This window comes from Myotis myotis, unplaced genomic scaffold (assembly GCF_014108235.1).
Source record: "Myotis myotis isolate mMyoMyo1 unplaced genomic scaffold, mMyoMyo1.p scaffold_m19_p_1, whole genome shotgun sequence".
NCBI classification, from domain to species: domain Eukaryota; kingdom Metazoa; phylum Chordata; class Mammalia; order Chiroptera; family Vespertilionidae; genus Myotis; species Myotis myotis.
This window is the reverse complement of record NW_023416313.1, coordinates 199098029-199167195: the sequence shown is the minus strand read 5'-3', so window position 1 is coordinate 199167195 and position 69167 is coordinate 199098029. Positions and strand designations below refer to the sequence as shown.

At 52.5% G+C, this 69167-nt stretch overlaps 2 protein-coding genes across 24 annotated transcripts; one reads left to right on the top strand and one right to left on the bottom strand.

Annotated features, from left to right (window-relative positions):
* Positions 1-25573: 25573 nt before the first annotated feature.
* Positions 25574-39097, bottom strand: LOC118657032. Of its 20 annotated transcripts, XR_004967823.1 has the most exons (6): positions 37453-39072; positions 32935-33027; positions 27623-28049; positions 27336-27416; positions 27115-27230; positions 25574-25808 (listed from the first exon to the last, which is right to left on the bottom strand). XR_004967823.1 is itself a non-coding variant. In XM_036310954.1 (4 exons), exons 1-4 carry the CDS (start codon positions 37825-37827, stop codon positions 25774-25776), a joined length of 570 nt encoding a protein of 189 aa, XP_036166847.1. In that variant the 5' UTR covers positions 37828-39061; the 3' UTR covers positions 25574-25773. The 20 variants fall into 20 exon arrangements, 4 of the variants coding, with proteins under 4 accessions (XP_036166847.1, XP_036166839.1, XP_036166834.1 ...); XR_004967822.1 differs by lacking the exon at positions 27115-27230 and having other exon boundaries at positions 27346-27416; positions 37453-39069; XR_004967810.1 differs by lacking the exon at positions 27115-27230 and having other exon boundaries at positions 37453-39062.
* Positions 39098-40635: 1538 nt separating this feature from the next.
* ZFP36L1 (ZFP36 ring finger protein like 1) lies at positions 40636-46045 on the top strand. Of its 4 annotated transcripts, none has more exons than XM_036310929.1 (3): positions 40687-40845; positions 41846-41940; positions 43251-46045. In XM_036310929.1, exon 3 carries the CDS (start codon positions 43260-43262, stop codon positions 44208-44210), a length of 951 nt encoding a protein of 316 aa, XP_036166822.1. In that variant the 5' UTR covers positions 40687-40845; positions 41846-41940; positions 43251-43259; the 3' UTR covers positions 44211-46045. The 4 variants fall into 4 exon arrangements, with proteins under 4 accessions (XP_036166802.1, XP_036166822.1, XP_036166812.1 ...); XM_036310919.1 differs by having other exon boundaries at positions 41846-42258; XM_036310909.1 differs by lacking the exon at positions 41846-41940 and having other exon boundaries at positions 40636-40845.
* The last annotated feature ends 23122 nt before the right edge of the window (positions 46046-69167 follow it).

The following is a 69167-nucleotide window of genomic DNA, read 5'->3' as shown; positions in this document are numbered from 1 at the left end:
TTTAAATGTCCATGTTCTGGTCTCTTCTCTAACGTGGGAATAAGAGTGCCTCCACGGGGTTCCTGGGAGATGGAGTAAAATAACCTACATGGAGCAATCTGGCTGCCTGTGGCCCTGTTTTCACTACACATTTGCAATTTGCTCCTCCCAACCAGAGGTGGGGGCTGGGAGACCTGGGCAGTCTCTGTGCGCCCGGGACTGGGGGCCTGTCCCGTCTAAGAGGTATAGGCTTGCATCCCCCTTTGCAGCCCCAAAGGGCTAATCCCAGGAGGAAACTGGGAAGGCTGGCCTCTAGCAGTTTCTTGCCCACTGAGGGGCCCGCAGGACCGGTTCATTGCCCGCTGTCATTGGCTCTGGGGATGGAGATCTGGGGCTCCACCTGGAGGAGGTGCTGGGGCTGCAAGCCAACTGGGACCCATTCTCCATGCCCCCCCCATCCTCCCACCCCCCACCCCCCACCACACCATGCAGCCACTGGGGTGAGCTAGACTGTGAGAAGAGAGAGAGAGAAAGAGAGAGAGAGAAAGAGAGAGAGAGAGAGAGAGAGAGAGACATATATATATTTGTGTGATACACAAATCACTGCTGGATTAATTAGCATTTTAATTCAATTGCCATAAGCTCTGTGGTTTCATAATGGGCCTCAGATTTAATTGTATGATGAACTTTCCCTTCAAATCTTGTCAAAATACCTGTAATCAGCCCTGAGCGGGTGGCTCAGTTGGTTGGAACATCATCCCGTACACCAAAAGGCTGCAGATTCGATTCCTGGTCAGGGCACATACCTAGGTTGCAGGTTCGATCCCTGGTTGGGGCACTAACAGGAGGCAACTGATCGTTGTTTCTCTCACACTGATGTTTCTCTCTCTCTTTCTCTCTCTTTCTCTCTTCCCCCACCTTCCCCTCTCTCTAAAATCAAAAAAATATCCTTGGGTAAAGATTTTTTAAAAATTTTGATTAAAAAAGAAGCATCTGTAAGCATAGTGACGTGGACCAAATCCAACCGGAGGCCCTGGCCACATGCCCTGTGGTGTCCGGGTACCTTAGCCCTGACCCAGGTCATATTCCTCCAGTGGCAATGGGCCACGGACCACACACCAGGGCTGCGCTGAGTGAGTGCCCATTTCTCAGGTGAGGATGCAGCAGGTTACCGTCCCCGCAGCCTGGCTCCTCCTCCTGGCTGACACCCGTGTGGGGTCACCACAGAGGTGATTTGCAGGTCGCTATTTACCCACCTCAGCCTCTGCTCCAGATTCGTGGGGATGGGGTTTGTTTCGCAGCCAATCGGGATCCCTTGCTGAGACGTTAAAGCTCAAAGATAGGGATGGGGGAAGCGACTGGCTCACAAAAGATCTTGTAAAACAGCTTTTGAGTGGGAATGGGGAAGTTCTTGAATAGAGAATGGCCTGTTTGGGTTAAGTTGCAGATTGCCATGGCAACGCCTTGCTCTGTTGGCTCTGAGCTCCTGGATTGTGTTGACAGTGGCCCTGGGGCCCGAGGGCCCAGTGGGGTCAACCCCCCACCTGGGGTTCAAGTCCCAGGAGTATAGGTCTTGGGCAAATCATTGTACCTGGCAGAGCCTCAGGGGTTTTTTTTATCTATAAAATGGAATCAATGAAAGAGTAGATAAGAGTGTGTGAAGGACTTGTCTGGCATGTTCCTTGTTTTTAAAGTTTCAGGTCTAATTCTTCCCAGAGAACCTTCCCTTCATGGTCGAGTCTACAGTCTGCTCCCTGAGCAGAGCCTATGTGATTCTCAAACGTTTTTTCATGTGGTGAAGTCGACATAACAGAATGTCCCCCTGCGCCCACTGTGAAGGGCAAGGTCTGTGGCTGTGAGTGCATTCACACTGCCGGGCAGCCATCAGCACCACCACCCCCCGGACTTCCCACCTTCCCTACTGACATTCTACCCACCACCGCGCACGAACTCCCAGCTGCTCACACTTTGGTCTTAGGATGCCCCACTCTCTTACAAAATATTGGACACTCCCCCCAAAAGCTTTTGTTGACCTGGGTTCCTTCTATCAGTGTTTACCATGTTATAAATGAAAACGAAGAAACATTTAAAATAGTGAGGGGGAGCAGACTTTGCCACCCCAAATATGCCTTTGGGGAGATTGATTATTTTAAGCTGGTTCTTTCTAAGACACAGAAGACTCAGGAAAAACCTGTGCCCTTCCCTGTCACTGCCTGGAAGAATTTAGATGGGGGACCTGCTCCAGGGAGGGAGAGGTCCTCACAGATACCAGGGTAACAGGGACGAGGGCGATAGACAAGGAGGAGCCTCGCCAGGCCCCTGTGACCAAGTCCTGCCTGTGTCCATTGCTAAAGGCGACCCAGCCAACATTGATTGACCAAACGTTTGCTTTTTTGTCTCCATGAGAACTGCCTTCCTGCCCTTTGATATTTCAAACCAGAGCCTCCACTTGTCTTCTACACGCAAGGCGGCATAAACGTAACTGCCTGATCTGCCCGCAGGTCTCATGTTCCTATGGGAGCCCCACGGGTACATACGTAATAGATTTGGTCATTTTCTTTCTTTTTTTTTTTTAAATTAAATCTTTATTTTTATTTTTATTATTAAATCTTTATTGTTCAGATTATTACATTTGTTCCTCTTCCCCCCCCATAACTCCCCTCCTTCCAGTTCCCACCCCACCCTCCACCCTCACTCCCCACCCACTGTCCTCCTCCATAGGTGCACAATTTTTGTCCAGTCTCTTCCCGCATCTCCCACACCCTTCCCCCCCCCCAAGAATAGTCAGTCCATTCCCTTTCTATGTCCCTGATTCTATTATAATCAACAGTTCATTCTGTTCATCAGATTATTTATTCACTTGATTCTTAGATTCACTTGTAGATAGATGCATATTTGTTGTTCATAATTTGTATCTTTACCTTTTTCTTCTTCTTCCTCTTCTTAAAGAATACCTTTCAGCATTTCATATAATACTGGTTTGGTGGTGATGAACTCCTTTAGCTTTTCCTTATCTGCGAAGCTCTTTATCTGACCTTCAATTCTGAATGATAGTTTTGCTGGATAAAGTAATCTTGGTTGTAGGTTCTCAGTCCCGTCCCCAGAGGCTCTGCCTCTCAGAGTCCCAGCAACTGCTGCAAACCTCGGAGAGAAAACTGCCCTTGCGTTCCGACCGATGCCAGACAGTCCCGCTTCTCCCGTTTGAGTCTGGGTCCCTAGAGACTCGCCCAGAACTGGAGCTCAGAGCCTGAGACTCCCTCCCGATTGAAAACGACAACCGCGCCCTCAGCCACCAGCCCGCTCAGTTCAACCTCCGCACCTTTGTATTTTCCGCACTGCGCCTCCTCTGAGTCTCGGTATGCTGTTCTCTTTCCTTCTAGTTGAAGAATTTCCCCTCAGCCAGCTTTCCTGTGGTTCTGGGTGATGTCTGTTCCGTCTCTGAGTTGTATTTTTGAAGTGGTTGTGCGAGGCAGCATTCTCCGGTGTTTACCTATGCCGCCATCTTGGTTCTCTCCAGATTTGGTCATTTTCTCCTATGAATCGGTCTCATGGCAATTTGTTGATCAGTCCAGACAGAAGAATTTGAAAGGGTACCCCACACAATGACAAGGGATGGAAACATTGTCATGTTTATAATAAAATACTTTTTAAGCCCTGGCCGGTGGCTTAGTGGTTAGAGCACTGGCCCACGCACTGGAGTCTCAGGTTTGATTCCCTGTCAAGAGCAAATACCTGGGTTGCAGGATCCCTAGCTCTACAGTCAGTGTTTGTGCAGAGGCAACCAATTGATGTGTCTCACATCAATGTCTCCCTCTCTCTAACCCCCTCCCTTCTACTCTCTCTAAAAATCAGTGGAAAAAAATATCCTCAGGTGAGGATTAAAAACATTCATTTTAAGAAAAATAACTGTATCTTCCCAAACAAAACAAAAAATTAGTGAGAAGTTCAGTATTTCATATAGATTTTTGCAAATCTCTTTGATGTCTGGCTTAAATCAGCAGCCGGACTCTCGTATTTGCTTCTGCATTCAATCTATTGCAATGTTACCTGTTGGGCTGCATCTGGAAAATTCTATTGTATACGCATGAGAGAACCAGAGGGCAAAACACTCATGTCTTGGTCTTGTTGTAAAAATAGTTTTGATCTCATGGATTTCCTGAAAGGGTCTCAAGGACCCCACGGGCGGAATAGCAGAGCTGCCCTCGGGGGACTTGTGGTCTGGGTGGGCTCCCCTAGCAGACACCATTGTGCCCACCAGCTCTCCTTGGCATTGGCCTCTACGTGAGGCAGCTGCTCTCGGGGAAGCCCTCCCGCCCAGGTGGAGGGTTTTACTGCAGGAACAGGTCGGGTCCGAGCACAGAGCCTGCTGGAGGAGCCCGTGGACAATGCCCAAACGGAGGCTGACAGGGTGGGGCGGATCATCCCTGGCTTCCGGGTAGCTCCGTGGATGACGGAGGTCTGCTCCACGCTCTCTGCCAACCTGGGACTGAGCTCCGGCTGGCTGCAGGGACCAAAGGGCTTGACTACCCCTTCGATGAGTCCCTTTCTTCCCACCTCACTGCTATCCCTCCCCGCGGTCACCTTCCAAATAAACCACTGGTCAAGCCCTCGTCTCTGTTTAGGGGGGAACCCACCTCAGGAGAGGGGGGACCCAAACCCAGCCGGTGGCCCTGCCTGGCCCTGGCCCCCATGTGCTTCTCCTGCAGTGCATACCATACCTGCTTAACACCTTGCCGGCTGGGAAAACAACCACCACCTGGCTGGCAGGTTTGCTGATCCCGTGGTGTAAATGCTCCGACCAGGGCCGGCGCAGCCCACCAGCAGAGAGGTGCCCGCCGCTGCTGCTGTAACGCTGTCACATCTACTGGATCTGCCTCCTCCTCTGTCCTCACTGTGGCGTCCTGTCACCTCAGCACGTCCTGTCCACTCACCGCAGGCACAAATGTTCGTGGAGCCGTGAGAGCGGCAGAGCCACGGGATGGGTGGGGGAGAAGTGCGGGCAGGGAAGGGCTCTGGGCAGGGAGAGCTGCGGCTGCCTGCGGGGGGCCTTCCAGCTTTGAGGCCACCGGGCCTGGCAGAAAGGGCGGGAGAAGCTGAACGCGCAGGGGCGGCGAGAACAAAGCCACAAAGTCCCAGAGGGCGCAGGGGAGAGCACGTGTGGGGAAGGTTGGGTTCCTGGGGAGGTGGGTAGCAGCCTCTCTGGGGGACAGCACCCCTGGTTTGGCCTGCTGTCCACGGGCTCCTCCGAGGCTGGAACCCAGACAGGCCTTGCCGGGGGGGCCCTTCTGTCACCAGCTGTTTTGAAAGTGGGCGCCCCGGCCTGACCACCCTCCCGGCCGGCTCCAGTCGGACCGGAGAACTTGGAGTGAGCGTCTCTTCAAAGCTGTCCCCGCTGGGAGCTCCCACGGCCTCTTTACCCGGGGCCTGGGGCCTGGGGCGGGCGGAGGAGCAGGGGCAGCTGGTCAGTGAAGACCCAGGGGGCTAGGAAGGCAACGGGAAACCTGCCACGGGAGCTGGGAGCCGGGGGTGGAGGCGGGCCTGGGAGGCCACATCCGCAGCTGCTCCCAAACCTCCGGGCTGTGAGCGCGGAACCAGGGCTTCCTGGACGCGTCTGAGCTTGGAGCTGAAGAATAAGGGTCCGAACAGAGCTGAGGGGAGCGACCTGCCTGGCGGGCTGGGAAGCAGCAGAGCAGGGACTCAAAGCCAGGCCTGTGGGCCCAGAGCCCCTGGGCTGGCCTCTAGTTTGCCCGAGTTTCCTTCCTCTGGATAAAGTGAGGGGGACAAGGCCAGAGCCGGTGTGTCGTTTCTGTCCTCGGGTCCTGGCAGTTCTCCAGGGCAGGTAGGTGAGTCCCGTCAGCTCTGCTTAGGACAGTGAGCCAGGCCGCAGCCTCCCCGCCCGGTGGGCCCTTTGTGCCCCAGGCGCTGAGCAAGGTGCGTGGGGGTCTCTGTGCCGGTTGCCCACCCAGACACAGGCCAGGGTTTGGCTTTCCCACCAGGTCTGCTCTGTCAAATGTTGCCTTTAATACAGAGGGGCCTTGACTTACGAGTGTCCCGACTAACGAGTTTGACTAAGGAGTTTTTGCGTTGAGTTGACAGAGTAATTTGAGTTAACGAGCTCCTTAACGAGCTCGGTCTCTGAACGAATTAAACTCGTAAGTCAAGGCCCCACTGTACCTGACTCATGACGGTACCTTCTTCTTGCCACAGCCTAAGGAAAGGCTGATGGCTATGAATCAAGAATTTGTTTCCAAAATGGTTGTTGTTGTTCATTTGAGATATCTTGGCTAAATGGTTGCTAGCTCTTCTTGTCTCCTGCATGAAAGTTATACTAGTGTCTGCATTTCAAAACCCATTGGCCACTCACGGACCTACTGACTTTACTCTGGAGCCTAACTGTGGCCCTGGGCACTCAGGCACCAGAGGAGAGGCTTTCTTTGGGAAATGTACCCTAGCTTTCTCCTCCCTCCTCCCTCCCCCTCCTCCTCCTCCTCCTCCTCCTCCTCCTTCCTCTCCTCCTCCTCCTCTCCTCTCCTTCTCCTCTCCTCCTCCTCCTCCTCCCCTCCTCCTCCTCCTCCTCCTCCTCCTCCTCCTCCTCCTCCTCCTCTCCTCCTCCTCCTCTCTCCTCCTTCTCCCTCCTCCTTCTCCTCTTCCTCCTCCTCCTCCTCCTCTTCTCCCTTCTCCTCCCTCCTCCTCCTCCTCCTCCGCTCCTCCTCCTCCTCCTCCTCTCTTCCTCCTTCTCCTCCCTCCTCTCCTCCTCCTTCTCCTCCTCCTCCTCCTCCTTCCTCCTCCTTCTCCTCTCCTCCTCCTCCTCCTCCTCTCTCCTCCTCCTCCTCCTCCTCCTCCTCCTCTCCTCCTCCTCCTCCTCCTCCTCCTCCTCCTCCTCCTCCTCCTCCTCCTCCTCCTCCTCCTCCTCCTCCTCCTCTCCTCCTCCCTCCTCCTCCTCTTCCTCCTCCTCCTCCTTCTCCTCCTCCTCCTCCTCTTCCTCTTCCTCTTCCTCCTCCTCCTCCTCCTCCTCTCTCTTCCTCCTCCTCCTCCTCCTTCTCCTCCTCCTCCTCCTCCCTCCTCCTCCTCTCCTCCTTCCTCCTCCTCCTCTTCCTCCTCCTCCTCCTCCTCCTCTTCCTCCTCCTCCTCCTCCTTCTCCTCCTCCTCCTCTGAAGAGTGTGATTCTGGAATCAGACCTGATTTTCAGTCCTGGCTTTGGCACTAACTGGGAGACAGAGCCGGGCAAGTGTCAGCCTCTTAGCCTCAGTTTCCTAATGGGTCAACAAGAGACAATCATGAAGTCTCTCTTGTGAGAACTGAGTGAAATCATGTGTATAAATAACCCCCTCCCACATGGTGCTTTGTACTTAGGAGGCATCCGACCATGCCCTGCCCTTGCCATCCTCCGGAGAAGCCGTGATTTGCACTCAGCAGTGGCCCAGCGCTCACAGCCCACTCCTCTCCCTGGTGTGACCCTGGTGGAGGGCCCATTGGCGACCTGTTGCCAGTGTTGAGATGGGCATGTCCTTTGATATTCCAGTTGTTCCTCCTCAAGGATTCAATCCTAGGGAAGTTGTAGGATGAGCACACTATTTATAGAGCAACACTCTGGAAGAAGGCAAATGTCCCAACAAGAAACTGACTAGCCCGGCCAACGTGGCCCAGTGGTTGAGCATTGACCTATGAACCAGGAGGTTACGGTTCGATTCCCAGTCGGGGCACATATCCAGGTTGCAGGCTTGATCCCTAATGTGGGGAATGTAGGAGGCAGCCGATCAATGATTCTCTCTCATCATTGATGTTTCTATCTCTCTCTGCCTCTCCCTTTTTCTTTGAAATCAATAAAAATATATTTAAAAAAAGAAACGGATTAAATAACTTAGAAACTATCCACAGGCTATAACCCTTTGCATATGATAAAAACAAGAATGCTTTAAGGACATGGAAAGTTTTTCATTATATGGGAACTGGCAGAAAAACTGGGACACAAAACTATTTGTAGTTTGTTCATAACACTATAAACCAGAAAATATGTACACATAGGGATAGGTTGGAAAGACACACCAGCATGTTAGCAGTTGCTGTATTGTAGGTGATTGTTTTTTTTTTTAAAAAAATAGTTTTTGCTGTTTAAAAATTTCTATCATGATCAGGTATTCGTTTGAAAATTCAGCATATTCAGAAAATTATATGCATGTACATGTGTGCATGCATGTGTGTGCATGCATGTGTGCAAATGGGTCTAATCACCATGGAATAAAAGAGTGTTCTTCAAATTCTATTTATGAGGAAGTAAGTACCTTGTGCATAAAACATAAGACTTTAGTGAAAAAAAATTCTCTTCAAGTTGTTAAAATATTTAAAATATTTCTTATTCTATTTAAATGTTGCTGTGGAAACTATGGGATGATGAATGCAACTAATAAATAATTTATTGAGAGAGTATACATGCTCATAGTAAAAATATATATAGGACAAAGTATATATAATAAAAATTTTCCCACCCCAAGTAGCAACTACTATTAAGTTTTTTAAAAAATATATTTTATTGATTTTTTACAGAGAGGAAGGGAGAGGGATAGAGAGTTAGAAACATCGATGAGAGAGAAACATCGATGAGAGAGAAACATTGATCAGCTGCCTCCTGTACACTCCCTACTGGGGATGTGCCCGCACCCAAGGTACATGCTTTTGACCAGAATCGAACCTGGGACCCTTGAGTCCGCAGGCTGACGCTCTATCCACTGAGCCATACTGGTTAGGGCTACTATTAAGCTTTTAATATATTCTTCCAGAATTTTTATGCCTATGCAAGCATATATGATTAAATATGTACTTTTCATTTAGTTTTATAGGAGAGAATAAGTTACATATTATGCTTTATGGTCTATTTTAAAAAAATAGCTTTATTGGGATATAATTTGCATACTACAAAATTCATTCATTTTAAGAGTACAGTGCGGTGATTTTAAGACTAAATTCACAGAGTTGTGTAACCATCACCACAGTCTCCATGGTGCTTCCTTACCTAACATTACAGCTTGGAGATGGGTCCATAGCAGCAGGGATAGAGCCCCTCTCTAGTTCCCCTCGCATGGAGGGACCATCATTTATTTAACCAGCATCTTACCCGTGGCTCCCAGTGTTTTGCTATTAATAGTGATGCTGCAGAGGCAATACATCTTTGCTGCCATGACCATGGGTGCCTCTGTGGGGTTCATTGCCAGTAATGGGATTGCTGCATTGATGGGTATGTGCTTTTGTAACTTGACGGACTGGAAATTACTTCTAATCTATGTTCCCATGAATTAGAGACTTGAGAGAGCCCATTTGTTTAAAGATGAGTTTAAAAACAATCTAATAGGATAGAAACTGCATAATCTAATTTGATATAAGAAGTGGTAGAGATCACTGTCAATGAAACGTCTTAGTATATTTGTGTGTGTGCCACTACGTAATTTTTTCATTGTCTAATGTTTATAAAGCGTGTGTCTGGCCCTTTTTAAAAGACCGCTTTATTGAGGTTTGAAAAGCTGCAGATGCAATATCTACAAAATATTTACAAAAATCTGTGGATATTTAATGTATACAATTTGATGTGTTTGTGTCTGGTACGTCTTGAGTCTCTTCATCCCTGGAAATCATACAGTTTATGTATGTGGGGGCCAATGAATTAGACATCGCTGCTGTTATGGGACTCTTAAAGTGGAAAACACTGAAGCTGACCCGGAGGGCTGAGCCGGGCCTGTGTTCTTGCCCTGAGTGGGGGCCCAGGGCTGCGCCTGGATGAGTAGACTGAGCTGGCATCTCTGAGGACAGGGCCGGGATCCCGCTTCCGGCCAGCAGGTGGCGCCCGCGCTCCCCAGTGGCCGCCGACTGCGTACCGGGACTTAATATAGTAACCCCATGTCGCCCTGAACATATAATTTTCAAACCTCCTATCCCACCACAAGGAAAACCTCGGAGGATTTTCTTCTGGGAAGAGCAATTAGCCTAACCTCTTAGGAGGAGAAATGGCATCGCTGAGCTTGTCTGGGAAAGTAAAATATCCTCCCTAAGTGGTCCTAGGTGGGTGGGGAGACACCGCAGAAGGAAGGCCTTGCAGGAGGAGGAGGTGGGGGGGGGGGGGGGCGCTGGGAACTGCATGGCCGGGGTTAGGGCTCAGAGTGGGAAATGCATTGGGTCTGAGGACATCCAGTGCCCAACCTGTGGGCCTCTGGGTTGGGCCAGAGGGTGACAGAGACAAGGAGGGCAAGGTTAGGTGGGATGGGGTCGGGGGAGGAAGGGCCCTCTCACCTGAGCTCTGCTCCCACCTCTGGGGACCAGGCCAGACCACCCCTCCCGCCACCCACCTACGGTGACAAAATGCCACTGTGGATGCAGCTGGGACACAGAGCCTGCTGCGGAGGAGAGCGCTGGGGGAGGGCAGAGCAGGGGGTCTCTTCCGGTCAGGGGTGGCTGCTGTAGACTGGACTCCCTGGGGTGGGAGAGAAAACTGGAAGGAGAGATCTGGGAGTGGAGATGAGCAGACCTGGGAGGGGGGATGAACTGGAGAGGTCTACACAGCAGGGGGAGAGCGGCTGCTGGGGGGTCCGTGGGGGACAGTGGGGAGCTGGGAGCTGGGGCACCCACACCAGGGCCTGGGGGAGGGGGAGGGGAGCATATGGCCCTGTTACAGGTGAGGCTGGGAGCTGCTTGTCACATGTCCTGTTTTGAAGAAGAGGCCTTGCTTTGGCAAAGGCTGTGATGGAAAAGAGAATGATCCGTCCCTATCCTCAAGGACAGCGTGATCTCAGTGGAAAGAGAAAACACGCTAGTATGTGAACACCATGGCTGTTACCATAAGGCTGCCGGTAATTAAAGCCAAAGGAAGTATCCAGATGGCCAAGCCGATGTGAGCTTAACCTTTCTGCACCTCGGTTTCCTCATCTGTAAAATGGAAACATTGTTAGCATTGACCTCATAGGGCTGTTAGGAGGATGAAACACGAGATAATGCTTATAAAGCATGTAGCACAGTCCCTGGTACCTGAGAGTTCTCACAACTGATTGTGGTTGCTGTCACTTATCATAATTATAGTTGCCATCTACTGGAAGAGGTGAGCAGGGCCTATTTCCTAAGGTCAGGTAAGTCAGCTAAAGACGAGTTGGAGGATTGTGGGTGTATGATTGGTTTCCCGTAAGTGCAGACTGACTCAAGTTCAGATCTGCGATGTGGACTGGGCCCCTGGGGAGCCTGCATTACTTGGGTCCCAATAGATGAATGACCTTTATCAGAAGGTAACATTCTAAGTGCTTGCTATTCAGAATGTGGTCCAAGGACCAGCAGCAGTATCCCCTGGAGCTGTAAGAAATAAACTCTTGGGCCCCAGCCCAGGCCTACTGACTCCGAATGTGCACTTTATCAAGTGATTTGTTTGGGTGTCGGGCTGTGAGAAGCACAGCTCTCAGCCACAGCTCACAGGACTAACAGTTTGGTGGGGCAGACAGAGAGAAGACTGGAGAGATGGGTTGGGACAACCAGTATCCTTCTCCCTAAATATTTCCACATGTAAGTTCTTAACCAGGATTCAATATTTGTGTATAGTTTTCTTTCCTTTGAAGTAAAATTTATATGCCATGAAATGTATATGTTAACTTACCCTTTGAGTTTTCACAAATGCATCTACTGATGAAACCAGACACCAGCCAAACATTACCAGCAACTGGAAAGTTCCCCCATGCCTCTTCCCCATCAACCCAGCCCAGGGCCCTAGAGGCAACTCTCATTGTGGTCCCGCCCCCTCCCTGCCCCCCGGAGATTATTGTGTCAGTTTTGGAATTCCATATAAGTAGAATCCTATAATAGATAAAATTTGGGGAACACTTCTTTCACTCAGCATAAGGCTTTTGCTATATCCATGTGTGCGGGAGGAGAGATCATCTTCCTTCTAATTTCTGTTAGCAGTGATGTGGGCTCTGGCTCTTGGTTCTTGAGTTTGGCAAAGAAAGGATTCAGAGCCAAGAACTCTAGCTCAAGAGGAAGTTTACTTAGCACGCAAGGCACAAGTAAACTCGAAGAGAAGAATCGAGCAGGCTGCTCAGAGAGCTGCCTTGGATTTTTAGAAAGAAAGTCACAGAGGCAGAAGAAGTGAGCCCGCTGGGCTGCGTGGACTCAGGAGACAAGTTCCAGAAGCAAAAGGAGGGCCCTTGGAGACAGGTTCAGAGGTTAGCCCGGGAGGAGCTGCTGCTGTCCACTGCTCCCCTGGTTACAAGTCTCAGGGGCCCCATAAAGCTGAGGAGAAAGAAAGCAAATATACATGCCTGAAGAGAGCCCAAAAGAGAGAGAGAGAGAGAGAGAGAGAGAGAGAGAGAGAGAGAGAGAGAGAGAGAGAGAGGGAGAATATGCGCACTGGGTCCTTTGTCTTAAGGGTTTTTATCTGTTTTCTAAAGGCAGGAATTTTAGAAGAGGTCTCAGGGGAGAATCTCAATAGAACGTTCATCAGCTTTCCAGGTGTGCCGTTAATACGCTGCTCCATCACAAGGAGCAAATAGGGTCAGGGTCCTGGTCTCCACTGATTGGTCAGCACGGGGCAAGGGGTCGTCAGTCAATGCATCTGGTCCCGAGGCAGCCATGGTGTCACTTTGTCTGGTTTTGCTGCTTTTCTGGGCTTGGAGCTGAAACACAACTGACGCCTAGATGTTATCTGTAGTTTGACCAAAACTCTGCCTCTGGGTTGACAGACAAATTTTTTTAAATTATTTTTATTATTAAGATTATTTGATGCTGAGTAGAACCTCACTGTTCTGAGGGCTTAATGCTTAAGAAAGTGGCCATGCCAGGGAGAAGGAGGCAGGCGAGTCAGGGTGCTGGATGGGGTCAGTTTGAATCAGCTGTCTGTCTCAGTTTCCCCATTCCACTTGCCAAGGAATTTTCCTAACTTTTTACTATCCTGCCTCATTGATACTTTTACCAACAAGGTTATGCAGGTTCCAGTTAACACCCTCATTAGCATTGGGTTTTGTCAGGCTTTTTAATTTTAACCATTCTGGTGGGTGTAGAAGGGTGTCTCACTCATTGTGGTTTTGTCTTGCACGTCTTAATGATGACTAATAATGATTGGCTAATGATGCTGCTTATCTTCTTTTATATCCTTACTAGAGGCCTGGTGCATGAAATTTGTGCATGGGTAGGGTCCCTAGGCCTGGCCGGCAATCAGGGCCTATCTGCGGGGCAACCGGCAGGGTGATGGGGGGGAGGGGTGGGGGCCCATGGCAACTGCCTTGGCTGGCCTGGCGCCGCACACTAGCAGGCCCCGCCCCCTGCCCCTGCTGCCACTGCAGGCTGGGGGCAGCTCCTACGTTGAGTGTCTGCCCCCTGGTGGTAAGTGTGCGTCTTAGTGACTGGTCGTTCCCACCATTTGGTCGATTTGCATATTAGGTTTTTATTATATAGGATTGGCCATTCATATATCTTCTTTTGAGAAGTGCCTGTTCAGATCTTTTGCTTGTTTGTAAAAGGGGCTATTTGTCTCTCTGTTTCTGTGTTATAGGTGTTCTTTCTAAACCCTGGAGACTAGTCCCTTGTGGGTTTTGCAAATATTTTCTATGAATGGATTTTTACAGGAATCTCAGGTCTTGTGTTTGGCTCCAGGTGGGGCTTGTGTGGGTGTAGGACTACAGTTGAGTGGACCCCTACCTTTGGGGCTGTGTTTTGTGTGCAGTCCCCCCCACCCCTCCCTCTCAGGGCTGGTGAGCTGTGCAAATGAGGTAACACAGGTGAAAGTCCTTCGTAAAGTATAACAAGATAAGCAAAGGTTCATCAGTGACCCTTTAACCATGAGAGGCGGGAGGCCACCTCCTTGCCTTCTGTCCAGCAGGGCAGTCTCTCTTGGGAGAAGACAGGAGAGAAAGCTACTCCTTGGCTGGAAACAGCCTTTGATGTGAGTACCTAGAACACAGCACAAGTCGGGCATCACACCTCCGTTCAGATCCCAGCTCTGCCAGTTACTATCTGTGTACTCACGTGCAAGCCCCATTTCATTTGAAAACTGGAGATAATAACACCTCCCTTACGGGGTGATGGTGAGAATTAAAACAACTTTTGCTCTTGGTGTTGTCATTATTATCATTGTAGAACGTACGTCTGAGAGGGCTGCAAATGTGGTGCCATCCTCACAGTGTCCTTTTGTGTAATTGGACCACTTTCTTTCTTTTTTTTAGTAAATTGCGGGTTGGTTATAAGATGCTCCTGCAGGCTGCAGGAGTCCTGTCTCAGGAGGGCGCCATGCACCTGCACCACCACAAGCCAGCAGAGGGCGCTCACCGCCTCCTTAGAGCCTGTGACCCAAACTCTGTCTCCCACTGCTTCTCTGCTCCATGTCCAAACTGGCCTCTGTGGCATTTTCTAGGGTGGAGTGCATTCTTCAGAAGGTCCCCATTTGTTCGGCTGACAAACTCGGGGGACCCTGCACCGAAAGGCCAGAGGGGGCAGTTCTGGTCTCTGTCCCCATAAAGGTTTCCTTGGGGCAGGGCGCTCACGCAGGGCCAGAGGGCGGGGCGGGGCCGGGGGGGGGGGGGGGAGGGCAAGTTTTATGTGGACCCTGTCCCCACCCTTCACACCTCCCTGTTACCTCCCTGGACCCCACTGGGGGCACAGATAGATAACGACTCATGCCGGGGGCCAGGGGGGCTGTGCCTGAGCAGGCAGCTGGGTCTCCTGTTCTGGGACTTGTTCTCCAGAGACACTTGGGACCCACCTGCCCCTTGCTGGCTTCAGTCTCCCCCAGAGAGTTGGCTGGGGGTGCAGTGGGGGGAGTCCTCTGTGGGCCCTTTAATGCAGGGACTTGGCCTTGACTTGGTCTAGTTACTGTCCCTCTGGCCCTCACAGGAGGTGGGGCTGGGCTCAGACCCGTCAGCACCCCTCCCTCAGCTCTAAGCCCCAGAGCCCCAGTTTAGAGCAACAGCCTCATCCTCACCCCCTTTCTGCCACATCATCCCCCCTGGGGTCCAGTCCACCCTGCCCCCCTCCCAGGCCAGAGCCCAAGTGGGCGGGCCTTACCCCAGGAGGAGGGCCCTTGACCCTCCCTGACCACGGCAGTGACCTCTTGGTAAACCGCATCCCTGCCAGCTCACACCCACCCCCTTAGGCAAACAGGCCCAGGCACTGACACCGGGGCCCAGGGGCCGGTGCACTGGGCTTCTGCCTTGGCCAGACTGCCCTGCCCGCCCCGGGCAGCAGGGAGGGCCTCTCGGCCACCCACCCCACCTCCTCCTCAGGCAGGGCCAATGGGTCCCTTGCTCCCCTTTTCCTCCCAGCAGGCTGCAGGTCGATACCTGGCTCAGGGTCCTCATAATTAAGCAACAGAGCTCTCCATGGCCCATCGATGACTGACCAGGCCAGCCCGCTACTTGGTCACTGAGAGTGTGTGTGTGTGTGTGTGTGTGTGTGTGTGTGTGTGTGTGAGGCAGGGGCCCTGGGGCCTTCAGAGCCCCTTGTTCTGGAGGCTTGCTGTCTGAGGGGGAGACCTGGGGCCCCCTCCATGGTAAGCCAGCACCCCAATGGGCCACCGGTTTCTCAGAAGCTACATTCCTCCCCCATCTCAGAGGCCACGTGACAAAGCAGCAGCTGCTTCTCATCCAACTGAGCCCATTCACCATCCTCCCAGGTCCTTCCTGGTCCACTCGTCCACTCATGCACATGTCCACTCACTCGTCCCCACATTGGTCCACTTGGCTACTCTGTTGTCTGCTCACTCGCTCACCCAGCAAATGTTTGAGCATCTCAGCACCGGTCCTGGGGCCACAGCCAGCAGGGGCACTCCAAGTTGTCAAGGGCAAAGTCTCCGGGGTCAGAGGGACAGGATGTGGATTCTGACTGTACTGTTTTCAGGCTGGGTGACGATGGACACATTTCTCAAATTTCTGAGCCTCCTCACGGGTGGGTGCCAAGACTGCCTTCAAGGTTAATGCGTGTAAAGTCCATTAACCAGGGTCACCCTACCTGCCCCAGGCTCCCCCTGGGACAGGCAGGGGCTCATCCCTGCCTCTGGCCGGGCTATGCTCCCTGGGCAGGTGGCCCACACCCACCCTGAGATGGAGGGTGATAATCACCGGCCTTCCCACGCACCCCTTCCTTCTGCCTTCTTGCTCGAAGGGCAGTCTGGGGTTGCATAAGTTCAGCCAAGACACCTGGAAGATCCAGCTTGCGCCTCCCCTGCCAAGTTCTCCGTGACAGCTGTGGGGGTGGGGCTAGGCCTAGAGTGTCTGACCCTTGAGGGGTCATTTCTTCTCCACTCTGGGGCTCCCTGGGGGGCAGAAGGTACTTCAGGACTGCAGAAGGACCAGCTGAGTTGGAAGGGTCAGCTGGGTGGGGGAGGGGAGGGGCGGGGCAGGAGCGTGGTGGTGGGGGGTCTGGGCTGAGGGATGTCCTCCCCTCCACAGACAGCCTGGCCAGGGGTCCGTGGATACACAGGGGAGCTCTGGCCTCAGCTGGGGAAATGTGCAGGGCTGCCATCGTGGACTCAGGAGTGGATCAGCCCAGAATGCAGATAAGAGTCTTCCCTCCCCCAAACCAGGCTGTTAGGGGCACCTTTGGGGGACAGTTTCTTGCTGGGGAGAGCCTCCTGTATCCTGGGTGTGGGTGTGGGTGGGGTTGTGGTTAAGGAGCCCAGCGCCCTCAGATCCTGTCTTCAGCCTGATTTACTAAATGGACTTGCTTTGGGGGGATTACAGTGTAGGGGTGGGCTCAGCTGTGTGCCATATGCGAGCAGGCATCCCCCACGCTCCAGCAGCAGCTGCCCATGGGGTTGTGGCCCCGGCCATGTGGTCATGGTTAGCTTGCTTAGTCTACTCAGTTTTAAGCTCTCAAAAGACAGGGACTTTTTAAAAAATCTTTGGATCCTTGTTTGGAACCTAGTAGTGTGCCTGGCATGGACTGAGTGCGTAACAGGAATGAATGAACGAATGAATGGTCACTAGGCAGGCACATGGTCCAATAGGGTAAATGGACAGTGAAGACCGTGTCTGCTTGGGCGGTGGGCATCCGCAGGCAGGTGCTCCAGAGTCCTGTGCACTGCCTGCCCGTGCCCTCCACCTGTCCTGAGGCGGGAGGTTGGCAAGTTGGCATGTGTGCAGCCTCCTGGTCTGAGGTCAGGGACTCCCCATGCCCTGTTCCTTGGTCCCGGCGTCCACTCTCTGTTTGGGAGTTGGCATCCTCCTCGAAAAGGGGGCACCTTAAAGGCGGGTGCCCATGACACCTGGCATTGAGCGGGTGTGGAATGCATGCCTGTCCACTGAGGTGTCCACTGGCCTGATGGGTCAGGGGCACTGTTCCCCAAGGAGCTGGCTGGGGACAGTGCCCCGACCTGGCCTGCCCACCAGGCTGGCCCCAGGGCAGAGGCACCTCCCCTATCTCATGACCCAGGTGAGAGGGAGGGTTTGAACCCTGGGAGCCCTGGCTCGTGGGTGGTCAGTAGCTGGAAATATCCCTGAGGAGGCGGCCTCTTCAGCAGTGACTACCTTGCCGGGAGCAGGGTGACCGGGAGGCCACCTCGCTCACACCTGTGAGCCTGTGCTCAGAAGAGTCTGGGCCACAGGCGGCAGAGCCAGCACCCGCCCCCAGCAGCAGCGCCCTCCCTGGCGGCAGCACCCAGATGGGGCCCTCTGGACAGCAGGGTCACGCGGCCAGGATTCCACAGTGTGGACTCAGCTGGGATCGAATTCCTGCTCTGCTACGGACTGGCTGTGACCTTTGCATCCTGCTGATTTGTCCTGAGTCTGTCTCCTCATCTGTAAAAAGGAGGTGCTTACCTGCAATGGGACTTGACTCAGCCACAGCAAGAAACGTTACCGTGTAGACCACTGCTAGGCGCCGTGCCAGGGGCCTCCTGGTTCTTGCATTTCTTGTTTGTCTTCCCACAGAATGCAACCTCCATGGGAAGAAATACTTGATCTTGTTTTGTTCATAATCGTAAACTCAGCACCCAGTGCCTGGCACATAGTAGGTTTCAATAAATGTCTGTTGAGCCCAGCCGGTGTGGCTCAGTGCACCAAGAGGCTGCTGGTTCAATTCCCGGTCAGGGCACATGCCCAGGTTGCAGGCTCTATCCCCAGTAGGGGGTGCGCAGGAGGCAGCTAATGGATGTTTCTATCTCTCCCCCTCCCTTCCTCTCTCTCTAAAAAAAACAAAACAAACCCAATTTAAAAAACATATTAAAACATGTCTGTTGAGTGAACAAGTGCGCACATCATCATTCTTCGCACAGCGGCTGCCAGGCCCTGCCTTCCTAAGTGCTATCAGTTAATAGCTGTGAGGTCAGGGCCATCATTATCCCCACTTTGCAGATAAGGAAGCTGAGGCCCTGGCACATGGAATGGCCACCCTGGAGCTGGGACCTCACCCTGGCAGCCCAGCAGCAGAGTCCTCACTCTGACCCTCCCTGCCCTCGGCTGTGTCCCTGCCTGGGACCTTCTGGTCTGGGAGGCAGCCTGGGGCCTGGAACCTTCTGCCCCCTCAGCCACCTGGCTCCTCCCACTCCCAGGACCTGGGCGGCCCCACCCCCACCCCCTTGTAGCCTTTTTCTCAGGCTCCCAGCTCCCTTCCCTGAGAACCTCTGTCATAAAGAAGGCGAGGCCCTGATCCGGCCTGTCTTTCCGCCCCTGGGCCTTCCTCACCCGAGGGAACCCTGGTTATAAATATGGAGGACACGCCTTGCGTGTGTATTAAGCAGCTTTCATCTGGGGAGCTCCTGGCTGCCGGGAGGCTAATTAGCTGCTCTCTGGGAAGAGTGAGTAAGAGCTGACGTCCCAGCCGGCACTGGCTAACTAGACTCGGGGCTGGCTCTCCTGGGAAGAAGTGGGGGGGCCGTCAGCTCCGGCCACCCAGCCCTCCACATTGCTCTTCCCAAGGGACCTTCTCGGGCTACTAAGGAAAGCCGCCATGTGGGCGAGGCCTTGTGCTTCCCAGGGGCAAGGCCAAGTCCTTGCCAAGCTCCTTCTGTCTACTGAGTGTGCCCACATGCGCCAAGAACCGGGCACTGTGACATGATAGCAACACGGGCCTCATGACACAGCCTACTCCCTGCGGGCATGGGGCCAGCGCCTCCTCGCAAGACCTCATGTAATTGGTGGGAAGCCCTTAGCTCAGTGTCTGGCCCGGAATAAGCCCTTGATCGGGGGTAGCTATTACTTCCGTCTTCAGAACAACCCAGTGAGGTAGGTACTGCGTGGTCTGCACTTCTCAGATGGGGCAGTTGAAGCGCAGAGAGGCGAAGCCACTTGCTGGAGATCACACAGGGAGCCAGGCGCAGAGCCACCGTTTGAACTGGGTTGGTTTGACTCTAAAGCCGCACCTAAGTTTTCAGGAGTTTTTTCCTCCCTCCCCACGACCTGGAGGCCACCAACCCCAAGGCCTTACTCTGTGTAGTGGCGGGGTCACCAGGCAGGGCGTCTTCTCTTCATCCATCTCCCCAAGCGTGCGAGCACGGGTGGGCGGGACTCAGACCATAAAACCTTGGGGAATATCGAATATGACCCCCCCCCCCCATTTTTTCAGATGAGAAAACTGGGGAAGGAAGTGGCTGTGCCAGATGACAGGCCTCGTGGGAAAATGCCTCCTCCGCATGCCCTGAGCTGCATGGATACGGAGAACAGGCATCCTCAGGAGAGAATACAGCAGCCCACGTTTTTTAAAAGCTGGCCTAGCGCCACTTCACGTTTACAAAGGACCTACATTAGCAACTGTTTTCGAAAAATGGGAGAAATCCGAAGAGGATTTTTGCTTTTATGAGGAAAGGTGAAAACTGAAAATGGCGTTCAGCCTGTTTTGCAGGCAGTGCAGCAGCGGCAGTGGCGCCACCAAGCGCCCGCCCTGGGAACTACACTTAGCATCAAGTCGCCGTAGCTTTGCACTGTGTCTGCGAGCATCTGGGCTTTGTCTCGATTTACTCGGTGCATTCCTGCTTTTACTGTATGTTGGTGTTGTTCCGGGTTTTATGTGTGATTTAGTGTGACTCGGTAGGTTTGGGGATCTGTAAGCACTCAAATTCTTTTCCATATAAATGAATGGTGATTGTTTTTGCTTTATGCCACTTTGGCTTGTGAAAGTTTTCGTGGGAATGTGGTACATCTGAATAGCAAACCTGCGCCTGGCTTTCCCCTGCCAGTCGGGTCTCCTCCTGAAGGGCTGCCACAGGCACACGGAGGGTGGGGGGTTGCACGCAGCAGACTGGGCACTGAGACTGGGGCAGGGATGGAGCAGTCCTCCCTGCCCTGCCAGGGCCTTGGAGCAGAGGGAGCGCACAGGGCAGGCCTCATCGGTGGCACATCTCACAAGTCACAGTAGCAACGCCAGTGCAGACACCCAGGAGGTGCTTAAAAGTGCTCGTTTGAAATGGCTGCACCTGGCCCCACCGTAGAGAGGAGATGAAACGCTGAATGAAGGGATGGGTAGACGATACACCATGTCTTCTCACCTTTGCTCAGCAAACCCAGACCCATCAAATGTGTCTCTCCTTCAGGCCTCGGGCAAGGGCCTAAGGAAATCTGGTTCGGGCAGCGAGAAGTTCATGGCCAGAGGCTGAGGTTCCTGACGGTGGGACACCATCCTTGGGCACTGAAGGAGATGGCTGAGCTCAGGACCCTGCTTCTCTCTTCCCTCTGAATGTCGCCCTTTCTGAAGAGGCAGGTCCATAGCCCTAGCTGCTCTGCCCTTCTGCTCCGCCACCCCCCACCCCTGCACCTCTCCCCTTTTCAAATGGAATCTTATGTTAACTATGAGATGAGTTGTTTAAACGAGTCTGTCTCTCCTGTTAGCTTAAGCCCCACTTAGTGGGGTAGGTACTTGGTCGCGGGCACTTCTTGTCCTCCGTGCCCACAGGGTGAGTGAATGCTGGAAGCCTCAGGACAGGAGAGAAGTGAGCCAGCGGTTCTGCAAATGTGGTCTCAGGACATCGGACCACCACCAGCAGCAGCACCTGGGAACTTGCTAGCAAAGTAGCTTCTCTGACGTTAGGTGCGGGCTCAGCAATCTGGGTTTGAGCCAGCTCTCCAGGATTCAGGCGCATGTACTAAAGGTTGAGAACCACTGGAGGAGGCAGATCCCCTGCTGTTCTACCAATGTCCACTGTGGCGAAGGGAAGCTGGACTGCCTGTAAGAGGAGCAGGGGATGAGCACAGCCACGTCTTCAAAGGTAGCAAAGGGCAGCCCAGTCTAAGCAGGGGCCAGCCCCGCCTGTGTGGACACTGGACCATCATCCCTAACCCCACCTGGGGCCCATGGGTGCTATTTGGTGGGATGGCCACTGGAGGGCAGTGTGACCACATCCATGAAGAGGGAGCAGCCTTCACCATACCCAGGAAGACCAGTTGGGGGGCCTCAGCCAGGAGCCAAGCAACAGAAAGGGATCTGGTCCCAGTAGTAACCTCAGCCTCTGCCACTGGCCCTAGATGTTCGCAGAAGCTAAGGGACTCAGCTGGTGTGTACCTTTAGCCCCTATATCTCTGAGGGGGCCTCCCTGCCTTGCCCCTCCAGAGCCTGGCCTGGTGCTGGGGTTTGGCCCGCCTTGGGCCTGGAAAGTTCTGAGGCCCAGGTCTGCAGGACGTTGTCCAGGGGAGGAGATACCGTCAGGCTGCCTGGGGCCGAGTGCCAGAGAGGGCAGCAGGACCTTGACTGCCTCCCCAGAGGCAAAGGGCAACCTCCCTCGTGACCCCCACTGCAGTGCAAAACAAGCCATTCATCTGGGGGAGGGGGGTGGTGGCAGCTTAACCCTCTCCTGGCTGGCAAGGGCAGGCTTAGGCTTGGAGGCTGAAACACAATGGGAATGGGGAGGCATTTCTAAGAACTGCAAGAAAACCTTGGACCCTGGCAACTCCCTCGCGGGTGTTTGGAAATCCCATTCCATTAGCCATTAGGAGCCCGAGCTTTTGCAAGTAAATTGGATTTGATCCAGTCACCTCCTTCCCTCTTGCCCCATATCCAAAGAGCACGGAGCCAGAGGCAGTAAAAGTCGCTCCTACTCATCATCAGGTGTTTGTGGGCAGCTGCGTGTCAGGCCGGTGGAGCCCTTATCCAAGTGTAGTGTCTGGTTGCTCACAGATTAAAGCACAGCTCCTTCCCAGGTCGTGCCTGTCTCCAGCCGGGGGTCAAGGACTGGCAGCCTGGAGCGCAGTCTAAGTGGCTGACTCAACCTCGGTCCCTCCCACCCTGAGGACTATAAATTCCATTCTGAATGCTATTTGAGGAGCTGCAGGCCCTACAGGCCACATCATCCTGTTGTCTGATATCTGGCCCGGTTCACACATTGATAATGTCTCTGTGTCATTTGGGTACTGTTCAGCTTCTAGAATATTCTCTCTTCTTGGTATTGCCAACCCTGCAAGGTCCCGCCTAAATGTCACCTCTCCCAGGAAGCCTTCCTCCCTTGGTTTCCAGCAGAATCTGCCCCGCTCCTCCCCTGCCCACCTCCATTACCGTCGGCCTCGCTGTGGGACTCGGTTTTCCCTGCTGCTCTGAGGGCCCCGTGAGACGGGTCCTCGTGTTCCCCGTGGCGCCTCACCCCTGTGGCTCATTGGGAAAAGGGTGGTTGCAAGAGAATCGTGAAATGATTGAATGGGCTTGGCGTTGGAGGCAAAGTTCCCAACCGTTTTTGAACCTTGGGCGAAGGAACATGTCACGGTGTTTTCTTGCGCCCTGTAATGGAATCCCCTTGTGTTTAATTGCTTTAAGATATTTTTAGTGTAAATGTCAGGGTGCCGTCGTCGGAACACACACCATGGGTCCCAGCTCAACCAAGAGGACTAACCACTGAGCCACTGAGCCCTGTGTTGGCTACTTCCTCTCTGTGGCCTTGAGTCGGAGCCTGTGAATGGGAGGGTGTCAGCATGTCAGCCCCCCCCCCCCCCCCAGCCAAGGAGAGTCTACACTGGGATTGAGGTCATGATTTTAGGCTGAGATCTTGCGGGGAGGGGGAGGCAGAAAAGCAAGTGCTTTGAGAGTCTGGGAGAAGGCTGCGGCCACAGGAAGAATCCTCCCCCCCCCCCCCCCCCCAGAATAAGCCAAAAGTGCCCGGTGAAGGGCTCCAGAAAACCCCTTTCATGCCTCCCACCGATGATTTGCTGAACGCTCATTAAGGGGAAAACAAAGAGGTGGTTTTGTTTATTTATTTAAGAGGAAAAATAAATGAGCTGTGACAAAACAATTTGAAACCGGCCCCTCTGAGACCTGGGCTTTCACTTCCTCGATGGGAAGTAAAACAGAGAATCGAATCCCCCTCCAAATAAAAGTGAAGTTAATAATCAGACAGCTCGAGCCCTGGCCACATCCTGTGTCAGCTCCCTCCCTCCCTTGGCTCACTGTTTATAGCAGCCGAGCCCTCCTCCAGAGCCCAGAGTGGGCTTAACTCTTTCCTCCCCTTCTCCGCACGGCCTCGCCTCGGAGAAGCCCAACCCTGCTGTGAGGCGGGCGGGCTCCTCACAGCCTCTGGGGCCTGCCCACGTGGGCCTGGCCCGCACAGGGCACAGGGCTGCCAGCCTGCCTCTCAGCCTCTGACCCAGGCCATGCGTTTAGGAAGCCCAGCTTAGTCTCCTGCTTGTCCTGCACCAAACCCAAGTGGGCACCGGAGGGCTGCACCCAGGATGGCTTTCCCTCTGCACCCCTCCAGGAAAGCCCTAGGGAAACCCATTCCTGCTCCAGACGTGGGGCCTCTGCTCTGTGCTCCTCTGTAGCCGGTGGTGTACAGGACCTGCTGTGTTTCCACGGAAGGCAGCACACATTGGGGGCCTTTCGGTCTGTGTTCTACGCGTGTCTCTGAGCCGCTGCCTATGAAAACGTTACACTTCCTCTAGTGCAGTTCTTTCTCCCAGGCCTGGGGGTCATTGGTAGCACACCCCCATGGAGCTGAGGAGGAAGCTTTGCTAATACTTATTGAGGGCTTTCTACCTGCCAGTCCCTGTTGAAGCAACAGCTCTGCCCGACAGAGCCACTGTCCTCACCGTGCAGAGGAGGAAACTGAGGCACAGAGGGGGCAGTACCTTGCCCGTTGTTACAGGGCTGGTCAATAGCAGAGCTGGGACTTGAACCCAGGCATTGTGGTTCCGAAGCCTATGCCCTTAGCCCCTGAGCTCGCAGCCACTGGACTACCTTCTGCTTATGTCCCCTCCTTCCTCCGTAGCCTGTGGGTTTTTCACCCGAAGTCACAAATACCCTCTTCTGGCTGAAACTTGTCTCACAGGAAGCCACTAACCAGTTGCCTGGGGCAAGTGGCAAAGACTTAGGAGCAGGCTGTGTGGGTCACCTGCCCATCCTGGGATTCCTCCCTCTGCACATCATGGCGACTTAGATCTGTTCTGGGAAAAATGTCTGTGGCCAGGTCACCTTGCCTGGCCATTTGGTGGGTCTCTGTGGCTGGGGAGGGTGTGCGGTGCTGCCCCCTGCTGTCTGGAAGCCTTCAGGACCACTTGCCCAAGGCTCAGAGGGGAAGGCCCCCTGAAGGTCCCTGTGAAGTGTGCTCCTGAGCCGGGGCCTGCTCTTGGTCCACGTACCCTGCACCCCCTGGCTCCATCTTTGGAGAATAGCTGATCTGCCAAAGGCCTGCTTTCTCGAAATGCCTTTCGCCATTCAAAGCCATGGCCCAGAGGGAGCTGTGCCCTATTTCTCATTTTCCAACTCATTCTTCACCCAGAGAGAGAGCAGCGTGGCTCCGTCCCACGTGGCCTGTTCCTCCTGAGCAGGGAGGGAGGAAGACAGCAGTGACTTCTCTGTGACACCTGAAAGGGCCGACATCCAGTAAGACGCCTGATCAAAGAGACCTCAGCATGTGTGTGCCTTAACTCTTGTTTAAGCCCAAGATGGGGCGGCTCTACTGTGCTCCTCAGAGGCGAAAGGTCAACATTTGCCAAAACCCCTCAAATCAGAACCGCCCTTTATCAGTGCTGACCAGCGTCGGGGCACTTTACCTACATTTATCTCACTTACCATCACCCTAGAAAATGGGTCTGGGTGATTCCCCCCCATTTTCCAGTTGAGGAAAGTGAATTTAGAAAGGTTGAGTAGCTTGCCCACTTTGCTGGGGTGGGGGTGGGGGTGGGGGAGAGCAGGGGACAGTTCACTGAGGCTTAAAAGACATTGAAACCAATTTAAAAAATCATTTTCGTTGAGATTAAAAGCAGTGCAAGGTGGACACCAGGTCCCTGGAATGTTTTTCCCAGTCTGAGCGGACCTGAGGGGCAGGCACCACTCTTGGTCCTCAGCGTGACCCTGGCGGGGGTGCGGGGGGGGGGGGGGAGGGGGCAGGTCTTCCTGCCTGTTGTCCAGCCCTCCCCGGCGCCTGCAAGATCTCCCTACACAGACTCGCCTGCTGTCCCTGCTGTCCCAGAGCGCATGCCCTCAGAAGGTCAATACCGTGTTGCAAGAACCACTGAGCCCTGGTTGGCTGGGTGTTGTCCTGTGGGTGTGACTCCCAGTCAGGGTGGGTCCAGGTGTGTACAGGAGGCAACCAGTCAATGTTTCTCTCTCACATCGATGCTCCTCTCTCTCCCCCTCCCTCTCTCTCTAAAAATCAGTGAGAACGTATCCTCGGGTGAAGATTAAAAAACAAACAAAACGACAACAACAAAAACCCAATACGACCAGAATCTTTGAGTTAAAAAATTCTTACAGCTTTTATGAACTTAAAACATTTTAGTACAGAAAATTCCAAACATATACAGGAGATAGCGTCGTATGGTGAAGCCCCATATGCCCATCACCGGCGTCACCAAATCCTGCCCACGCTGTCCATTTCTATTACCATCTGCTTCCCCGCCGCCCAGGTAATTGTGAAGTAAATCCTATATGTCAGATCGTATCATGATCAGCATTTCCGTATGTATCTTCAAAAAAACCACATGAAACTTAAACTTAACCACAGTATCCTTATCGCACCTAAAACTTAATAATGCCCCCTAAATATTACCAAGATTCAGTTGGTGTTCACATTTCCAGAACATTTTAACCCCTACCCCTGTTTTTCAGAAAAAGCCCAGTTCTGAAATGAGACTTTCTCAGCAGTTGGTCACGTCCCTACAACCTAGCTCCTAACAGGACAGATCTGTGGCTGTGGGCAGAAACGCCCGGTTGTTGAGTCTCTGAGGCCAGCAGGCCCGTCATAGCCTCGCCCCGCTATAGCTCCCGCTGGCCAGAGCCGTGCACACAGCGGCCCGGTCAGTGCACGGAGCTCCTCGGCAGGATGAGCACACGCAAGGGTGGGGCTGCAGCCCGCTGAGCTAAGGCGGGGGGGGGGGGGGGGGGGTTTGCCCGCAGCCCCCTGCGTCCTCCCGCCCACGCGGAGCCCGGCTGCGAGTGGCTGTCCTTGGCTTTCTGCGAGCGCTCCACCCGCCAGCTGCCTGGGCCTCCTCTGGGACCCTCTTCCCTCTCTTGCTCGGGATACTTGACTGTGTTCCAGGGACTCCGTGGAACCCCACTTGGTGGGGCCTCCAACCTTCTTCTTGGTCTTGCCAAGTCCCTGTTTAACATACAGCAACAGTTGAGTAGGGCTACGTTTGGGAAGGGGGGTAGGGGTGGGGGCGCGTGCACATGCCAAGTGCTTTGCTCATCTGTCCTTCCAGCAGCCCCAGGAGGTGGGTATTACTGTCACTGCCATTTCGCAGCGAGGAAGACTTAAGCAGGCAGGTAAGTCGGTCCCCTGCTTGCCGAGGAAGTGGCGGTGCCAGGATTGGCTGTGGTCAGCCTGAACGTTGGGCGCTCTCTGTTCCCAAATGTTGAGACTCGTCTAGCAAACTGCTAGGCAACTTGGCCGAGGCCCAGACTCTTTAGCCTTTTGAGGACAAATCTTGACAAGTTGGGATCTGCAGTCACCATGCACTTTTCCCTGCAATGTTCTTCACATCTTCCAGAACAGACATAGTATGACTTATTATTATACACACCCTTATTAGGAGATTAGCTCAGTTGAATGGAATAAATTTTAGGTCATTCAGCCTCTAATTTCCTGGTTTGTCTTTTTTTTTTTTTTTCATGGTTAAATAATAGTTGGAGTCACACAGTATATGACCGAGACAGGTTTGAAGGTTAGGAGGGATGGGAAGAAACTGGGTTGAGTACCTGAGGCCACAACCTAGACAGGATCCCTTCTGCCTATTTCGCCACAATTTTTGATAGAAGGAAAATGTGACTTACAGAATCAGGGGCAAGTGACTTCAGAATTCTTAGAGGGAGAAAGGCTGGCACAGGCGCCGTTTTCTTTGTCCCAGTCGATCAGAGTTCAGCCCGAGTGGCGTCCCCTTGGCTGAACTCTGGAGGAGCAGTTTCAGGTGGCGAGGGAGGCTCGGACCCCTGGCCATGAGGAGCCCGCCCTGCCCACGGGGGAAGGCCTGAGCACGGCATGACGGGACACTAACCCAAACTCACTTGCATTTTCACTGCCTTTGCTTCTCGATTTTGCCTTGGTTTGCTTCAGCTTTCTCCCAACTCCTGCCGTCCTGAAGAAATAGAAGAGGGGGCAGAGGTGGATCTGACTAAGTAAGGGGCTTGGCATAGCCCAAGCAAACACAGAGAAGCGTGGCAGTGGCCAACTCACAGGAGAAGGAGAGGCAGGAGAGGCTGAAAGAGGCCACGCAGACACAGGGAAAGGAACCAGGACCTAAGCGCTCACGGAGTTGATGGACACAACGTGAACTTCACGTACCTGTTGGCCAATTATGGCGATGGGAAAGCCGTGGCTATCTGTAGGTCTCCTTGGCAATGCCTGGCAATTAATTTAAGTCATCTAAATTGTTTGCAAAAGTACCACTTGCTGGGGCGCCTCTGGCTTTGCGTAGAGTTGGGCATGCCCGTCTTCCAGGATGCCCTGCTGTTCTGGGATGGTGTGTCCGTGGGTGGGGTTCGCCCTGGTGCAGGAGAGGTGGCTGGGAAAGCTGCTCCCTGGAAGATGCAGAGCCAGTAACAAGGCTCTGTCACCCCTATGGCTTCTCCTGCCTGCACGGGCTCCTCCTGCTCAGGCTCTCCAGTGAGCCTGCCGGGGGACACCATGATGGGGGGCTCCATGATGGGGGGCGCCAGGCTGGGGTGAACTGGTACGTTCTTGGCCTTGTCCAGGAAGATCAGTCCTCACTCTGCAAAATACCACCAGCTGGGGTAAGTTGGGAGCACTGTAGGAAAACCAAGGGCAAGAAGGAAAGCTTGCTTTTCTAGGGCTGTCCTTGCTCTGTGTTCAGAGGAGCCCGAAATCCACAAAGAGCCGTCAGACTCAGAACTAATGAGTGTGGTTGGTTGAGGGTCAACGCAGTTGTTGTTAAGTTCATCGCTGCCTCCTTTTCTCTCCTGGGTCTCTCTTTCTTTTTTCTGGTGTTGTTTGCTTTCACATACTTCTCTCTTTGCAGAATATTTATAACTGCCCTCTTCTTCTTTTTCGTTCTCAATTCCCCTCCCCACCCTACTCTGCCTTCTTAGCATAACTTTTCCCTTCTTTTGGCCTTCCTTGTTTTACATCTGGATTCCCGGATGGTTTATTCTGTCTGTTTCCCGAATCTCTTTCCTCTCCTATTTCTTATAACCTCCCCCGCTTTCCTTCAGCTTCAATTCTTTCCCCTAAAGACTTCCTTGGGCCACACAGGCTTTTATTCTTGTTCATCTGCTGAAGCAGTGCTGGCAAGAAGGCGGCCACAGCCGGCAGGCGGGGCCGCAGTAGCAGCGAGGACCTGGGTGTCCTTGGAAGAGGAGCTCCCTTCTGGAGAGGGGCCCCCCTGTGAGGGTGGCTATGGCTGCCAGGCCCGGCCCAGGGCTGGGGCAGATGGTGTTTCCTCCACGTTGTGTGGGCCTGGGCCCCACTGCTCATGGAACCTGCCCTTCTCTGGGTGTCCAGGTGGGGGACTCACCAGGTTCCACCCAGAAGGGCTGGGGCTCAGGGACGGTGCACCCCCTGGGCAGGTGTTGCTGGTAAAGCTCTGGGCTGGGGGTGGGATGACTTGCTGCCTGGGGTCAACTTCTTGGGGGAGTCTGGGTACCCCCTGATCCTCGCTGTCTGGCTGAAGTTGGCCTGAGCATCTGGAGGATCTGGTAGGGAGGCAGGGGCAGGTTTCCAGCACAAGATCCTTCCTCCCAGCAGCGCCCACCCCCGGGCCAGTGGGCGTTGTCCGGACACAGAAAGAATGCAGGATGACGCTGATAACTGTGAGGTACCTTCAAAGTTCTTGGCCACTGGGGAGTACCACAAACCCCACCTGTGGGAGGTCCTGAGGGTCAGCCCCGGTACTGATGGAAGCAGGTGGCACTTCTCAATGGGTGTGGTGGCAGAGAAATCCTAGAAGTGGCGGCCGCTCCCCTCCTTGTCTGGAGGGGTGGGGAGGGGGATGAGGAGTGTCCTGGCTCTGCTCCCCAGCTGTCTGAGGCAAATCGACTGGAGTCCATCTGGCTGTCCCCCCAGCCGCAGGCTTGCTTCCCACCCTGGGGCGTCAATGCCATTGGGCGCTGGCTGAGTCCTTAGCAGGCCCAGCCGAGAGCAGCAAGAGGAGAGCGGATGTCATGCTCTGCCTGGGGCACACCTGGAGCCAGCTGCATCCTGGGGCAGAGGGGCCCGAGAGCACCAGGTGGGCCCGGGGGCTGTACTCTTTTCCCAGGCCCTGGATGCCTGCGGCCAAGGGCTTCTCTGGAAGTGCCCTCAAGGGCCCCCTCGCCTTCTCCACACCTTGCTCTTTGGCCAGGTCCCCTCCTTCCTCCTCCTCATCTTCATTAATGCACCACGTTCTCCGCCACTTTAGAAAAGTACTGCTGATGACATAGAAGCTTGAGAGAAATCTTTGCTTACATTTAATATTCTGTTTACAATTTACTTATGTTCTAAGACTTCAACCCTGGAGTCCAACTCTTAGAATCCAGTATTTTTTCAAACATTTATTTTTTATTTTCTTGATATTTTTTTTATTGATTTCAGAGAGTGAGAGGGAGGGAAGGCGGGAGGGAGGGAGGGAGGGAGAGAGAGAGAGAGAGAGGGAGAGAGAGAGAGAGAGAGAGAGAGAGAGAGGCATCAGTGACAAGAGAGAATCATTGGCTGCCTCCTGCATGCTCCACAATGGGGATTGAGCTCGCAACCCAGGCATGTGCCCTGACCGGAACGGAAATCGAACTATGACTCCCTGGCCCATAGGTCAATGCTCTACCCTGAGCCCCTCCAGCCAGGCAAATTCTTTCAGACTCTAGAACCACAGACCCAGGAGTCCCCCAAGCCCCTACTCCTGGGCCTTGTGGGTTTGTTGTGTCTGGTTCCAGGGTGATCCTAGACAGGAAGACCGGTAAGGGAACTGGCGATGCCTTTTTTTCTAAGTTCTTCCCTCAACTCTGCCAGGAGCCAGCTGGGAGTAAGGACTGGCCACTGTGATGTAGGAATTCAGGTGGAGATGAGGATCCCAGCCACCTCTTGCCTTTTCCACCTGAAGCCAAAGCACAGGCCCCTTCAACCTGTGGTCTCAGCGCCGCCTGGTTCCTGCCACCTCTGCCTTCCCTCTTCCCACGCACCACGTTGTATAAATATTTACACCCCCGGGCTGGCAGGCATCTCTCTCCAGCTGCCTCCCTGTCTCTGGGAGAGCTTGTTCTCTCCCTGAACAGCTGCAGCAGATCTGTTGCCTTTGGTCAGATGAGGGCAGGCCCTGGTTTGGGGCCTGCAGGCCCCTGGGGTGGAGGGTGCAGTTGGCGGGAGAAACTCAGACCTAAAGCAGTCACAGGGCTGTGGCAAAGATCCATCCTCGCTCTTCCACCGGCTGCCTATGTGGCCACCCTCCAAGAGCCATCTGATCCCTGCGCTGGCTGAGGAGGTGGGTCCCGCTTCTCAGACAACAGCTCCCCAGGGCGGGGTCTGACCCACTCTGGGCTGGAGGACCATTCCAAAGCAAACTGGCTGGTGGGAGGACGGACAATACAGGAACGTGGTTTACTTGTGAGGACTTTACAGTTTACAGGCACGTACTATACCCTTGTTTACGCTGAAGCAGACTCCCCAATTTGGACAAGAACCCCTTGGAGATTCTTCCTAGGCATCTTCCCTCCCACCAACCTCTGTGCAGTGTACCTGGGGGTGGGGGAGGGGAGAGGACAGATGCTGCTTCCCTGTCTTCTTTGGTGACCCAGGAAGCAGGAGTTTGCCAAGGAACCAAACCAGCATTTGTTCGGTTCCCATGGGCGGGGCACTGTGGGAGGTACTTCCCCATATTCTCAGGTGATTATTCAAGGCTTAAGCCCAGCTGAGTCCTGAGCTTCCTGGTGTGCCTCCTCTGCCTGCCCTCAGATGGCGGCCACAGAGCAGCAAGCTCCCGGGCCGGGCCGGAGTCCAGTCTTTCTCTGGTCCTTTCAGGCTCAGCAGGCACCTCCTAGAGCCAGCCAGTGGACCCTGATCTCACCTGCCTGCAGTGGGCGCTGGCCACCTGCTGCCACCTCCCCTCCGGTGCCTCAGTTTCCCCCACATCTGTGGGAGGTAATTAATCTGTGCTCCACAAAGCATTCCAAATTCCGAACAAGAACGGGTTTTTAAAAAACAACATGGTGGGCCCTAGCCGGTCTGGCCCAGTGGATAGAGTGTCGGGCCTATGGATTGAAGGGTCCTGGGTTCCCTTCCAGTCAAGGGCACGTGCCCGGGTTTTGGGCTCAATCCCCAGTGAGGGGGCTGGGGGTGGGGGATGCAGGAGGCAGCTGATCAATGATTCTCTCTCTTCATTGATGTTTCTCTCTCTCCCTCTCCCTTCTTCTCTGAAATCAATAAAAAAAATTATTTAAAAAACAAAGCAAAACAAAAAACAATGACATGGTTTCATTTCACTCCATTTGCTCACATGGGGCAGGGGTGGGCGTGACGGAAGGGACTGTTCAGGTATCAGGCACTGAGCAGAAGGTGTGTCCAGTGCTTTGGGGAAGCTGAGGAAAAGGAACACAGGGATAAAAAGGCCTGGATTTCATACTCAACAACCCCAACATTCAAGTAGTGGAGCCACTGGGGTGGAGCTGTGGGGTGGGGAGGGGGTTCTGGTGGGGGCTAGGGACAAAGGCTCCAGTCTCCCTGACCCACACTTGTGCCAGAAAGAAAACAGATTCCATCGAAATCTCAATTTCTCTCCCCTCTTCATGCTCAAACCCCTTCTGGGACTAGGAGGAAATCTGGTGTCCAAGGTGCCTGCCTGAGGCTGCAGAGACAGCTCTGGCCCAGTGCTTGGTATTCAGTGGCTAGAGAGCCGTGGGAAGGTGGGGCAGGGGAGGAGAGGGCTGGATGTGGCCTTGGGGGGAGTGTGCAAGGAGCAAGGTGGGAAACCACAGCTCAAGCCATGCAGCTGTGAGATATTCCTGTTGCTTGCCTCCCCACCCCTAAAAGGTAAAACAAAACCCAAATAAAAGCCTGACCCGGCAGATATTAATACCCCAGAGCCAGGGCTGGTGTGCAAGCCGCCGCCCCTTCTTCCCCCTTCTGTTTCTATAAGCGGCTGAAATAAATTTAGCGAAACAACCCCACCCGTCTGAGGACCTACGATTTCAGAGCAGTGGGACTCTTTCCCCTGAAAGCCCCTGTTTTTCAGAGCTGAGAGCTTTTTGTTTAAATTCCCTTTGGGAATGGAATGCTCTCCATCTAAAATAATTATCTTACTGCACTCATCCATTCCTCATAGATAAACGTTTTGACACGGGATGGCTTGCTAGAAAGCTGACCTATAGATGCTCTACCGCTTAAAATTGTCAACTCCGTGGGGCCGATGGCTAGTTGGATCTACTGGAATATTTATTGTGAGGCCATTTTTTTGTGACATCTGTGCATGTTCACCTACATTCTCTGTTGTCTGTCACGCAGAATAGTGGTTCTGGATATATTACCAAAGTAGAGAATTGCTCATTGAGGGCCTACTGTGTGCTAGGCATTGTGCCCGGCACTGAGGGTTGAGTTGAGAATGGAGAGAGCCTGCTCTTGGAGCACACATCCTGGTGGGAAGGGAGATGTCAAAAACCCGACAACGAACATCATACTTAATAGTGAAAGACTGAATGCTTTCTCCTGAGACTGCCATCACGGCGAGGGTGTTCACTTTCACCGTGCCATTCAACATCATATCGGAAATCCTAAACAGGGCAATAGGGCAAGAAAAAGAAATATGATGTATAATACTGAAAGAAAGAAACTAAACTATTCCTGTTAGCAGATAACACGAGTGCCCATGATAAAAAACGAAGCGAACGTGTAAAAACAAAACTTAAGGAATGTACACAAAAACCTTATCACTAAAGTAACTTTATTAGATTATAGGATACAAGGTCAATGTACAAAAATCAGCTGTATTTCTATACACTAATAAAGAGAAATTGGAAACTAAAAATTAAAAAAATTACAATAGTAACTCCCTCCCAAAAAATATTAGGTATAAATCTAGCAAAACATATATAGTATCTGTATGCTAAAAACTACAAAACACCAATTAAAGAAATAAAAAAGACCTACATAAATAGACATACCATTTTCATGGAGTAGAAGACTCAACATTGTAAAGATGCCATTTCTTCCTGAATTGATCTATAGACTTAATGCCATTCTAATAAAAATCCCAGTATGATTTCTTTTTTTGTAGATATAGACAAGCTGGCTCTACATTTATATAAAAAGGCAATGGAACTAGAATACCTAAGACAACTGTGAAGATTAAACTAAAGCCAGCCCTAACCGGTTTGGCTCAGTGGATAGAGCGTCGGCCTGCGGACTGAAGGGTCCCAGGTTCGATTCCGGTCAAGGGCATGTACCTTGGTTGTGGGCACAACCCCAGTAGGGGGTGTGCAGGAGGCAGCTGATTGATGTTTCTCTCTCATCGATGTTTCTAACTCTCTATCCCTCTCCCTTCCTCTCTGTAAAAAATCAATAAAATATATTTTTTTAAAAAGACTAAAGCCAGAGGAATTACACCTCCTGATTTTAAGACTTACTATAAAGCTACAATAATCAAGACAGTGTGGTATTGGCAAAGGAATGGACACACAGCTCAGTGGAACAGAATAAAGAGACTCATTCCAGTATGGCCAAATGATTTTTGGATAGGTGCAAAAATAATTCAATGGAAAAATGATAGTCATTTCAATAAACAGTGTTGGGATTGGACATCCATAGGCAATAAATAAATAAATAAAATAATAAAATAAATAAAAATAAAAATAAATGAACCTCAACCTAAATTTCACATTTTACATAAAAACTAACTTCAAATGGATCATAGATATTAGTGTAAAACATAAACTACAAAACTTTTAGAAGAAAATCTTAATGACCTAAGGTTAGGCAAAGAGTCCTTAGGCATGACGCCAAAAGCATGATGCAGAAAAGAGAAAACTGATATATTAGACTTCATCAAAATTAAAAGCTTTTGCTCTGTGAACATACTTTGTTGAGAGAATGAAAAGATACAAACTGCAGAAAATATCTGCATGTATTCTGGATACAGTTGACAACATAACTGTATCCAGAATATATAAAGAACTCTTAAAACTCAACAGTAAGAAAACAACCAATCAATTAAAAAATGGTGAAAACACTTGACCAGACATTTCACTAGAGGACATACAGTTGGCAAATGAGCTTATGAAACATATTCACCATCATTACCCATTAGAAAAATGCAAATTAAAACCTTGAGATATCATAAAGTGAAGTAAGATACCACTACACACTTACTGGAATGACTAAAATAAAAAGTACAGTAGTAAGTGCAGGTAAGTATGTGGAGCAACTGGAAACTCTTAGATGTTGCTGTTGGAGATGCAGAATGGTATATCAACTCTCAAATATGATTTGGCAGTTTTCTATAAATTTCCATATACTTAAAAAAAAAAAGTTGTTCTTTTGGAACCTGCAACCGAGCGAGGTACGTGCCCTTGATTGGAATCAAACCCGGAACCCTTTGGTCCACAGGCCGATGCTCAAAACTAGCTACGTTTTTTTTTTTTTTTAAATTTCAGAGAGAGAAAGGAAGAGGGAGAAGGAGAAACATAGATCGGCTGCCTCCTACACACCGTACTGGGAATTGCAATTGCAATCCAGCGGATGTGTGCCCTGACTGAAATCAAACTGACAACCTCCTAGTGCATGGGATGTCACTCAACCAACTAAGCTAACTGGCCAGGCAAATTTCAATATACATTTACCATATGACTCAGCAATTCCGCTCCTAGTTATTTACCCTAGAGCACTGGTCGGCAAACTCATTAGTCAACAGAGCCAAATATCAACAGTACGACGATTGAAATTTCTTTTGAGAGCCAAATTTTTTAAACTTAAACTATATAGGTAGGTATTGTTATTAACTTAATTAGGGTACTCCTAAGGCTTAGGAAGAGCCACACTCAAGGGGCCAAAGAGCCACATGTGGCTCGCGAGCCGCAGTTTGCCGACCACGGCCCTAGAGAAACAAGAATTTATGTTCCCACAAAAATCTGTACACAAGTGTTTACTGCAACTTTATTCTATATGGCCCCAAACTGGAAATAATCCAATGTCCTCCATCAGGTGAATGGATAAAAAACTGGTGACATACACATATAGTGAAATATTATTCTTCAATTACAAGGAATGAATGATTAATACATGCAACAACACGCATAAATCTCAAAAGGCATTATATTGTGTGAAATCGTGCAGACTACATGATTCCATTTATCTGGCATTCTGGAAAAGACAAAATAATAGTATGGAAAACAGAGCAGTGGTTGACAGAGTAAGGGATGGGGGAGGATATGACTACAAGGGGTGATGGGACTGTTCTGTTTCTGGATCATGGTGGTGGTTATAATGAATCTATTCCCATGTTAAAATTCATAGAATTATATATCAAATAACGGTCAATGTTACTATATGTTAAGTAAAGTTTGTAGGAATGTGTACTCACAAACCGAATGAAGTAACTGCTTTGAAGGAATTAAACATTCCATGTGGACATAAGAGAGAAGACTGATAACCTTGCCTTGATGGGGGAAGAGGAACAGCAAGAATGGTACCAAGAATGGTTGAGGAAGTGATGCTTGAGCTAGGTTCTAAAGAGTGATTTAAAATTGATTTGGGCCAAAGGAAGCTCCATTCAGTAGAAGAAATAGCATGTGTCAAAGCCCTGGGGCAGGAGGAAGGACTATTCATTTTCATCTGAAACTGAGAGCACAGGTGTGCCCCTCGCCAATGGGAGAGGTAGTGGTGGGAAGAGGCGGAGGCTAGAGCAGTAAAAGAATCAGATTTTGCTGGGCTAAGAGTTTGGTTTTTATTCTAAGGGAGATGAGGAGCCAAAGGTTTTAGGCCAGTGGTTCTCAACCTTCCTAATGCCGCGACCCTTTAATACAGTTCCTCATGTTGTGGTGACCCCCAATTTCATTGTTACAAAGTGAACATAATTAAAGCATAGTGATTAATCACAAAAACAATATGTAATTATATCTGTGTTTTCCGATGGTCTTAGGCGACCCCTGTGAAAGGGTGGTTTGACCCGCCAAAGGGGTCGCGACCCACAGGTTGAGAACCGCTGTTTTAGGCAATTGTAACACAAAATCAGACCTAGGTTTTGAAAGAGATCACTTGCACTGCCATATGGAGAAAGGTTTGAGGATGGGGATGAGGCCTAACCAAGTATGCAGGAAACGTGGAGTTGGAAAGAACCCCTAAAATAGAGTTTCCCAATCTTGGTACTACTGACATTTTGGACCAGAAAAATCTTTCTGTATGGGGGGCTGCCTCAACGCCTGCCTTATCCAGGGCTGGGGGTGGGGCCAGAAAGTGATACAGATCAAACTTGTCGGTTGACCATTTGATGACATCTATCCTGAAGAATCCTTTTGCAAAATACATACCCCAACCCAAAGTTTTGTGATGTCACGAGGCCCGGAGAATGGTTTAGTTTACATACAGTGGGTAGGCATATTAAAGATTTCAGCTAGATTTTTTACCGGCCAATTTTAGGACTATTATTATTCCCATTTTAGAGATGAGGACACTGAGGCTTTGGTCAGTGTCTTGAAAAGTCACAAAGACAGTATCTCGCTCCAGAATGGCCCAACTTTAAAATCCGGGACCACAGATTCTCAAATCTTAGTGTTTGAGTCACTGGTAGAAAGTTTACTAAAATGCCGATTCCTGGCCCCACCCCAAAGCGTCTGATTCACTGGGCCTGGGTCCAAGCTGAGGAATCTGCATTCCCCGAGCACCAGTTAAATCTAAACCAGGCACCTGACAGCTCTCGGCCCTCCCTCTCCTCTAACCCAGGGATTCTGCGGCTGTCCCAGGGTCTCAGGTAGCAGAGGTTGGGGGGAGAGGGCGGGGCCAAATCCGAAGAATTTGGGGGATTTTGCAAATGACCTGGAGCCGGGGAAGAACTGTAACATCGCGGGGCTCTAGGAAGGCAGGTCCTGCGCTGCCACCAGGGCCAGGAGGGGGTTCCGGGGAGGGAGTGACCTTGCGGGCGCTTGGTGAAAAGGCCCAGGGTCCAGCGGCCCCGCGGTCAGCGGCCCAGTGCCCCACACGCTCACCTGCCTCGAGGTGCGCCCAGGGTCCAGACTGGTCACAGAATAGATCCGTCGTGTTTCCCTAATTCCGAGGACTTTCACTTTCCCCCTTTGACAAAACCTGGTACCCCCAAGCCAAAAAGACCTGGCTAGGCCCGCCCCTCGCGGAGCCCGGCTCCCAGCGCGCAGGGAGGGCCCGGAAGTCCGCCCGGCCGGGGACCTGGCGCGGCGCCGCCCAGTCGGAAGCGGCGGTGCAGGTGAAGGGGCGGCCCTTCTGCGCTGCGCACGGCGCGGGGAAGGAGCCGCGGGGCGCCCCGCCGAGCCCAGCGGCGGGGAGGGCGGTGCACGCCTCCCGTCGCGCTTCCTGCCGGGTCGCGGCTCTGCCGTTCCCGCCACCATCGGGCACTTGCGGAGCACCTCTCCGCGGGGACTGGCCGGCTCAGGCCCCCAGATCGCCACCCCGTCCCGGCCGTGCCAGAAGCTGCGCCCGGGTCAGCGAAGGGTTAAGGAGGCTCGCTCCCTCCCCTCGGCTCCCTCACCCTTGGAAAGTCCCCGAAATGACGTTTCAACCCGACAATTAAAAAAAGGGTTTAATTATAGAGGCAGGCTCTGGGAGCTGGAACAAACCCGGTCGGTCGGCCGGGCCGGTAAACAACTCCGGGGCCAGCGGGCCAGGCTGGCCGCCGCCCCGCGGAGCCCGCGCCCCCTCCGGGAGCGGGGGAGGGGAGTGCCCTCCGGGAGTTGGAAAAGCGGAGGAAATTCGAGGAATCGGGTTTTCTTTGCGGGGGGTGGCGAGGGGGGGGTGTTCTAAGTAGCCCGGGGCGCCGAGGCCGGTAGTGGTGCTCGGGCCGGTCCCGCAGGCGCGGGGGAGAGCGCCCCCGGAGAGGGGAGGGGAGCGGCGGGCGCGGCCCGGCCCCGGGCGGGAACAACCGCCCCGCGCGTCCCCCTCACCCCTCGGTTCTCCACCTCACCCTGTACCCCCAGCACAGCTTCGAGAACCCTCAGACCAATGGGCCCTTTGGGGGGGAGGGGCGGGGGGATAAAACAACCGAAATAACTTCACATCAGGACGCAGACTAACCTTGTGGTTTTTAACGCGCACCCTGCTCTGTCCTAAAATCTGGAACTCATTACCTCATCTCCAAGAAACTGCCCGAAACCAACCCCCACCCCCTTCTTGGAGCGGGGGAAAGGAGCGAGCAAACATCCCTCCCTTGAAGAAAGAAACTTACATTTGATTGATTTAAATTAAGGTGCATGGAAGTTATTTCCCTTCCTGGCGCTTGCCAGATTTCAAGAAAAGCTGCAAAATGGGAGCAAAGGGAGGGAAGCAACAGGCGGCCGGACAGCAGAGGGAAAAGCAAGGGCAGCAGCCGGGTTAAAAATGGGGGCCATCAATTTAAGTCAAAGACGACAAATAAAAGCAGACTGGGTTGGGGGGCGGGGGCGGGGGATCACGTAGGTTCAGGGTTGCAGAAAAAGTTGTGTGTTTCGCAAAGATGAAAAACAACCAGTTCCTAAAAACAGTTGTGATTGGAAAGGTTTCGCGGGTTTGCCAAAGGTTGACGAATAAATAAGAAATGCAGTAAACCGTGTGAGTGTGTGTGTGTGTGTGAGTGTGTGTGAGTGTGTATGGTGGTGGTGGTGGTGAGAGTGCGACTCCAGCGCTCTGCTCCGCCCGCCCTGTCCTTTCCAAAGAAACGTGCTCATAATGGGGTGACCTAATTACATCGCAATGGAACCCGCTCTTAGCCACTCAGCACACGGGGTTTCGTAACAGACCCGGCGGCCTCGAGTGCTGGGAAGAAACGTGCGCGGACTGAGGAGGCGGCCGGCACGCGGGGGAATAGGAAAAACGCAGCCCTGCGGTTTCCGCCCGGGTCCTCACTTCACACGCGCGCGCGAAGGCGTGGGGGCGGGGGGGGGGCACGTTAACAACTTTTTATTTGGGTGAGTGGAGGGGCATCCGAGCCTAACAGTAACTAAGTACAATCTTACAGCTTTTAAAGGAGTAACAATCTATCGGGGGCCTTTGAGCTCGGAAGACCCCATGTCCCCCTCCCCCCATCCCGCCCAAACAGCGCAGCATGACAAGCCATATGTTCCGTTCCCGAGGGGGCGGGCGAGGAACAACAATAGGTTAAGTGTCGCCTCCCCCATCTCTTTACTTTCATTCTTGCCAAAGTAACTTTTTTTCATTGTTCAAGCGTCTGGGCGTGCGTGTGTGTGTGTGTGTGTGTGTGTGTGTGTGTGTTGTTTCGGCGCGGCCCACAGTTCAGAGAGCGCGTGGAAAGTTGTATGTTGCCGGGTGGGTTTTTTGGGGAAGTTTTTTTTTTGTTTTGTTTTTGTTTTACAAAAAAAGTTTAAAGATCGGACGCGTGAAATACATACAACTCCCAGTCCTCCTAAAATAAACAACCCCCTCCCCGACCCCCAGGCCTACAATCAGAGAGGGCTGGCTGCAAAGGGAGCGCGAGTGGAGACGGGTGCGGCGCGCCGAATCGTGCTGCGCTCACCCCCGCCAGGCCGGATCCTCCTCGGGGGGGAAAAAGTCTCCCACAACCCCCTTAAAAAAAAAAAAAAGTAAAACTCCGGAGTTGAAGGCTGTGTGCGTCCCACATTTCCAATCTCCTCCCCTGCCAGGTTTGCGGAGGGGAGCCGAGTGCGGAAGACGATTCGGCCAAAGAGTAAGCTGTGCGGGGCACTGCAGAAGTTTGAAGAAAGAGCAGCTCAAGATGGAAACCGCAGCGGTGCTCAGCACGGGCTTCTGCTCCCGCTTGCAAAAAAGAGAAAGTCGAGCCCGCCTTCCTGCCCGACAAAACACAACAGCACAACAAGAACCCCGAAGAGGGTGGAATGAGTGATGTCACAGAACCCAGCGCTCAGGCTGACAAAGGAGGGGCGCGCGGCTGGAGAGCAGGGCGCGGGGGAGCCAAGCGAGCGGACTCAAAACTTTTCCTCTTTAAGAAAAAAAAGTTGTGCGCTGCTCAGAGTGGGTTTTTTTTTTTTTTGCCTCCCCCCCCCCCCCCGGCCCCTCCTTCTTTCCTCGTCTCCCTTCCCCCTTCTTCCTTTTGAAAGTTTTTTTTTTTCCTCCCCGAGTTTGACCGCATGGCTGATTCAACTTCAGTGTCAATCAACTTTTTTTTCCTCCTCTTCCTCATTTAAATACGTTTAAACTCCTCCTCTCCGGGGCTACTATAAAGCGGGCTTCGCGCGCCGCAGCCGAAGAGTCAGAAAGGCGAGGGGCCCCGGGAGCGGCGTGTGGGACTCCTGACCGGAGAGCCGGAGGCTGCGCCTTCCCCGCACCGGGACCTTCACGACACACCAGATCTTCGTCCCTGCCCCGTGCGAGTGCCCACGATGACCACCACCCTCGTGTCTACCACCATCTTCGACCTGAGCGAAGTTTTATGCAAGGTAAAGTGGGGCGGAGTGCTGGCTTTTTCAAAAGATGTTCCCTTTTGCCCTAAGAAGAGAAACCCCCCCAAAGTTTATGTCTAGGAAAGCGGCGGGGGGAAAGCCAAGGGGGGGCGGGAGCCAAGATAGCTTTTCTTTTCTACGCCCATCCCTCCTCTCCTCCCCAGTTTGAAGGAATTTGGCCCTCTCCTCCCCACCCCTTGAGTTTCAGCAGTTTCTGGCGGCGATTGCATGGGAATGTAATTCAGAGACCAGCGTTTTGGGGGGCTACGTTTGCGAGGCTGGGCTCCCCCAGGGACGCGGGGGCAGTTTTTCGGTGGTCACGTGCTGCCCGAGCCCAGTCTCACTGGTCTGCTCGGTTTCCCGGTGTGTGCCCAGGGCATCGCCGCCACCGGAGGGGTTCCGGTCTCTGGCCACATCGCCGGCCTGTGGGGTGGGGAGGGTGGGGAGGGGGCTCCCTCGGGGAAGTGAGTCTCCGGACCTTTTGCCGGGAGATTGCCTCGTCGGTTTTGAAGGGGCTGGTGATCTCCCAGAAAAAGGCAACAGTTGTCATTCAGAAGATGTTGCAGAGTTGCTGTGGGGCTTCCGTTTGCCCCAACTCGGCCCGTCTTCCTCTTAGGATAGACGGCCGTGCTGCAAACTTGCGGGTGAAAGTGGGGCTGGGGCAGACCCACTTGTTTCCTGGGGGACCGCGGCTCGTAGATACGGAGGGTGGGGGGACACGATGAGAAAAAGGCCGGTCTGAATTGAAGGGTCTTGGGGAGGAAGGATTTACTAGGGGCGTCCTTAAGCCGTGTAGCTTGCCAGAGGGTGTGAGAAAAGGCAAGTTTTAAGCCCAGAACGTCCCAGGAGGGCGGGTTAAGTGTACATAGCGAAAAAAGCCTATGGACTCCCCAGTTTTATTCCTAAAAAAATAGGGAAGCTGCTAGGCTGCTTTTAATTGCTGAAGTGTTTTTGCCTTCTTTTAAACACGTCGGGTCATGTTGCTCTCTTTCCTCAGCTCGCTTCTCCAGTCGGCGCAGCTAGCTGCCAGGGCCCCAGGGCTGCAGGGTTGGGGTGCAGGGACACCGAGGAGCTGAAGAGAAACATCAAAAAGTTGGAATTTCAGCTTCCTTTCTTCCCTGCGCTTTCCCAAACTCCAGTAGCCCCGGCTGCCTGAGTTCTCCCGCTCTTCTTCCTTCTCTTCCCAGCTCTCTCGCTCTTTGATCTGTTTCTCTTTCTCTCCCCCCTCCCCCCCCCAGGACTTTTTAAATGAACCCCATTGTTGGGAACCGGCTCTCAACTTGGTTCCTGTAATCCGCTCTCCATGGGGTGGTTGCTGTTACAGATTCCCGATCCCGGGCAGCTGATCCTAAGGGACCAACTTTAGAATTTGCACAATGACACCCACATGGGCTGGGAGCCAACTCCCAGGTCATTCCCCACCCCCACCCCCAGCACCCTTTCCAAATCTTGGGTACAGTTTGGGCAGGTGAAACCCGGTGGAACAGAAACCTGCCTGTGGTGGCTCTGCCCCCCGCCGCTCAAGTCCATTATTGACTGGCAGGCGTGTGGGGGGATTTGGTGCTTGCTTTTTCCTTCCCACCTGCAGCTTTGCGTTAAAGATTAAACACTGGGGCTCTTATTCCAGCTTGCTCCCCGAGCCAGAAGACTAATTGCAAAGGCATCTTCCCAGGGGAGGGAGGTTGGGTGGGCAGACGCGCTGGAGAGAGCACTGTCGAAGGCACCCCTTTCCCGAGCATGGGGCAATGAGTTTCATTTTCAGGAATCACATCCCTCTTCCCCCCTCACCCCAGACAGGGGACAGGGGATCCCTCCCCCACCCCCACCCCCCGCCCCGAAGATAAAAGCAAAGGCAGTCTGGAGACCTGTTGCTAAAGGAAGGGAACACTTCTGAAGGAGGAAGTTAAGAGTCTTAGGCCAAGTTTAGTGGTGGTTGACTAAGCAGGGATTGATTAAAAGGGGGTGGGGCTCTAGCCTTCCAAGGTTTGCCTGTTTTTGTTGGGGGGAAGGCAGTCTAGAGCGGTCTGAGTGATGTGGGGTCTATTGAACGGAGGAATCTATTTGGGAGGTAAAGAAGTTGAGTTTTATGGGTACAAGTGGTAGCTTTGGGATGGGACGATGGGGGTCCATTTCTGGGGTCTGCATGGGATAGGGTGCATGCATAAAACAACTTCTCACATAGGCCAGGATTTGGGGTTTTTTTTAATGCATGGGGGCCAAAGTAAACCCAGGTGGCTGGTCTGTGGGAGAAGGGGGAGGGGGCCTGCCAGGGAAGGGGTGGGGGTGGTTTCTTGGAGGTGGGCATTTCTGATTGTGGAGGGGGCTGCCATTAGCAGGTACCCTCTTTGGGCCTGGTGGGTGGCCTTTGTCACTAACCATCCTCTCTCTTCTCTCTCCTCCAGAGTAACAAGATGCTCAACTACAGTACTCCCAGCGCGGGGGGCTGCTTGCTGGACAGGAAGGCGGTGGGCACCCCGACTGGTGGGGGCTTCTCCCGGAGGCACTCGGTCACCCTGCCCAGCTCCAAGTTCCACCAGAACCAGCTTCTCAGCAGCCTCAAGGGCGAGCCGGCCCCAGCCCTGAGCTCGCGGGATAGCCGCTTCCGAGACCGCTCTTTCTCGGAAGGGGGTGAGCGGCTGCTGCCCACCCAGAAGCAGCCGGGCAGCGGCCAGGTCAACTCCAGCCGCTACAAGACGGAGCTGTGCCGCCCCTTCGAGGAGAATGGCGCCTGTAAGTACGGCGACAAGTGCCAGTTCGCGCACGGCATCCATGAGCTCCGAAGCCTGACCCGCCACCCCAAGTACAAGACGGAGCTGTGCCGCACCTTCCACACCATCGGCTTCTGCCCGTACGGGCCCCGCTGCCACTTCATCCACAACGCCGAGGAGCGCCGCGCCCTGGCCGGGGCCCGGGACCTCTCCGCCGACCGTCCCCGCCTCCAGCATAGCTTTAGCTTTGCTGGGTTTCCCAGTGCCGCTGCCACCGCCGCTGCCACGGGGCTGCTGGACAGCCCCACGTCCATCACCCCACCCCCCATCCTGAGCGCCGATGACCTCCTGGCCTCACCCACCCTGCCTGACGGCACCAATAACCCCTTTGCCTTCTCCAGCCAGGAGCTGGCGAGCCTCTTTGCCCCTAGCATGGGGCTGCCTGGGGGTGGCTCCCCGACCACCTTCCTTTTCCGGCCCATGTCCGAGTCCCCTCACATGTTTGACTCTCCCCCCAGCCCCCAGGATTCCCTCTCGGACCAGGAGGGCTACCTGAGCAGCTCCAGCAGCAGCCACAGTGGCTCAGACTCCCCCACTTTGGACAACTCAAGACGCCTGCCCATTTTCAGCAGACTTTCCATCTCAGATGACTAAGCCAGGGTAGGGAGGGTCTCCCTACCCACTCCACCCCATCCCTACATCCCCTACCCTCATCCCCCTGTCCTGCCCTACAAGCCCTTACATTGACAAGGTTAAGCTCAACCCCTTTCCCCTAGAACCTTGGAATGTTCCCCCCCCCTCCCTTTTAACCCTCCCTCCCTTAACATACGGACAAGTCAGTTTGTCAGTAGCTTCCTCTGGCTTGAAAACCCGCTCCCTTGATTTTATAGCCCACTTACCATGCATAACAGACAAGTCCCATATTTGTCAGTAGATGCCTTTTTTCCCCCCTCGGCTTAAGCCTTAAGTGCCAAATCACAAAAGAAAAAGCAGTAACAGTTTACAGAAGCAACTTAGTGCCTTGTAATCTAACTTTGTCACTGTGACTACATTACCTCTTCAGCGCCAGAGGGCACCCGTGGGCCTCCCAGAGCCTCTGCCCATGGGGAGGGGGGAGGAGGGAGGGGACCCAGACCAGCAGCTCCCTCCACTGGCGATACAACTGCACCTTCCCTTATTTCAGTCTCCCACACACTTCCTCCTCCCTTCCCCAGTAACCCCCACCCCCCCCAACCCCCTTGGGAGAGTTGTTGCCAGACTTGGGTTTTTGGGGAAACCTATCTTGACATTCAAAACCTTTTTCTTCCCGACCCGAACCTCTATTGACTAATCTTGCCTGGGTTCGCGTAGGTCTACAGGAAGGAAGACTGAAAAAGTGGATGAAGATTGTGACATAAGTGGGACTTTGTGATTTAATTTTTTTTTTTTTTTTAAGTGGGGAGGAAGGGGAAGCTAGATGGACTATGAGAGACTTGATTTTGGTGCTAAAGTTCCCCAGTTCATATGTGACATCTTAAAAAAAAATGACAAAAAAGTGAGAGAAAAGCTGAAAAAACATGTAAGGGGTGAGAGTTAATGGTATTCATTCCACGTACAATATCTGTGTAAAACGATTTCCCGTAGACGTAGCTTTAATGGTTTTTGCTCTAGAATACCGTAGGTCTGTCCTTAGAGCACTCACGCCATGCTTTTTTCCCTGGGTTTTAAACTTCATATAACTTTCAGAAATTGGAGAGCAAAAGTTTTGCTTGTCACTGCACATCAATATAAAAAAGCTTATTTAACTTATCAAAACGTATTTATTGCCAAACTTTGCTTTTTTTTGTTAATTTTGTTCATATTTATCGGGATGACAAATCCATAGAATATATTCTTTTATGTTAAATTATGATCTTCATATTAATCTTAAAATTTTGTGACGTGTCTTTTTCCCTTTTTTCCACAGTTTTAATATATTATTCTTCAACGACATTTTTTGTAACTTTACACTTTTTTTTGGTTATTTTATTTTAAAAAAATGAAAAATTAATTTAAAAAAATGCAAAAAACTGTTGGATTATTTATTTTAGAAATTTCCCCCCTTTGTGTTGGACTGCAAATTGAGTTTCTTTCTCTTTAGGCCTTTTCACAACTAGGACTGAGAATGTATGTAGAAGTTCTGTGACAGTACAGAAGGAAAACAACTTTTTATGTATCTCTTCTAAAAGGGGAAAAACAAAAAAGCGGAAACCCTTTGACTGCCACGTGCCCATCTCAAGACATTCCGATTACAGATTTGAGGTTCTGGATTCCAGGTTTAGAGTTTTCCAATGTTAATGCCAACAGAACTGGCACACACACATTAAGATGAATGTAATTATAATTCCTCTTGCTGGTCACTACCGTCGCTTTCTATTTCTCCTCTTTGTGTGAATTTATTTAAAAGAAAACTTTTTGTAACGACTATTTGCAGTTTAAAAATCAATAAACCCCATTTTTTTTTCAAGAAACTGATGGTAAAGATGGTTTTACTTGGCTTGCAGTTTTCCTGTGTGGGTTTGTCTCCTGTATGTGTTGCAGGTAAACCAATGGCCAGCTCCCTTGGTTGACGCTGGAAGTCTGTTGAGCTTAGAGATGGGGCGGAGGTTTATTGCAGGGCAGCCTGTACTTCTAAGGAATCTGCCTGGTATGTGGGTTGTTGACACAAGGCCAGCGTGCCCACCTGTGGACTCAGGTTCTTCAGGGCCCCTGAGGCACAGGGGCTCCCAGTCTTCTCTGCCCAGCCTGTGTGTGGTGTTTGCAGTGCCAAATGGTGAAGGTGGGGAGGGGGGGCGGGGAGGGGGGAGGTGTAGCACATGGCACACCAGCAAGCCTGGATTTGACAGCAACGTGGGTGCTTCCAGGCTCATTCCCCACCCCCACCCCACCCCCGGGGAATTGACTTGAAGCCCTATCTTCAAACTACCTGGAGTGAGATGAACTCTCACTTCAGCAATGCAGGCTTGGAGAGGAGCATGAGGGGAAGGCGGGGGGAGGGGCTCACTCAATCATTGCATGGGGGCCTCGAGGTTTCACTGGGATCTGACATGCTTCTGTATTGGGAGGGCTGTGAAGGGGAAGTGGATATTACAATGGCCAGCATAACGGGGAAGTCATCCTTAGGTCTTTGTGACACCTTAATACCATGCAGAGCAGGTAAATTGTCATCTCAGGAAGGGCAAGGTCTTGGCTAGAAACAGCCCAGCCCAGGCCAGATGCCCACTGAGGGGATGTTGCCTGCCAGAGAGGTTGGATCTTCCTGAAAATTCCGAGTCTGGTTCTTAGGAGGTATTTGGGGAGACAGAGACAAATATTGCTATTTGAGGCTCAGCTGCCTTTGGTTCTTGGCACTCAGTGAGCTTTGGGGGCGAAGCTGAATTTCCCCCTTGACTCCACCTGGCCCAAGGCAGCTGGGTCTGCAGAAGACACTGGCTGGCTCAGGGCTGTCCTTGAGGCTGGGGAAGACCTACCTTAGGCACCCTGTCCACTCTTCCCTTCCAGGCCAGTAGGTACCTGCTGGGGGGCAGGGGTATGAGGTACAATAGTGGTAAAGGGAAGGGGAAAAGCAAGCCTTCTGGGACTGGCGTGAACCTAGGCCTCTGTCCCTTAAGGAGGGACTGACTGTATGTGTGTGTGTGTGCATGTGTGCGTGTGTGTGTGTGTGTATGTGTGTGTGTGTGTTGGTGGTGATGGTGTCATGGCATGTGATCTTCCTCTGACTAAAAGCAATCACTCACCTTGAGCTCATTCCCTGCGGGCATAGATGGGCAAGTAGGAGACAGAATTTTCTGGCTCCTGGTTGGGTTCAGAGGGGACCAAACATACCCACTGCCTGCCCAGAACGTTCTCCGTTGAGTCAGTCCTCGAGGGTTAACAAAGGCAGCCCTGGAGCGCGTGGTGGTCTGGAAAGACAAGGGGGTCCCCTATGGCCTGAGGAAGCGCTCTGTCCCAAGTGAGCTTGGTTGTCCACGAGCCCGATCTGTCTACCATCTAGCTCTTAAATGTAGAGGAGACAGGTCAAAGCTACTTGGGAAAGGAAGCGGCAGAATTCTTTCGGGCCCGTTCTTTTTCCAGGATTGCAGGAGATGAAAGGGCCCCAGTGGCTGGCAGGGTCAGGGCTGGCAGGGAGTCCAGGGAGGTTTGAGCCCAGCTGGCAGGGGCCCTCTATCATTGAGCTCATCTACCGTCTGGGGGGCATAGGAGCCATGCAGAGAGCTGGAGGCAAGGTCTCCCCAAAGGGAAGTGGACAGGAAAGGCCAGGCCAGCCTTTGTCAGCCAACTTCCTGGGCCATGAGACCTACTTCCCCATCTGCTGCCCTAGACCTCGGGGCATCTCTGGTTTGGGGGCCTGCACAAGGTCTGCCCTGGCTGGGCAGGGCCTCTGTGGCTTTGGCCCTGTACCCATGGTCCAGTCCTTGGCTAAAGGTCTTCCCTTGGAGCAGCTCAAATAAATGAGATCTGTTTTGGCCACTGAGCCATGACTTACCTTTTTAGGGCTGGAAGCCTCATCTTAAAGAGGAAGGCTGGGAACCTGCTGCTCCTCAGTGGCCCTCTGTTGAAAAGAGGGCCTTTGAGCAAATGTGGGGGCAGACACAAGCTGGGCTTTGCACCAATTGGATCACGAAGCACTGGCTACCGAAGGGGCGGGCAGGGGCAGGGCAGGAGGAAGTTTCCATGGCATGGAAGACGGGTGTTGAAATCCTTCAACCTGGGTTCAAATCCAGCCCCCCTTATATCAGTTTGTGCCTTGGGCAAATGACTCCACCTTGGATTTCCATGTGATCTCGGGGGGTGAGCATGAGGATCCAGTGGACCGTTAGCCATGACCGCTCTCCATGAGTGCCAGGTAGTCTGGAACTGCATGTGTGTTCGTTTGTAAAGAGCTCGGTGACCCCCTGGAGGAAGTTCTGTACCATCCCCATTTTACAGATGGAGAAGTCGGGGTGCAGGGTGCACGAATTAGTCGCACAGCTAGAAGTGTCGGGATCTGAACCCAGGCAGCCTAGCTTCACCGTTGCATTGGACCACCATGTCACAGGCTGGCACACTGAATGCATTTGCATACCTGCAAATCGACCCCTGTTAGTTCCTGTCTCCCTTGGCCTTTTGAGGAGATTTTGCAGGGGCATGAGAACAGCCAGTTGGATTAGGTGACTCTGCACACCCCCGCTCCACCGAGTGTCATGATCTCATGTCCCACGAGGCCCTGGATTGGCGTGTTAGGAGGACGGGGCCCGGGAGGAGGGGCAGGCCCCTCCTTGGACTTCCCCTTCTCCGCCTGTGGCAGGCTGGCTTCTGTTAATGATCGACAGGAAAGGGTGCCCTGGGCGCCTTGGGAGTTGGCTCTCTGCCCTTCTTCCCCCGGGGTCTCCCCTGCCCTGCACGTAGCCAACCATTTAATCATGTCTGGCTGCACTGACTGGAACTCTACCTGTGTTCGGAGGGGGAGGGGGCTCGGGAGACCAGCCAGGATCCTCCCCAGCCGCCCGTGGCCTTCCAGACAGCCCTTCTCAGCCTGGCCTCTGCTCTGCTGGGCAGCAAGTAGAAATTCAGAGAGTTGGGAAGCAGGTGAAACTCAGCCTTTTCCTGAGGTTCAGTCAGCCCCAGGGTCCCTGTGGTGACCACCTCTTGGTGGGTAAGGCTTGGGTTACCGAGAAAACATCTAGCTCTAAGGCCTGCAGTGATTTCTGGAGGAGCCCCAAAGGGTTACCTCTGAGCCATCATGGTGGGAAATCTGTCTCTGAGGAGCCAGGCAGGGCAGGGGCTGCCCACATGCCAGGCCAGGTTCCCTCCTGTTCACGAGAATCAGCTGCTGGTCAGGGGACGAGGAAGCCGCCACTGCGTTTAGGCTGTTTGCAGTTGTGTTGACATGTTGGCAACGGCCAGGTCTCAAGGTACAGGGCTGTGAGTGATGGCCTTACCTGCACTGTCAGCTTGGGGTGCAGTGAAAAGAAATAGCGGCCATGGCCAACCCGGAGGCAGTTTTCTCACTCTCTGCAGCCACTCAGGTAGGCAGCTGCCCCCTGACTCCTAATTGCACTGCAGGGAGAAGGGGCTCATGACCACCCAGGACAGAGTTCATGTCTGCCCACCCAGTATTCCAGGGGGACGGGGGCTCTGTTGTCCAGGTAAGGAGCGGATTTTGGAGTCAGGGACCTGCTCAGAGTCAAGCTCACTCTGTGACCTCAGGCAAAAATTTAGTAAGCAGCTCAGAGCCCCAGTTTCCTCATTTGCAAAATGGGATGATGATGATGATGACGACGACGACACCTAGTTCGATGGATAAACAAACTGTGGCATAGCCACGCAATGGAATACTATACACTGTATACAAGAATAAATGCTTATTTACACAACAACATGGATGAATTGCAAAAAGATAAAGTTGAGTGAAAGAAGCCTGAGGCACAAGAGCATATACTGTGAGTTCATTTATATGAAGTTCATAGGCAGGCAAGACTAATCTACACCGATAGAGATTTGATTAGAAGATGGGGTATATGTACATAAAAGTGATTTGAGCTGCATGCTGAAGGTTTATGCACTTTTATAAGTTACACTTCAAAAACCAAAACCTACAGGGTTGTGTTAAGTAATACATATGAGAAAAAAAATTGAGTACCTGGCCCCTTATGGGCTCTTATTATGGCTGTGTTTTTTTTTGTTTTGTTTTTTTTTTGTAATAGCAACAACTGAAGATGGTGGTACTGTTACCATCCCCTTTTTATAGATGGAAGGAGTGGGCTCAGGGTAGGAGAGGAACTTTCCCAAGGGAAGCAAAATCCCAGCAGATCAGCTCTCAAGCTGCTGGCTACCTTAGAGTCCCCCGTGGTACACAGGTGTTGTTTCTTTAGAGACGCTAAATAAGGCGTAATCCAGACGCTAGCAAGCTGGCTAGTTAGTAAATAGCATCATCCACATTAGAAAAGAGTTTTTCTCTTTGCAGATTCAAAATGAAACTCTTGGAGCTAGTTGGTGCCTCTCACACTTGGTGTAAGGTAGGGTGAGGCTGAGTTGGGGCCTCGCTGGGCTCTGCGGCCTGGAGAGAGGAGAGCTCGGCTGGGTGTGTCAGAATCAAGGGGCCACCTTCCTGGGAGCTGCCCATGTGGCCCGCCTGTTCCAGCCCATCTCTCCCTAAGGCCGATGGAGGCTGGCTCAGCCTGTCCTCCCTGGCCCTCTGGCTCAAGGGTGCATGACAGCCTCCCAGGGCTGTAATGATACTACTTCCTCCTTCTGTTCCATTCCACTCTTTGGGAAGTGTTTCCACAGCAGGACTCTGGAAAAATATTCTTGGATCCTGACACAGGGAGATGCCCCGCTCAGCCAGTAGATCTGGCCGTCCAAGGCTCTGGGGGCAGGTTCTGGCCGGGCTGACCTGCAGGTGCAGCAGCTTCCACACTCTGGGAAGGGCCTGTGGCTTGGGGTCAGGGGAGCAGGGCAGAGTTTAAGGAGGGGCTCACGCTCGGGGTCATGCCAGCGAGCGCCTCCTCAAATGTTGCACCCTGGCCCCTCACTTGCCTCCCTCTCATTCCAGCCCTGTCAGGCAGGCCTGGATTTGTGACTTTGCTGTGTGACCTCTCTGAGACTCGTTTTTCTCCTCCAAGCACGGGCTCAGGAAGCATATGCACCCTGCCCACCTCATAGGGCTGTGATGAGGAACAGATGAGATGGAGAGGAGGGAGCTTTGGGAATGGAAAGACTGTGGACAAAGGCAGTATTGAGAATGTGGGCGCAGCTTGCAGTCCTCAGTGACAGAGCCCTTCTTCCGGAGAAGTTGTAGTGTTGCAGCCTGGCACGCTAGGTTGCAGGCTTACCATGCACGCCAGGCGCTGGTCTCATCTGATGGTACATATGAGAAGGCGCTAGCATTAGACCCCTTTGGCAGGTGGGAAAAGTCAGGCCCAATGACACAGTTGCATATGACCAAGCCAGGACCCCGGTCTGTCTGACTCAACACTCAGCACCCACACCCGACTTGGGAGGCAGCTGTCAGACGGTACTGGGGTCACACAGCAAGGTTGGGTTCCGATATTCACTCTCCCCTGGGGACCCACAGCTATGGCAGAGAATGTGTCTCCTCCCAGCCCGCCTCTCCCTGCTATGTTTCCATCCCACCTGGTTACCCTCTCTGCAGCCCGGGGGGCGAGGGGGGGTGGTGGTAGGCAGAGGGTGGCTTGTTTTATGCCTCTTTTACAAATGGGGAAGCTGAGGTACAGTATGGCCATGGCAGAGGTAGTGGGTTCACCCTCAGGTGCAGCAGCCGCATTGAAAACAAGCCCCTGCCTCCGCTGTGCTGCTGCGAGGCCAGGCCAAGGCGGAGGCCTGGGATGGGAGGCGGAATGTTTTACCACCCAGCCATCCTGCCTAAGAGGGTGGAGAAACCCAGGTCATGCAGGTGATCACTCTAACAGCCGCCAGCCTATGTCCACCTGACGCCTGGGGCCTGCCCTGGAAGGCACGGGTTGGTGGCTGGAGGTGGTGTTCTTGTTCTTGGTGCTTTCTTTTCTGAGAGCTGCTCCCCATCATTATGAATTGCATTCCAGCGCTGTCCTTCCCCCGAGGAGGTCATTGGTTCCTGTTAATGCAGGGGTCCGAGGGAGACAAATGTTCGTTCCCAGAGTTCCAGCGGCAGCAGGAGCCAGTGAGGGCAGAGGAGGGAGGCACTGCCAATCAGCTCCAGCCCCGGCTCCAATCCTCCCCAATTGCTTTGAGCCAGGATAGGAGGAGGGCTGGGCTCTTCATTCATTGGCTCAAGAAGGCCGGTGTCCTCAGATATCTTCCCGCGTGACTGACCATTTTGCTGCCCAGCCTAGAGCATCCTGAGGCATTAGCAGACTTCTAGACGCAGGTAACAGCTGAAACGCTTTTGGCTTCTGTGTTGTCCCTGACTTTCGCTTCTCTCGCCGCATCCTACTTTTGGAGCAGGGCCTGTCTTTCTGTGTGGTGGAGGACCCGGCCAGCCAAACACTCGGCCCCTTCAGTGCGTCGTCAGCTACAGAAGATTGCTCACAAGGGAGTTAGGGAGCTGGGCTTTGTCTTTGCAAACACCCATTAAAAATCATGGGAGGATTGGGTATCCAATGCCAACACACAAGCACCAATGTCAGGTGACTCCCATGGACAGGTCCAGGACTCTGGGGGTTGGCTGGCTGAACCGCCTTTGAAGTGGTCGTTTGAAACATTGTTATGAACTGGGTGTTGAATGAGAACATGTAACCTTCTCCTTGCTATGTTGTATTTTCCCAAAAACATTTAAAAATCTTTTACATTAAGACTTATTTCAGGACTGTGCGTTGCATTGGACACGCTTCTGTTAGCGGGTTGGTTTCTGTGTCGATCACTCAGAGACATAACGTGTGATCCCGGCTCACAGTTTACATTTTAGCTGGGGAGACAAGACAGATACTAAGGAAATTTATTAACAAGACTGGAGTTTGTACTTTGATAGCATTGCATGCTGATGCAATGAAAGACTAGCTGGAGATCATTAGAGAACAGTAGCTTGGGATGCTCTGCTAATTGGGTGGTACCATTAGTGCCAACAAGTCAGAGGAGGGAGAGATGGGCGAGGACCAGTGTCTGCCCAGAGAGAGGCTTGCTTGTAGCTCCGCTGGCCTTGCCCTGGGGGTCTGGGAGGGACCTGCCACTGCTCTGAGCCATATGTTTCAAGGAGTTGAACGTGAAAGGCGCCCACTGGAGCTGTATCGTGTGGTGGCCCTGCCTCATGAACAGCTCAGACTGCGGAGACCTGGAGATGAGCAAAGGTCAGAGAGGTCTCAAGGTCACTGCCACGGACCCATTAAAATGCCCTGTGCTCTACCCAATATTTCTCAACATTTGAGCCAACACTTAAAAACCAGGAGATTTATTATAACAATCCATTTTCCTGGCATCTCTGGAAGCATTGGGATATCTGGCCACTTGAGACTCATATTCCCCTTGGCATCAACTGTGGCATCAGTTGTGTCCACCCTAAGTAATGTCGGTGTCTTTTAAGACATGGTGTGTGCTCTCCAGCCCGCCCCAGTCCCCGTCACTCCCCGTATGTCCCCAGGACTGCCGGAACATTTTTTCTCCTAATGGTAGAGAAATATTTCTCCGTACTCCTCTCTGTATCATGGATAAGAAAAATAAAAGGCCAAGAGGGCTGTCTGTGTTTTTTTTTTTTTTTTTTAAAAAAACAATGAAAAGCCTATTTCTTCATAAAATGAAGAATATGCAAACAAAGAATGTCTCTGTTGAAGGAATGCAGCCCACCGGCCTCATTCACGTACATCCCCGAGGGGGCCATGTCAGTGGAGTTTTCGGGAAACACCGCAGGATTTGTAACAGAAAGGCACTGCCTTAATGGCCCACTAGCTGAGACTTATCAAGGCTTTATATGTGGCAGGTGTTACCTCACTTAACCTTCCCAACAACCCTGTCAGCTAGGTACTGTTACTTTCCCTGCCTTGCAGAGGCAGAAACAGACACAGAGAGGTTAACCAACATGCCCCGGGTCACACAGCTACTTAAGGGTGGAGATGAGAAGGCACATGAGAAGGCGCTAGCATTAGACACATTTGGCAGGTGGGAAAAGTCAGGCCCAATGACAGTTGCATATGACCAAGCCAGGACCCCGGTCTGTCTGACTCAACACTCAGCACCCACACCCGACTTGGGAGGCAGATGTCAGATGGTACTGGGGTCACACAGCAAGGTTGGGTTCTGATATTCACTCTCCCCTGGGGACCCACAGCTATGGCAGAGAATGTGTCTCCTCCCAGCCCGCCTCTCCCTGCTATGTTTCCATCCCACCTGGTTACCCTCTCTGCAGCCCGGGGGGCGAGGGGTGGTGGTGGTGGTAGGCAGGTCCTCACTCAAGGACCTACTTATTGATTTTAGAGAGAAAGGAAGTGTGTGTGTGAGAGAGAAAGCCAGCGAAACAACGATGTGTCAGAAACATCGATTGGCTGCTTCCCGCATGAACACTGACTGGGACCATGACTGGGGATTGAATCCAGGTCTCCCTGACCCCAGAACCCATTCCCACTCCTGTTTCCTATGTGCTGTGAGGCTCCGAGAGAGATCCCTGGCCTGGGGTGATAGATATGTGCATGTGTGGGAGCGTGCACTAGACCCCAAGATCCAGAGCAGCGCTCGGCACCTAACAGGCACTCAGTCATATCTTTGAATGTATGCACTGGGCAGATGTCCAATTTGGTGGGTGGGCAGGCAATGTGGGCTCAGCTTAGCTGGGTTGTTCCGGTCTCAGCGGGGATCACTTGCTACCTGTGGCCAGCTGGCAGGCGGGCTGGGGGCTGGGAGGGCGTGGTCTCCTCCTCCAGCAGGCTAGCTGGAGCTTGCTCTTACGGCCCAACGGCACTAGGAGAGAATGAGCAGCGGCAGGCAGGGCTCTGGAGGCTGGTCTGGGACCTGGCACGACATCACTCCCACTGCATTCTGTTGGCCGAAGCCAATCACCAGTCCTGGTCAGATTCCAGGGGAAGGGATATAGACTCCACCCCTCAATGCAAGGAGCTGCAGAGCGATGCTGCATAGGAGGATAGGTACAGGAAGAGGAACGTTCACAGCCATTTCTACACATGGATCACATAGTCCATGTCTGTAGGCATCTGGTAATCTGGGGGACAATAAAATCCAGTATTTGTTCTGCTGTTTTAGACATTGTTGGAGGCAGAAAGCTGTCTGGGCCAAGCATGGGAACCTCTGTCCTAAAAAATCCCCTTCACTGATGCTTTCTGTTAAACATTGCTCTTTCTCCGGTCATCTGTAAGAAAGCCATTATTTCTGAGGGATAGCACCTTACGTCTCTCCTGACCGAGGCAGTGGTTCAGTGTGGGGGCTGCTCTTTCTTTTTGGCCAGTGTCTGCCCTTTCTTCATGTTTAGGGAATTCCTACCTTTCTTGTCCTGGCAGCAGAGCCTGCCACTTTAACAGATAAAAGTGCCATGTAGTCTCATTCCCAGCCTCCCTTTGCAGCCAGGACATGGGCATTTGACCTGGACTTTGCCCAGCGGACACATCTGCCCCCTGACTCAGAATGGGAGCTTGTGATAAAAGAAAAAAAAAAAATCGGGGCGGGGGATCTGTAAACTCTCTCTGGAGGTGGTCTGAATTTCTGGGGTGGCTGGGGGCCAGAGGCTGAGTCCAGTGTCCAGGAATAGTGTGCTGTGGCCCAAGCCACGTGCCCAGTGCCCACGGCAGTGGTGTTCTCAATAGTCAAGTCCTGTGGCGGGTTTTAGGGAATTGCCCCTGGCTGCAGAGTCTGAAACGTCTCTGGCCCTCGATTCTGTGAAGTCTGCAGTATTCTTTTAAGTGAATTTCTATCTCGCTTGAACCAGCCAGACTTTGTCTGTTCATTGGAGCTAAGAACCCTAACGCGTGTGGTGGGGGTGGAAAGGGAAGCATACAGAAAGAAGAGGAGAGGTTGACCGAAAGGAAAAACTGTGTCTACTTCACTATTTTGCCTGATGCTGGCCTGACGGAGAATTGTAAAGAAAACTGGGTAACTGTATTTAAAAGCATGTGATAGTTTGGTTAAAAAAAAAAAAAAGGAATTTCAGAAGATAACAGGTTTGCCCCATGAAGAAGCCAGTTGGAAAACCAAGGGCTAGCTATGAGAGGGAGGTGCCGACACGGAGAGACGAGATGCTGTGTGCTTCTGGTTTGGAATCCGGGTGCAGACAAGGTCTGGGGCGCCTGGGAGGAAGCAGAGAGGTGGCCGTGGGCTGGGGGCTGGGACGGCGTGGTCTCCTCCTCCAGCAGGCTAGCTGGAGCTTGTTCTATGGCCCAACGGCACTAGGAGAGAATGAGCAGCGGCAGGCAGGGCTCTGGAGGCTGGTCTGGGACCTGGCACGACATCACTCCCACTGCATTCTGTGGGCCAGAGCGAGTCACCAGGCCGGGTCAGATTCCAGGGGAGGGAAATAGACTCCACCTCTCGTTGCTCGGAGCACACTGACCAATCCCAGAGTGAAAGGACCGAGGACGTAATTCATTATTTTCTCTGAAGAGCATGTGGGGTTGGGTGGGGACACATGGAGTCAAGACCGCATCATTTGCATTTAGTGGTTTACTTTTTAAAAAATCCTCACTCAAGGACCTACTTATTGATTTTAGAGAGAAAGGAAGTGTGTGTGTGTGTGAGAGAGAGAAAGCCAGAGAAACAACGATGTGACAGAAACATCGATTGGCTGCTTCCCGCATGAACCTTGACCGGGACCATGACTGGGGATTGAATCCGAAAACTTTCTGTGCACGGGTCGAGGCTCCCACCACCTGACCCACTCTGGCCAGGGCGAGTGGTTCACCTTTTAAAAACCCTGCACTGGCCCTGACCAGTTTGGCTCAGTGGATAGAGCATCAGCCTGCGGACTGAAGGGTCCCAGGTTTGATTCCGGTCAAGGGCATGTACCTGGGTTGCGGGCACATCCCCAGTAGGGAGTGTGCAGGAGGCAGCTGATCGATGTTTCTCTCTCATCTATGTTTCTATCTCTCTATCCCTCTCCCTTCCTCTCTGTAAAAAATCAATAAAATATATTTCAAAACAAACAAACAAAAAACCCCTGTACTGGCTTAGCTAATAGGCATTTTTTTTCCTTAATAGAAGGTATTTTCATAGAAAAAAAATAGGCGAGTGGATCACATAGGATGTTACTGCTTCGCTTGGGTTATCAACCCTTAAAGAAAGTTTACTTTTGAGCCGAAGGAAATTTGGCAGCTACTTCAGATGTGATGGCATCACCAAGAGGCATTAATTCACTTCCCTACATAAAGCACAGAAGAAACACCCTTACAAAGAGCCAGTTCAGAGGGCTTGGCAACAGTGTGCAGCGTGACCCTGCTGTTTACCTTGGGTGGGGGAGTGATCGTTCTTGTTAGGCCTGGGGTGGGGGCGGGGGGCAGGTGTGGTCTAGTTCTTGGGCTGCCTAGGGTCACACCTCCACCTTTGGGCCCCCGCCTCTCCGCATGGCCCAGCTCGTGGAGGGCCTCCAGCAGGCCCCCGGCCTCTCCTTCGCTGTTGCTGGGCTCCCTGCACTGCCATGGGGAACCCATTGTGTTCCCTCAGCACTGCCAGGCTCAGAGGAGACCAGACCCAGGTGTTCTCCCAGGGTCCGCGTCTACAGAGCCCCACTGGGCAGGGACGAGAGCGACACCAGATCATCTGCCTTCAGAGGGAGGAGCTCCTCCCAGACTGAGGAGCTAGACTTCTACCTGAAGAAAGGCTGCACGCCCCTGGCCCAGCCTCGTTCCCTAGAGGTGTGGGCTTGCGGGAAGGTGCAAAACCTTTGCCACTAAGACGTCAAGTCTGCAGCGATTGTAGTGAAAGTATCTCCTTCCAACCCAGCAGCAGAAACGTTCTTATCGCTACATGGGACCAGCCGGCTGTGAACTAAACAGAGATTTCCCATGTCCATGGGTCGGGACTGACCTGTGTGAGCGGGTGGCCCTCACCTGCGGTGCTCACGGTGCATCTTGGAAGCCAAAGGGACCTTCTCCCTGGCTCTTGGTGCCATTGCCTAGGGATCTTCGAAGGGTCAACCGACCCATCGTCATCGTGGACATTTGTTTAGGAGCTTGTCACCGTGGGCTCTAATTGCATTTGCTCCTCACGCGGTGCCCATTTACAGACGGAGAAACTGAGGCTTCTAGAAGTCCAATGTTTGCCCAAGCTTACGGAGTCTTTCAATCCCAAACCCAATTCTCTTACCACACGACCTCACTATTAATCTGGAATTTGCTCAAATATTACATTGAAATGACTTAGAGATCTGTGAGTTGTCTTCCTACAAAATGGTATACACTTTAGGAATTTTCCTCTCTACTTTTTTTTTTTTATATATTTTTTTATTGATTAAGATATTACATATGTGTCCTTGTCCCCACGTTGCCCTCTACCCCCCACCCCCCCCACCCCCGCTCATGCCCTCACCCCCCCGTTGTCCATGTCCATTGATTAGGCCTATATGCTTGCATATAAGTCCTTTGGTTGATCTTTCTCCCTTACCCCCACCCTCCCCTACCTTCCCTCCAAGTCCCGACAGTCCAATCAATGCCTCTCCGTCTCTGGATCAGTCCTTGTTCATCAGCTTATGTTGTTCATTATATTCCACAAATGAGTGAGATCCTGTGGTATTTATCCGCTCTCAAGTTCCATCCCTGCTGTGGCAAATGGTAAGAGTTCCTTTTTCTTCTTCCTCTTCTTAAAGAATGCTGGTTTGGTGGTGATGAACTCCTTTAGCTTTTTCTTATCCGTGAAGCTCTTTATCTGACCTTCTATTCTGAATGATAGCTTTGCTGGATAAAGTAATCTTGGTTGCAGGTTCTTGCTATTCATCACTTTGAATATTTCTTGCCAGTCTCTTCTGGCCTGCATGGTTTCTGTTGAGAAATCAGCTGACAGTCGTATGGGTACTCCCTTGTAGGTAACTGACTGTCTTTCTCTTGCTGCTTTTAAGATTCTCTCTTTATCTTTTGCTCTTGGCATTTTAATTATGATGTGTCTTGGTGTGGTCCTCCTTGGATTCCTTTTGTTTGGGGTTCTCTGCGCTTCCTGGACTTGTAAGTCCATTTCTTTCACCAGGTGGGGGAAGTTTTCTGTCATTATTTCTTCAAAAAGGTTTTCAATATCTTGCCCTCTCTCTCCTTCTGGTACCCCTATAATTCTGATGTTGGTACGCTTGAAGTTGTCCCAGAGGCTCCTTACACTATCTTCATATTTTTGGAATCTCTTTTCTTTTTTCTTTTTCGGTTGGGTATTTTTTGTTTCTTTGTATTTCAAATCTTTGACTTGATTCTTGGGATCCTCTTTTCTGCTGCTGGATCTCTGTAAATTATTCTTTATTTCAGTCAGTGTATGCTTAATTTCTAGTTGGTCCTTTTTCATGTCCTCCATGGTCTCCCTATACTTATTGAGGGATTCATTAAATTTATCGGCGGTTTCCATAAAATTCTTGAAAAACCTTATAACCGTGGCCTTAAACTCTATATCCAATCGTTTGCTTTCCTCCATTTCTGCCATTTGTGACCTGTTTCTTTGTCTCCGCATTTTGGCAGCTTCCCTGTGTTGATAGAGTGGCCCTGTGCGCCAGGTGTCCTGTAGGGCCCAGTAGCTCAGCCTCCCCAGTTACCTGGGGTGGACACTCTTGGTGCACTCTTGGTGCCTTGGTTGTTGTAGAATCACTGGGAGGAATTGACCTCCAGGCCAATTGGCTGTGAGAATCAGCTGTGTCTAAAGTGGGAGAACTTCTGTGCTGAAGACACCCTTCTGGGGCAAGACTTGCTTCAGTGGGGCTTTGGTGCTCACTGAGTCTGCTCCCTGAGTGCGTCCCTTATGGATCTGAGGAGTTGCAGTCTGGATGGACCCCCTCTGACCACTGGGTACAGTGGCTCCTGGATCTAAGGAGGTGCTAATTCAGCCTCTGCCTGAGGCCACACAGCAGGAGCCACGAAGAGGCTCAGCTGTGAAGCAATGCAAGCCGCTGCGGGGCCTTGGGCCTTCTCTTGGAAGTTCCAGGTCTGCCTGGTTCGGCTGCAGTTAGGTACATTCACATGCAAAAGCCTCTGCCGCAGCCTGGGTGGGGCGGGGTCTCAGGGAGTCAGAGGGCGGAGAAAGTGGCCATGGCCGATTCTCCGCCCGGAGTCGCGCGTCTCAGTGTTCCGGTAACGGCTGCAAGCACCTCTGAGGGAAAGCCGCCCTCAAGTTCGCTCGCTGCCGGACAGACCAGCTTCTCCCCGTGTGAGACCTGGGTCCCCAGAGACTTCCCGGAACCGGAGTTCAGAGCCGTCGGGAGTTTGTGATTCAAAAAGACAGCCGCGTCCTCAGGCGCCACCCCCTTTCCTCGCGCGCGCGCGCGCCGCCGTACCTCTGCACTTCACCTCCGCAGCGCCTCTGGCTCTCAGCGTGCTTTTCTTTCCTTCTAGTTGTGGAATTTACACTCAGCCAGCCTTCCTGTTGTTCTGGATGATGTTTGCTCAGTCCTTTGCGGTAATTTTCAATTGTTGTGAGAGGCGGCAAATTCCCGGTGTTTACCTATGCCGCCATCTTAGTTGCTCCTCTACTTTTTTTTTTTTAAAATCCTCACCTGAGGATATTCTTTCCATTGATTTTTTTTTTTTTTTTTTTTTTTTTTTTTGGTAAATCACTGAGGTAGAAGAAGTAATTCCTAGAAGAAATGGGCTTAGGAAGTAAGTTATGGAGGTAAAGGAAGGGCCCTTGGAGCTTGGGAGTGAGGAAGCTGATGGTAACATGCCTGGGGCGGGGAGGGGAAGGGTAAAGGCATCGTGTGCTCCCAGGAGGGAGAGCACACTGGGTCCTCTGTCTTCAGGTGTTTTTTATATTTTTTAAATATATTTTTATTGATTTCAGAGAGGAAGGAAGAGGGAGAGAGGAGAAACATTAATGATGAGAGAGAATCATTGATTGGCTGTCTGCTGCACGCCCCCTTCCCTTCTCCACCCCACCCTCACCCCCACGCCCCCAACCAGGGCACGTGCTCTGACCAATCTAATTGGCTGTCCTGAGGGTTTAAGGGCAGAGATTTGGGGGAGGTCCCGGGAAAGATCTGGATAGACCCTCCCGTGCCCCCGTCCAAGGGCAAGGCAGAGGCAGCTGCTGCTTTGGAGCCTACCCCCTTCCCTGTAGAGCGGGAAGAAGCCGGCTCCTCCCTGTGTCGGCCGGAAGCCACTTCTTCCGGTCATTCTCCAGGGCGGATACACTGGAGGAATCAGCCACGGAGGCCGCAAGGAAGAAAAACACCCGCTTCCCATGCTCCCAACTCGGGTGATGGGCAGCTCCAGGCCGGAGCTCCCTGAGACCTCTCCCCGACACAGGCTCCTGCTGGGCGCTGCGCTCCTGTAGCTCCCAGGCCCTGCAGGGTTGGACGAGAGAGGCTATTTCTTTGAGGCTGGGAGGGCAGTGGGCCTGCAGGCGGGGCTTGGCTTTGGGCACCTGGGTTTGAATCTTGCCTCTGCCTCTTACAAACTGGGTGTCCTCGGTTAACTTCTCTGAGCCTCAGTTTTTTTTCATCTATAAAATGGGAGGATAGCCACCTTATGGACTCTTATGGAGTCAGGGTTTAAAAATCAATTGTGCACAAAGCATATAAGACACAAATGGTGGAAGCACGGAACACATGTTAAATGAATGAGTAGCCATAGCAGTTGTATGCCAGGCACTGTGCTAGGTAAAGAAGAGTCCAACAGCGGGGGACCGGAGTCAAAGACTCTCTGTGGAGAGACAGAGAAACAAACCAAGAGAGAAGGTGATGCAGATGCGATGTGGGGGTGAGCAGGGAATACATGACTTTCCCTGTGCAGGCACCTACTGACCAGTCACTGCTGAGACCTCCTATGTGTATAGCCTGTGGGAATTATGGGAGATGCAGTTCTGAATACAATTCAGCTCCTTTCTCTCAGAAATAATGCTAATAGCATGACAAGCTAAATGACAATGCAAGCAATAAAAGCCTTAGAGACCAAGGTAAAAGATATCATAGTGTGAGGAATGTGGAGGACACTTTGTTCAGACTTGCAGGAAGGACCTGCAGGGAAGGTGCGAGTTCTTCTCCATCTTATTTTAGCAAGGTGCAGGGTGGTGGTGGTGGTGGGGAGTGGGGGGTGGGGAGTGGGGATGGGGGGCTGGCCCCTGCTTGCTTTCTGCTGCCCTGGGTGATATTCCTCCAGCCCCTGCAGCTGGGTGATGTTGGCACACCTGTCTCTATAGGACCCCGGGGCAAACTGGCCTCCCCCGACCCCCCCTGCTGGAGTGTCTCCATTCCTGTCCCCAAGGCATGCTGGGACAGGCCGGGAGAGGGAGTGAAGAGGCTCAGGAAAAAAAGCCGGCCTTTCCCCCAGGTCTATCCCATCCTGCCCCAGGATCCTCTTACAAGACTCAGTCTCTGTTGAGTCAGGATGACCTTGCTGGGTGGAAGAAACAGATTCAGGGAGAGTGTGGAGGTAGTGTGAGGCTGGCAGGTCGGAAAGTGAGGCCCTCCCCCAACTCTCCAGCCCCTGGCCCCCTGTAAGGCCTGAGGGGCCGGGATGGTGCTGCTTTCTTGGAAGTGGAGGGTGTGTTCCCGCGGCTCCCCTGCCTCTGGTGGGAGGTGTTTGTCTTGTGCCGAATTGTAGGCTGTGCCGGTGTTGGTGTTCCGGGACACAGCCTCTTGGGAGTTGTGCCCTATGCTTTATCTTTTCTCCCCACCCAGTAACAATAGATCCATAATAAACAATAGAAAAGACGGCGTGGTGCTATTGCAATCAACAATGTTCCTTGCCCACATGACATAAAAAAGGGATGTTTTTAAAAACTAGGGGTGTAGAAGAGCAGATGAATGTCCAGTTCACTCAACAGTGCAGGTGAGGTGCTCCCCAGCATGACCCCCATCTCTGTACCTGCCCTGTTCACACCTGTGCGCACAGGAGCAGCGTTTCGTGACACTCAGAGCCGATCCTCATTCGGGGGTGTGTTCCCCTCGTGCGTTTTCAGGTTACAGGTCACCTGACTGCCCAAGAAGGAGAGACTTTTTGATATTATATTTTTCATTTTTTCCCTTTATTTTTAAAAATAATAGTTTATTGACTTTTAGACATAGAGGAAGGAAAAGGGAGAGAAAGAGAGAGAAACATCAATGATAAGAGAATCATCAATTGGCTGCCTCCTACATGCCCCACACTGGGGATGAAGCCCACAATCCAGGCATGTGCCCTGACCGGGAGTCGAACCATGACCTCCTGGTTCAGAGGTAGATGCTGGGCCCGGCTGAGCCACACCAGCTGGGCTTGAGCACCCGTTTTCCTGACCAGTAAGATGATCACAATGAGGCTGGTGTCCAGCTGTCCTTCATCTCCTGGGACAAGCAGGGAGCTTAGGCCACAGTGAATCGCTGCGTCTGAAGAGCCAGAGGGACACAGTGGCCAGGTGATTGGGTTGCAGCAAAAGCTCCGGCCCTTGGAGGTCTTTCACAGACAGGAGAGAGTTTCACCTCTGGAATGTGTTAGAGCAGCGAGGCCTCTCCTGTCCTCCCTGCCCAGATGAGATTCGTCTTCCATGAAGATCTGGGCTCCACTCCCAAACTTCGTGAACACACAGAACTTCATGCACCACTCAAGGCCTCATCGCCCATGAATGAATCCCTTTCTCCAGGAACAGGTGTCTTTACCCACCTTGAAGGCGTGAGGACCATGTCCCACTGACAGCCACACATCACTGATCCCAGCCCTGGAGACTATTGGGCATCTCCCTAGGCTCTGGGGCAGTTAGGGGGCTGCCGCTAAGGGCAGAGCAGAGAGGATGAGTCCCAGGACTGGTAGGGTTGGAAGAAACTGTCTAAGGCCTGGAGTCTGGGGTGCTACTTAAGGAAGGGGGCTCCAGAGTGGGGCAGGGCAGTGGGGCTCAGAGCTGGGAACAGCCAGAGAACATGGCAGCCTGGGGAGAAAGGGCTGCGGTAGAAAGAAGAGGGGTCTAGGGATAAGGAAGAACCTTCCTGGGAGACCCCACGTGGCCGCTCTCTGTGTCAGAGTGGGATCAGGCCAAGGAGGCCTCTGCTGACCTCCAGCTGAAGGAGGGAGGGGCAGGAGAAGCGTGAATGAGGTGTGGCTTTAGGAGAGATGGGGACTTGGGTGGGTTGACCCAAAGGATGAGCACCCTGGCCAGGAGGGGCACGGGGAGACGAGGCATTCAAAGTGCCACAGACCACAAGGTTCACCACAAGCCTGGCGTTGTGGCCGGGCCCTGTGTCCTTAAGGAGATTGAGTTCTGGTGTTGACAGAGTGGAGAATGATCAACCGCGGCAATCCTTTCCATTTGTGTGGTGTTTCATAGCTTTCACATCTGTTAGCTCATGAGCTGGGTGAGGATTGAGGAATTTCAGTTGCCTCCACCCCATTCACTCCCAGAAGGGCCTTAACCTTGGCCCTCTCATCTCTCTCCTCCCTGTTCCCGGGACGGGGAACTTGTGCTGGGCGGTCGGTCGTATGCAGCTTTGTACCAGGGTGACAGGAGGGGATAAGGCTCTGGAAGGGTGCTTCTCCCAGAAGCTCCTCCTACCGTCCCTCAATCTGGCCCCTTCTCCTTTCCAGAGATGTGTCCCCCACCTGGCTTACCTGGGTTCCCAGGAAGGCAAGGAAGGTAAACCACCTTCCTGTGTCTCTCTGAGGGGAGGAGCTGTGGGCTAGGAGGGGGACCGACCTCCTGGGACCTTGTTGACATCACAATAACCCCTGTTCCTTCCTCACCCGTCCTCCTGACTGGGTCCACCCATGCTTTCCATCCTGCTGTGCCAATGGCTCTGCGGGTCTGCCAGCCATCTGGGGCAAAGGTCAGCACCTGTCTCCCACACTGACTCAGGTCTTCGCTTCCCTCCTGCCAAATGGCACAGATGGCAGCCCCAATCCCCACCTGGATGAAACTCCAATATTTCCCCATAAGCACGCCAATCTTTCCAGCATGAGGATTCTATCTGTGGAAACCCCAGCCAACACCTGCAGCCTGCCCCGGAGTGGCCAGGAAAGGAACAGAGCCAGAAGAAAGGTGTTTTGACAAGAAAACTGGGGCGTGCACTAAAGAACAAGAGCGCTGGCCAAGGGAAAATGGCTTCTTGTGTAGAGATGGGATGAAGTGGCCAACGTGAAACACGCTGAACCTGGAGTGTGAGACGAGGAAGAGAAATGGCCACTGGGCACTGATGTGCAGGTAAGGTCTGGCTACAGAGAAGGCACAGATAAATTTGCTCTATGTGATTTTGAACTAGCAAGACTGACACATGAGGGAGGGCATGGATCTATCTCATATAACCAGTGGACTCCCCTAGAAGTTTTAGGCTAGGATATATAAATACTAGAGGCCTGGTGCATGAAATTCGTGCACGGGTAGGGTCCCTAGGCCTGGTCAGTGGTCAGGGCCAAGTGGGGCCTTCCGGCTTCCGCCCGGGGTTTCCCTTCCCTGGCTGCCGGCTGCCAGCTGGGGCCTTCATTCTGTGCTGCACCCTGGTGGTCAGTGCATGTCATAGTGAGTGATCGAACTCACGGTCTCCCGGTTGAACTCCCGAGGGAACAATTTGCATATTAGGCTTTTATATATGTAGATGAGCTAGATGTTCTGCCTATTAAAACATGTGATATGACAACCCAGATCTACCAGCCAAAGGAATGTCTGGGGAGCTGTGAGTGTCATAATCAAGCAGAATAGAAAGTCTCTGGGAAAGCCTGCATTGTACAGGAAGTGTGGTGAAGGGTCCATGTAGTCTATGGACACTTTCATGTTATCTCCTGGAATCAGCTGATCATTTTCCCACTGAGAGTCAGTGGGGAAATAAACAAACATATAGTCAACTTTACTGGGACACACCTAGTGTCCAAAAATGAAGTCAGGGTGTGTGTGGTGATGCTGTGGCAGCTGCCACAACATCTTGGTGGCTCACGATAACAAAGGTTACTTGTCGTTGGTACCACATGTCTGTTATGTGTTGGCTGTAGGCCTGCTCAGTGGTTTTCACTCCTGGGCTGATGGAGGGACATTGGGACTTTTTGATCTGGGACACGGGTGGTTTCATAGCCGAAGGAAAAGAGACTAACGTGATGACCTACTCGCTGATCTTTAAAACTCTGTCTGGAAGGGAGACCTGTGTCTTCTGTTTACATTTCATTGGCCAAAGCAAGTCATATGGCCACGCCTAGTCTCCCCCAGGAGAGGGAAGTCAAGTCCTCCTCTGATGGGTAACAATCAAGTCTACCACACAAAGCTTCCTAAAGCCAGTTCTGCTTTAGGCCACACTGGGGACCAGCCTCACTCATTCTTGTGAGATATGGAGACCTCACAATCCAGTTGAGGACAACTGTCTTGGGGTGGAGTTATAAACCAGTCACTAGGTGTAAGCTCCCCTCCCACCTCACAGTTCAGTTGGTCTGAGAAGTATAGAATCTATTTTCTTAGGGATGTGGCTCAGATATTTTCATTTCGTGGAACCTGATGCCTCAGACTCGGATTTTTTCAAGCTGGAATGCCTCTGGTGTAATATGACAGTCTGGAGAGTATTAGCCGGCCACCCCCACTTTCTGGGTCAGTACCAAGCTTATGTAATTAGAAGTCCAAAGAAGGGACAAGCAGACAGTGAGACTCATCCCTGCCAGCAACCTTCCCCCGCAGCCTCCTCGCTGGTTGTACAGAATTTTAGAGCAGGAGACCTTGCACCTAATGAACTCTTGTCCATCTGATTCCAACTGGATATTTGGACAGGACGAGGACCCAAAAGGCAACCCTCTGGTCCTAGTGTCAAAGCCAGCGCTTAGGACCCCAGGGGCACTCCACACCCTTCAACTAATTTCCAGACTGCTGCCCACCACCCCTCCCCATCTCCTCCAGCAAGATAAACACATCTGCAACCCATCCTAAGGGAACTGGGAGGTAAGGAAGGAGGGAGAAGGGCGCCTTCCCAGTGCAGACAATAAGAGACTCGGCCTTGACTTGGGCTGTGAAGATAGGACGCCTCCCTTCTCCAGCTGGCGGGGAGCTGGGACCCCAGGGAGCCAAGCTGCGGGGGAGGAGCAACTGGCCCCAGAGAAAAGATAAAGGAGAAAAGGGGAGGAGTCTGACTCACTCCCACCTCTTGCTGAGGGTCCAGCCAAGTGGCTGAGCTGGAGAAAGAGAACTGATAATAGATAAGGGTGCTTGCTTTCCTGTGGCCTTGTTTACACAAAGTTGGGTTCTTGCTGCTGGTCCCTGCGGGTGGGGGTGGAGGAGCTATGTGAGCGGAGGAGGTATGGTGTTCCTGGACTGAGGCTTGCTTTCAACTGGCCAGGGCCTGGGTGGCTTCTCCCCGCCCCACCCCCCACTAACCCTACCCACCCACCCAGACTTCCTGCAAGAAGCCAGCTAGGCAATGGCTGGAGCTGAAATACAAGGCTTTCCACACTTGGAGTGAGGCCTTTCACCAAAAAAACAACAGTGGGCGTGGCTCCTCTGCCTCTCACCTGGGTCACTGGGCACCTGGGGGAGGATTTCCAGCCACAACAGAGCCTTATTAACATGCTTAATTAAGCTAATTCCGCACTGCATTCCTCAGCCTCCCTGAAAGAAACTGAGTCTGAACTGTGCTATATCTGAGGAGCTGAATCCTGTGAGGAGCCCCTGCTATGTGCTAGGTGCTGTGCTAGGGAACAGGGCCATGTCCTCATGGAGGTTAGAAGCAATGAAGTGATTATACGAATCATGGGCCCAGGCAGGATATGCTATAGAAGCATATGGCAGAGACCTAACCTTCCTGAGGCTTCGGGAAGACTTTCTGAAGGGTGAGCAGGATTGTCTAGACCAGTGGTTCTCAACCTGTGGGTCGCAACCCCTTTGGCGGTCGAACGACCCTTTCACAGGGGTCGCCTAAGACCATCCAGCATATCAGATATTTACATTACGATTCATAACAGTAGCAACATTACAGTAATGAAGTAGCAACGAAAATAATTTTATGGTTGGGTCACAACATGAAGAACTGTATTTAATTAAAGGGCCAGAAGGTGGGGTCTTTTTCCCCCTCCCGAACGTGGGAGTCTGTTCTATGAGACTCTTTCCCTTCCCCCACGTGAGAGTCTTTACTTGTTCTTTAATAAATTTCCACCTTTGCCATAAAAAAGAAAAGAAAAGAGAAGGGCCAGAAGGTTGAGAACCACTGCCCTAGCCATTTGAGAGGGGAACAGAGGAGGAGCATGTCAGGCAGAGGCAATACTGCAGAGGGAAGTCCTGAAGAAGTAAAAGGAAGCGGGGTATTCAAAGGGGAAAGAAAATAGTGTTTCACTAGACACAGAGGGGGAAGGAAGCAGTAGTGAGAGATGGGGCTGCAGAGGCAGGCATGGGGCTGGGTCATGGGGGTAGAGAGGAGGGAGAAGGGAGACCTGGAGGGAAGAGATTGGGAGCATTGGTGGGCTGGCTGGGACGGGAGGTGGGAGGACTCCAGGAGACGGTCCTCTCCAGGGAGAGGGGAGCCACAGTCATCTCTGAGATGTTCCTAGGTGGTACCTCCTGGGGCAGGAGCCCCTTAGCCTTACCTGGTTGCCTTCCAGTGTCAGTGTCAGCAAATGCTTGTGGTTTGGGGCTCCCTCCCATGGGTGTTCCTCTTGGCCTCAAGCCTAATCTGTGACAGGCATCTGTCCGGTCCCTCAGCCCAGCCTTGGAAGGTTTGAGATGACCCCTGACTGGTGATGTTGTCCTGGGTGGTCAGCATCTCTGAAGCAGAATGGGCAGGATCCAGATTGAGGGCCGAGTCCTCTGAAGCTGTCTGTTCCTGCCCGCCATTCCCATCTTGCCCTTGTAGGGTGATAGAAGGATCCAGAACACCTTATGATGGCCACCTCAACCTTCCATGTAGGTAGTCAGCCCCAGGACCCCCTCAGCAAGTCATCCATTTGCCCCCTACCCATCCCTTTCTTTCTTCCATTCCAGTCAATGGTTATTGAGTGCTTTTGACTTGCACCAAGTAGGTACCTTCTTTGACTCATGCTCCATCCTTGGCCCAGGAAGTCCCAGAGATAGTAATATTGAGTTTAATGGGTCAGGGTACAGATTCCAACATCAGACTGTTGGCATTCAAATTTTCTCATTATC

Bases quoted from the DNA above. Each gene is read 5' to 3' on its own strand.
- LOC118657032 (XM_036310941.1), bottom strand. From the start codon at position 37,827: ATGGTGGCGGGAACGGCAGAGCCGCGACCCGGCAGGAAGCGCGACGGG. The intron at 27,417-32,934 runs GTATGATGTTCG...CTATTTCTTCAG, and splicing joins ATTCAGTCTTTCACTATTAA to GACGGCAGGAGTTGGGAGAA. The intron at 26,441-27,335 runs GTTAGTGTCCCG...TATGTTAAACAG, and splicing joins GAAAATGCAAGTGAGTTTGG to GGACTTGGCAAGACCAAGAA.
- ZFP36L1 (XM_036310909.1), top strand. From the start codon at position 40,789: ATGACCACCACCCTCGTGTCTACCACCATCTTCGACCTGAGCGAAGTT. The intron at 40,846-43,250 runs GTAAAGTGGGGC...TCTCTCCTCCAG, and splicing joins TGAGCGAAGTTTTATGCAAG to AGTAACAAGATGCTCAACTA.